Here is a 65,130-nt window from a genome sequence, read left to right on the forward strand (position 1 = left end):
CTTCATGAAGTCTCCTGGTTTTATCTATGTGCTTATTGATGTCNAGTATGTTGGTGTTGTCAAAGTTGACTTTATGTCCTGTTTTCCTTCCCATAGCAAGATGTTCAGCCACAGCAGATGTTCCTTCATTGCCGGGCTTGTCTTGATGGTCTTTGAGTCGAACATCAAGGGGTCTCTTTGTTTCCCCTATATAAGAGCTTCCACAGGAGCACTCAACTTGGTAGACACATCCCTTAGGTTTTTGGTTGTTGGAGGGATTCAATTTACCACTGGCTCTGAGCAAATCTTTAAGCGTTGAGTTGCCAGAGAACACTGTTTCAATGCCGACTGACTTTTTCAGGATCTTCTTGATTTGGTATGATGCCTTTCCGATGAATGGGATAGCTAAGCGGGTTGATGGTCTGTTGGGATTAGGCTGTTGGTTGGTTGGTTTTGCCATTAATACGGATCGAAAAGCTTGATGTACAAAGGTTGGAGGGTAGTTGTTGTGCAAGCAGAATACTTTCTTGATGTGTTGTAATTCTTGTTGAAAGTATTCTGGGTCACAAATCCTTTTTGCTCTTCTGACCAGCGCTGTGATGGCTGCCCTTTTGACATGTTGAGGGGTGTTGGAATGGTAGTTCACATACTGATCTGTATGTGTAGGTTTCCTATACACGCATGTCTTCAACTGACCGCCTAACCGCTTAATTCTCACATCCAGAAAGGGTATAGAGTCATCTTCTTCTGCTTCCATGGTGAAATTGATCCTCTTATGCTGAGCATTAAGATGCTGAAGTAGAGCTGATGGGTCATCTTCAGCTCTAAGCATGACAAAGGTGTCATCAACTTTCCGGAACCAGCAGATTGGTGAGATCGGAGAGGTTTCCATGGTCTCCATCTCATCTCCCCATGTGAAGTAGGTAGAGGACATACACATCTGAATGAGATCGACGATGCTGTCTGTAGGAAGTGTAGTATCTAGTGGGGTCTCTAATTTAGATATCTTATCTCTTATGATACTCAACACATCTTTACATGGGACATTGGTGAATAAGTCGACAACATCATATGAGTACATCTTCCCTGTGATCTGCAGTTCTTTCAATTTGGTGACAAATTCTTCTGAGTCTTTAATGAATGAGTTAGCTGTTTTTCCCAAAGGTGCCAAGATTCTGCTAATCAGCCTGTATGTTATTTTAAGAATTATGTACCTCTTATTGTACCTGTTAAAATTTAATGTAATGTATCAATAAACCATTTATCTCTTGTGTGTTCTTAATAATAAGCATTAATGTATATATAGTTTGCCCATCACTTCTTCTCATTATGTGCCTGAGGTAGATGGGGGAAACACGTCGAAACGTTGCATAAAACTTTAACCAGTGATTGTTGTTCCATAAAGCTGTGTCTATATATCTTGTGAATATTATATTTTCAGTCCCACCTAAAATAATTCAAGGACCTATACAACAAACAGTTTTAATAGGATTATCAACAAGATTGAATTGTAAAGTAGAAGGTTACCCCATTCCTAGTATTAGATGGTTCTTAAATGTAAGTCATTGATAACAAATTTTCAAATATTAAAGGCACCATGTAAGTAATGAAGGTCCTATGGACTTTTTGATTCTGAGATTTCTGTTTTTTCTGATTTAAATCTCACAAAAAATAGAATGTGTAATTGAATTAAAAACAAAATAAGAGAAATGAAATTATTATTTCAATTCCATGCCACAAATTCCATTTATCATTAGAACTGTATAAAGCACAAATGTAATATGGAATAATAATTTTTCTAGGGAACAGCAATAACTAATAACTACCCTGATGGATTGATATTTTCATCAACTAAAGATTATATAGATATATCTATAGTTACATGGCAGCATGTTGGTGTATATACTTGTGTAGCTTCTAGTACTGAAGGTACAGATCAGTCTACAGCTTTACTACTTCTGAAGGGTAAGTTTTGTTACTTTTACTAGTGAGGTTTGATAAATTCTGATATATTTGTTAGCTTTAACATGTGATAGGATGCAGTCATCTAAATATTCATCAGGGTCACTTTAGTACTACCAGAAGATGTTTATTAGTTCTCCATGTCTTTGTTATAATAACTTTTTAGCAGTTCTTTACATAGGAGTTTTATAAACTCTTTCACTCCTGATATTATGAGGGATAGGGTTGGTATTGTATGAAAAATGACAACTTGAGAAATAGTATATTTTAGCTAATTGTAGTCATTCTAGATTTCTGATTTTTATTCTTCATAGTGAGAAAATCTTATTCACATGTTTTTATCATAGCATTATTTTATTATGTAACTAAAAATATGCATTTCATTTTATTTCTAATATGTTTAGTACCAGTAAGTGTAAATACTATACTAGGAAATAACATAGTACTTCTACAAGATGAAGTCAATCTACGGTGCTCAGCTTATGGTATACCAATACCTACTGTTATATGGAAATTGAAAGGAGAACAATTACAGGTTACATTAGATGGTAGAATTAGCTTTCCATCATTATTTACTATAAGAATTAAATTTGTTACATTACAAGATGCAGGTATGTAGGTTTATTTTGATAATATAGAATAATTAAAGATAGTTCTCTATTCTGTTTACTTGCTACAGGCTGTTCTTGACAGATGGAATTGAAAAATATTATGCTAATGCTGCTGTCCTTGCAAAATGTCTTCATTGCACACTGTATTGCATTGCCCATCTTTATTAGCCTAATTAGGTAATCTAGAACATAATACAATATCATATTCTATGAAGAATGTATGTTGTTATTTTCAGGTCTAATTACATGTATAGCATCAAATAGTATTGGTACCTCACAGAAATCAATACAGCTATATGTTATAGGTAAGTCTTGATTTATACTCCAAATTGATTTTCCTGGTTACATTCTCAGTAGTCTATATTTAACAGATTTTTATTTTTGTTATTTTTTTAAAAAATAATTAATATAATAATAATAAGTATACTGATTATTTATTATAGATACTCCAAAACCACCAATATTAGCTAGTGTTATACCAGTATCAATATCATCTATTAGTTTATCTTGGTTAGATGTTATACAACCTGATTATACCAATATATCATATTATAGAATATATTATAAACAACGGTTTGTATATTTCTATATTTCTATATTCTATGTTTCAATATAGTTTGTTTTCTGTATTAGAATTAAATCTGCAAGTTGATATAATAACTCTTTTTGAAAAGAGTACATAACATTGAGTTATATAGCTCATTTACACTGTGTAGTTTTGACTGTCTTAAATTTGTACTGTTATATCTGGTGAGAATTCTCGTACTGCTTTAGGTGAATAAGTAAATAAGAACACTTTTATTGATATACTACTCATTCCCAAAATTTAACCACTTTTCAATTCAAAAACAAGAATCCTTATCTTGCTTAAAGGAAGGAATAGTATATTTTATTTTTGTAATATTTTTTTCTAAAGATTATTATTTCTACTATTAGATTGGTTTTGATGGAAGAATTTTATTTATAGATTAGAAGAGAATTTTAACTTGTTAACAGATAAACTAGATACGAAACTAAGTGACTATGAAGTTACTAATCTATTAGCTGGTACAGAGTATATATTTACTATGGCTAGTCAGAATGATGTAGGTATTGGACCTAGAAGTAATGCTATATCAGCTATAACATTTGAATCTGGTATGTTGGTTTTTTATTTATAAGATTAGATATGATTATTACATCCATAAGCCCTATTAAAAACTAAAACATGATTCCCTTTATAGGATTGTTCAAAGCGAGAGATTTTAAATTGGTTTTACTGAGACTTCAAGAAAGATCCCTGTATATTTTTTTGCCCTGGAAATATTCTTGATTAATGAGGCAAATCTGCTGATTTATTTTGGTTACTTTTGGAGAGTATTACTATTACTCTGTTAAATAATCACATGCAAATAGTGAATTTGTTAAAAACATATTGTTCAAATCCATTTTGAAATTTTTGGGGGTGATATTGTTTGTAATTTTTGAGATTTTACAAACACTATTTCAGGTCCAACTGAACCCAAGTCTTTAAAAGTTATAAATATAGCACCCAGGTCACTGACTTTATCCTGGGAATTACTAGAAACAACTAATGGTGATATACGTAAATATCAACTACATTATTTACGTAAAAATGGTGGAGTTGATGGTAGGTTTTATTATTGTGTATTTTTATCTATCAACCACAATAGATATATATCTGATTAGAATTAGTATGTTTTAAATAGATTTGTAACTCTACTGTGAATTTATTACTATTTAAGGGGATTCAGATATAGTTGGTCAGTGAAATTACATTCCAGAAGATGTAAACTCTAAAGTACTTTGAATGATATAAAAGAGATTTATAAAAAGTGGTTACTATTATAAAGATCTATATAAACAATGAGATCAATCCAGTTTATAAGTACGAAAAAAAGGAATCAATCAAATCAAAATTTGTGGAATTAAAGAATTATATAAATGCAAAATACTTCGGAAAGAAAAGAATCAACATATTTACATCCTCATGATTTACCATCTATGCAATTGATGTCCATGGAAATAAATGATTTTACAGTTTTTGATCTTGGTAATCTATTTTTGAAGACTGTTGTATTTCAGATATAAAAGTAGTTGATATATTTAGTCCTACAATACCAACACAAGTTTTTACTATTAATTCTCTACATCCCTATACACTATATGAGATAAAAGTAAGAGCTGGTAATATTCAGAATGGTCAGAATATCTGGGGTACATATAGTCTAACATTGGTTGTAAGAACTAAAGTGGAAGGTAAATATCTTTCTGGTTAGGGTTAGGTGAGAGTGGTTGTGACAACAATATATAATTGGAATTACAAAAGCTGCAAATTCAGCTCAATCAGCGACAAATATAGGTTAGGGTTACGGTTTCGTTTTCTGTTTCCCTATCTTATATTGCCTGCTAGTTAATTGATAAATAAATTAAAGATCGAAAAATTAAATAACAGCTACTCAAACGAAAGATCATATTACATGCCTTTACATGAATATGTGGATGTTGATGAGCCCCAGTTTTTATTCAGATTTGATGAAACTTTCATGATATTTCAATGAACTGTTTTGGAGTAAATACCCTTTGACCATTAAAAACATAATTATTTATTAACTTCTCCCATAGGCATTTGTCTGGCAAGCTATCTTTTATTTTTCCAGTTCCCTCATCTAGTCCAGTAGATGTTAAAGCTTTAACATTATCATCAGACTCTGTTCTTCTACAATGGAAGGTAAGTAAACTCTATGTTTTTTTTAGTAATACTGGTTGGTGGCTTTGTGTTTATTGTGACACTAATAAAAAGAGTTTATGAAGCTTGTTCTCTAAATATTTTCACATACCATCCAAAAAATTAGTGATCATACTAAAGAGTTTTGTCTGTATAATTTTCATAGCCTCTATCTGAAGATAATACAAATGGACCAATCCTGGAATATGTTATATTATACAACACAACAACTACCAGCCAATCAAATCTAACATTACAAAGTAGTGAATTATCAAAACAGATCGGAAATCTAACACCCTGGACAAATTATTCATTTCAAATGAAAGTAGTCAATGAAGCTGGAAGTGGTCCCATTAGTTCTCCTGTATTTGTTCAGACTTATGCCAAAGGTATGTATAAATTATTTCTTAACTTTTCATCTGTATAAAAACCACATAAAGAAAAGTCGTAAGACAAATACCAATACTCTCTTAAACAGGAATGAATTTGAAATGAATGTTTCTTCTTTTACAGTTCCGTCAGGTGCACCAAATTCTATACAAGGTGAAGCTTTATCTTCTGATACAATACAAGTATCCTGGAAGGTTTGTATTCAGTGAATTTGTGCTTAAACTACAAATTCTGATTGTATATTGTGTATGTTATATTTATAGATAGATTAACTATTATAAGGCAAACCTTATAGTCACATTTTGGACAAAAAGCATCTGCTATTTTATGAGGATGCCCCCAGATGGTTATTTATAACTATATGAAAAATAACATTAATTTTAGGCTCCAGATAGATCAAGTTGGAACAGCAATATAACTGGTTATATAGTACAATATAGATTATATAACACAACACAATGGTTACAAATAGTTACTGCTAATACTAAAACATCAATTTTCTTAAAGTAAGTAATATTATTATTAAATGATATATATATATTGCATATTATTACTGTTGCGTCATGGCTATATTGTGTGCCGCTAGCCTTAAACAACAAATATAAAGAATGGTCATCAGCTAACTATTTATCACTGAAATATTTTAAGCCTTTTTGGACTCTGTACCATTTTGGGTTCAGAAACAAGAAGCATAAATACTTAACATTCCCTCTCTTCCTAATGGTTGCTAGATGCAGAAAATAGGATGTAAAACTCCATTCATTCCATTTTCCGATGGATGCAGTACTTTCAAAACTGATCATAGGATCTTTCCACATTATTTGTCATTAGAACAAAATGTTCTGCTTGGTACAGATATAAATGAAGGCTATTAATAATCGTGTGTTGTAGAAATATGTCAGTGTGGAGTATATATGAGATACGTGTAGCTGTTTATACATTACAAGTTGTACCTGGTACAGGACCTTATTCTCATATTATTACAGTTAGAACATTGGAAACAGGTAATGTTCTTTAATTTTAGCAGTTCTTGTTCTTCATAATTATTCATTTACAATAATATATATTCTGCTTGTTTGCTCTGGCGAAAAGCACAAATTTTTTTTAACCCTTATGCCTGATGTGATACTCCTCTAGGACAGCAAGTATCAATCAATGGTGATTTTGCTCTTTTTTATAAAAAAAATGTATGTTGTTTAGAAGTATTTGATTTGACATCTTATGCTATTATATATTAATTTGAAAACAGTTCCAGGTTCTGTAACTGGTATTAAATCAGTTATAAGTAATAGTAGTATAGAGTTGTCATGGTTACCACCTGATAAACCAAATGGTCAAATCTTGTATTATATCATACAATATTCATTCCATAATAATACAGGTAGGTGTATTATACAAACTGATTTCATGTCCAAAACATTATTCTGTTCATAAACCTTTGCATTCAAGTAAAAGGAATAATGTCCTTTGACTTATTAAATGTTTGTATATTATTATTACAGATCTAAAGGAAAGGAGGGTAGAAGTAAATGTAACTAGATATACTATAGGTGATATAGTACCAGACAGTCAATATAATATATCTATTATAACTGTAAATACAGCTGGTAACTCAGTATCTATTAACTATACTGTATATACTTGTAAGTTTTTCATCTTTTATATATAGTTTGGTTTAAACTTGGTTTGGAATTTTGTTGATTCCATGTGATTTATTTGAATAAAAAATGTAGGCATATTAGTTTAAAATGACTATATATTAACTTTTTATTTCAGTACCAGTTCATGACGACAGTGATGATGATAATGCTGATATTGTAGACTCAATGACCACCACTGATACAATAGGTGTTAGTAGTAATCGTCAAGTAACTGATGGTGATGATAATGATGGTAAATCAATGAAGAATCTGGCAGTGATAGTGGGTGGTGGTCTTACAGCTGGTATATTTGTTCTGTTTATCATAATACTCATTATTTATAAATGTGTTAAAAAGAGAAGATCTGAAAGAGAGAACTATGGTAAGTAAATGTGGACTTCATTATTTGCAGTTTCCAGAAATCCCTGCCAGGTTCATTTGGAGCAACTGATAGTATATATGAACAAATGTCTAAGATGTTATCAAAGTTAGATATCTTCAAGAAGGTTTTGACCTCCTTCTGAATGACCACTCATTTCCATTATAAACTTTATCAATATTGTTCCTGATAGATCACATTAATTAATTTGGAGTTTATTGATGTCCACAATGTAGTATGTTGAGTTTTAAAATTTCATCATACCTACACTCATGTTAATGTTAAGAATTGTTCTAGATGTGTTCTGTGATGGACATTACTTGTATGCAGTATCATATCATCATACTAATATTTTATATCAATATATATATGCCCATCATTTAAGGAATAATTTAAGTTTTCTAGTTTTGCTTGAAAGTTGAACATAATAATTTGATTACCTATTTGTTATTGAATACTCTGTTCTAATGTATGCTTTAATCTATATACATGTATCATCTTTTATCTATGTTGTAAAACATTCAAATTTTCTTACTTCTGGCAGCCTATAGAGCATATTTCAATACAGGATTTGTACAAGCGGTATGTATATTGTAGGAAATGATGTCAACTAGGACAAACCATTCTTCAGCATGAATAGATTCACTCTATGTTTTGTTTAGGGTTTCATTTCTGGTTTTCCATCTTATTTGTACCACATTTTTGAATTTTTTTTAATTACTTATTTGAATGACAGCCATTTTGCATCTTGAACAAAAAAGTACTCTCAGGTTAGATGGAATCATTATATAGTAATTTGATTCATAAATGGCCAGATTATTGGTTTTGTAAAATTGGTCCATCGCTGCTTGGTTGTATTTCCAAAACAACGCATTTTTGATTCCATATTCCTTAGTAAAGTTTACACTGTTGAGTTTTGTTGTTTAATTATCGATGTTTTTCTTATCTGTTGTCATTTGAGATTCGTTCTCGGTTCATTTGGTCAGGTTTTTGTATTTTTTTGCCAACACATTTTATTTTTAGATCGAATGGATGTTTTTAAAAATTATATTTCATCATATCTCATCAACATACATGTATAATGAATTCTTAGTTTTACTTTCCATATTTATATTTACCATTGTATATTATACTCATGAGCATCAATATAGCCTCAATGTCTCAATTTCATCGTTTATTTATTTTTTTCAGTAATTACATCAAGCTTTAAATCAAAAAGATTTTCATCTTTAACTGAAAGGTACTAGTATTATTTATTGAAATTATGCAATAATACATTCACATATATAAACTTTGACTTTATTGTGCAGCATTTTTTATACAAATTCAGGCATGATCTTTGGTATGTTTTACTGAATATGACAATATATGAAAAACTACATTGAGGGTTTATTTAATTTTGCCAAAGTTTTTCTGGTAATACTTCTATATGAAATAATTTTCCAGAGATGACAGTATTAATCCAACAGTCAACACACAAACAAGAGAAAGTTATGATCCACAGCAGTCATCTAGCTATAGTAGCAATGTTTTACCACATTCACAACAATCATACCAATATCAATACCAGGTATATCACAATATATCTTTATTATAAAATAATGATACCACAATCTCAATAATCATACCAAAAACAGCATTAGTTATGTATTAATATATCTTTTTCATATTAATCTATTTCTAAGGCAAATTACAGGATTCATTTGAATAAATGTTGGATTACTATGTTTTTAGATAACTGGTGTAGTGAATGAAACAGACAGTAATATAGTAAATAATAAATCACCTAATCAGCTGACTAGAACTGTTAGTTTGCATGAATCAACCACTACAGGTATGATAATGATAATTTGTTACAGGGAACAAGATCAGCTAGAAATTTCACCAATTCAGTAATTATAGTCTTTTAATCAAGAAATATAAATTAGGAGCTCCATTCTCTTTTTCATTGCCTTAACATGAAACTATTGAATGAAATTGATTGTCAACGGATATGAAATTTGATATACTTGCAATCACATGCAAAAGCACTTAAAGATCATACTGATTCTGACTTTTGTAAACCATTGGAACATGAAGCACTAATGTCTATAGTAGGATTTAAGGAACTATATTTTATTTATAATGTATTTTAGGTCTGGATAATCCTAACTATTTAGAAGATGAAGTATTTGCTGCTACATTACCTCGTCCTCATTCATCACCTATTATGTCCTCAGAGGAATTATATGCAAAGGTACATAACTTGTTTTATATCTGAATTCATATTTTATGCCCTTACCTATTTCTAAATTTGTGTGAGTCACAACTCTCTGGTTGATTGGCTGAAAAATGGGAATCTTTTTATGAAAGTTATTGAAGATATTAATTACATGGCTGTAAATTCATTGTTATAATTTTATATTTTAAGATGGGTGATAAGTTAAAGAAGAATCGAATGAAAAGTGGAAGTGCAGCAGCTATTGCTAGATTAAAAAATAGTTCATTAAGTATTTCTAGTAATGATACTGAATCATTAGTTAATAATGATTCTGTAGTAATTTACAATGAAAGAACAGTATTATGATCTAATGTCTCATGAATTGTAAAAGATGAATTTATAGAATGATAGTTGAATAAACAGAATGATGTGATATGCAGAGTTGAATGTCAATTTTAAATTTCCTGAACAAGACACTCTCATTTCACTAATTCACAAGTTTCATTTCATTGGAATTATGTCAATCAGAACATTTCTGGTACCAGCATAATGATCCTCACCAATCAATGGAAACCTGCATAGGATCAACAAATAATTGTTCATCAATGGTCTCTAAAGACCTAGGGTATAATAATAGCTAGAATATCATCAAATATTTACAGAGCTTTAAAAATTTATCAATGCAACTTATACTATACTGTGTTTTACTGGTACTTAACTTACTGATATCTTGTTGTGTGTTGACTGGTATAGTCATAATGTAAATATTACTGTCAATAGACTCTTTTAAATAGGTGTATCTTTTATGAAGGCTTATTTTAGTAGGCTGCTTGAATAAATTAAACATCTTTATAGATCAAAATAGTAGTCAGTATTTTAATACTGAAAGTTATTAATAGTATAATTCAGAAAGTCTTAGCTAATGTTTAATTTTATAGTTAAAATTTTATCAAAAGAGTGCAATATAAGACTGTTGATTTGGCTGAATTTTCCACTGCAATATATTTTTGCACCACAATGTCATTATTACTCGAACATTTATTTACTGACTATGACTAATGAGGGGATTCCTGGAAATTAGTAGTTTGATAACATATACTGCTTAACTAATTAATTTAACTTTTTTCATTCCAAAAATGAATATTTATATTTATAGCGTTGACTATTAAATTGAATGATATCATCCGTATATATTTTGATGGTCCACTAAACTATTATTTATTAATATATTGTTATTTATTTATGAAATTTTTTGTTATATGAAGAATCAATCAGTATTTTTGTATATTTTTTTATGTCCTCAAAAAATAGGTTGATACATACCAATACTGCTTGAGAAAAATGGTCTTATTTATCATCAAATCAAATGATTAATTATCTTTATTTAAAGCACAAATCTATACTTTTCATTTCTTGAAATTGTCTGAAAATTATGTTAAAATGACATTGAAAATTATGATTTGACTAATTAAAGTTTTATTTTGTAATTCAAATTGATAAGTATTTAAATATATGTTTTTATGTTTATTTATACTATCTATGTCTCATTATTGAATGAATATTCATGAGCATTCAGTATTATGACTATGTTACTGAGATTTCTCATGTAAAATGTTTCATTTCAGTATTTAGATATATTATTTCAGTATTCAAAACCTGTGATAGGGTTTGTCGTGTATATATATATATATATATATATATAAGTTATAAACATTTTAGATATATAACTTAATTAATAACCCTTCATTACGATTAATTATACATGACTAAAATGAACACCAGAAATTAGTTAAAGCTATGATAAGCATTGGGCGAGTAATTATAAACAATGGTATAGAATTTTACATAATACCTGGAACAAAAAAGTATGTTGCTTATACGACTGCGATTAAATGAAATTTGTGTGAGTTATTTTAAATATGCAAATATTTTTATTTATAATGCTCTTAGTTAAGTTGCAAAAAATGGAGAATACTATTATTTAATATAACATATCAGATGTGTGCCATAATGTATATTGAGAATTTCAAGCTTTAAAGATAAACAACGACTTTCATAATCATTTAAGATTATAACAAATTTCTTTTTATTTTCTTAATTGTAGAAAATTGAAAGGTGCATTTGGAATATTCCCAAAAGTATTGTATATACATAACCAGTTAAAATCCCTATAAGCAGGATTAGAAAATGAACTTTTTGTACAAAAAAATGTATTCTTAACACTGATGGCAATTTGTTTAGAGGTAGATTAGAATTTTTGGGTGTCAACCCTTTGCATTAATTAAAGTCACCAGAATAGTGTAAAAAAGTTAACATAAAAAAAACATATTATATTATTCTCTTGTGAGCCTAGTGATATCAATAGTTAAAGCTTGTTTAGCTACAGCAGTAGAGCATATAATTATTTATTTATAACTTTATTGATAGAGTCAATTGTTACATGTATCATACACAACATATCTTTTTACATTCCACTATTTATTTAATAAACTTTTATTATTTTTAAACTTGTCTTTATTGAAGCAATGCATATTAATTTTGATTTAAAAACCTTTCATATAGAGAACAGCATTATTCTTGACATTGAATGTGATGTTTTTTTTCTCTCCCATAACAAGTTAAGCACTATTCGGTATATCACTATCAGAGGTGAACTGGATTTTGCATTTAACTACACCTACTTATCACTCGTCCATTAGCCATAAGTTCCCATGGACACTTGTGTCTTAATAAGGTTAGAGCTTTTTTCCTGAAATGGGAACTTCTTTTAAATTCTGGCCATAGACTCATAGAAATCATTATTGGACTTTTCCTTATTTCAAATCATTGCATCATTATGTTTGAGACCAGAGGGTAACAATCTAAATTTGCGTTGTTCACTTCAACAATGAACTTATTTATCCTGCAAATTTCATCAGAAAATCCTTCTGCTACGTATACTTTTAGACCAATCAAATCGTGCCTAATCATTAACTCAGCTAATCAGATTTCAACACGAATTCTGAACTATTTTATAAACCATAGTTTACAGCCTAAGAAATCATGTTCACTAAAATAAAGGAATCTTTAGAAAAGACTCATAAGCTACGGAATAGGACGAATAAATCCACAAAATATCTACGGAAAATCATTTCATAGTTCGAAGCCATCTATCTGACAGGTGAGCACATGGCTTTGTTATTGTTTTGATGTGACGTCAGTTAAAAAAACAGACTTTGATTGGTTAAAATATAGGTTAAAGATTCCCGTTCATATTTCAAAAACATTAATCGGAGCGAAAGATAATAAAATATGAATATTTTAGAAAGTTATTTAAAGAATTTCAGAATCAATTTTAACATAATAAAACGCAAATGCCAAAGTACTGTTTACACGTGACGTAATATTTGTAAACAAATGCACATGGCCAAAGAATGACAGTTCACGGGGAAAACCGGTAAAAATGAATGATGGAGAGTATGACCGATCATCCTTATTCTTATACGAATGCGTTCAATGTTGAATACGTTTTCATTTCAGTAAAGACAAAAAGTTACTATAAAGCCTACTACAGTTGATTGATATTATAAAAAGTCAATCAAGAATTTTACAAAATAAAACACAGTAGAGAGGACAGAAAACATGACCAGAAAGAAATATAATAAAGTCAAGATGATACTGATAATAAGTTGTTTATTGTTTATAACAACAACATCAGCTGTTAAACAAACAAATAAAGAAGATGAAGCACCTGTTATTGGAATTGATTTAGGCACAACTTATTCATGGTATGATTGATTTATATATTATGTAATAGCCTAGTAGATAACACTACAATTCCTGATGGTTTTATATTTCTTGAAACTGTCTGCTATAAACTTGTCATTTCAACATCAAATTTGTCACATAAGTTTCTAGTAATTAAACCATTCTATTTTCAGTGTTGGCATATTTACTAAAGGCCAAGTTGAAATTATTGCTAATGATCAGGGTAACAGAATTACACCATCTTATGTTGCTTTTACTGAAGAAGGTGAAAGATTGATTGGTGATGCTGCTAAAAATCAACTGACATCGAATCCAGAAAATACCATCTTTGATGTTAAACGATTAATTGGTAGAAACTGGGATGATCCTTCAGTTCAAAAAGATAAAAACTACTATCCCTTTAAAATAATCAACAAAAACAATAAACCACATATTGAAGTGACTATAAAAGGTGAAAAAAGGCTTTTCACTCCAGAAGAAATTTCTGCCATGGTTCTGGGGAAAATGAAGACTATTGCTGAGCAGTATGTAGGAAAGAATATCACCAAAGCAGTTGTTACTGTACCAGCTTATTTCAATGATGCTCAACGTCAAGCTACTAAAGATGCTGGTAAAATTGCTGGTTTGGAGATACTTAGAATAGTCAATGAGCCGTAAGTTTGTATTAATATACATGCTGGTATCTGTCTTCCAATTCAAATGTTCATCCATTCAAATTTTGTTAAGTAATAAACTCAACTTTTCATCTTCAGTCCTCTAGTCAAAAAACCATATCATTCTCCTGGGTGACTTTGATGGGGATTTTTTTCAAACTTCAAAATGTACCTATGTGTTGACTCAAAATCATTGATTATTTTTAATTTATTTTGTAAAACCGAATTGAGCAGAGAGTTGTCAAATGTTACTGATGTACATGTACTTCATAAATATACTTTTCTGTTTTGTTACAGTACAGCCGCATCTATAGCGTATGGTTTACATAAGAAAGATAGAGATTTTAATGTATTGGTGTATGATCTAGGAGGGGGAACATTTGATGTGTCAGCATTGACATTAGATCATCAAGTCTTTGAGGTTTTATCAACAAATGGTGATACACATTTAGGTAAGTTAGAACTAGTAAGAAGTTTCTCTTCGATTTTGTTGATTTCTGCTGAACAAGATGTGTCATATAAAAAGGTAACAGAAGGGAAGGCATATCACTTTGTGAAAGTAATTCTATTCAAATATACAAATGGAAGCGGGGCAGGTTTTCTAGTTTTACATTATTGCCCCAATTCACTTTTATGTTACAGTGTAAATTATTATCATGAATGTTTTGTCTATTTAGGTGGAGAAGATTTTGATCAGATGGTAATGGACCATTTCTTGAAATTGATTAAAAAGAAATATGGTAAAGATATAAGAAATAATGTACAGGCTGTACAGAAATTACGAAGAGAAGTAGAAAAAGCCAAGAGAACTTTATCATCCCAACATCAAGCTAGAATTGAAATTGAATCTTTATTTGATGGACAGGATATTTCAGAACCGTTGTCTAGAGCTAAATTTGAAGAATTGAATATGGTAAGAATTACTACAATATTAATGTTATAATTTGGCCAACAATAATTTTCAATTGCTTCTACAACCAAATCATCTCATTTTTGCTTCTTCCTACATAATTAATAGCCTTAATTAACATTGTCCTCTCAAAAGCAAAACATTTCAATACTGCCAACCCTTTCTTCAGTGTAGTAATTCACTGGTCTTTTATTATCAGGAATTATTCCGTTCCACATTAAAACCAGTTAAGATGGCACTCAAAGATGCAGAATTAACAGTAGATGATATAGAAGATATTATATTAGTTGGAGGATCAACTAGAATACCTAAAATACAACAGTTAGTTAAAGAATATTTTAATGGCAAGGTAAGAATCTATTCTTTTTCAAGTGAGCTTAAAGTTCATAAGTACAGTTGCAAAGTGACATTAGGATGCTGACCCAAACATATTGGAGTGACATTAATTATTACATCTTGTATGTTGGATATGACCTTTATTGTTAACTATTATAGGAGCTGTTGTCTGATATGATTTCACTCTAAGTTTTCTTTTAAATAAACAATTCTTTACTTTCAGGAACCAAATCGTGGTGTCAATCCTGATGAAGCTGTAGCTTATGGTGCTGCTGTACAGGCAGCTGCTTTATCTGGAGATCAGGATGTAGGTGATGGTTATGTAATATTAGATGTCAATCCTTTAACTCTTGGTATTGAAACAATGGGAGGTGTATTGACAACTTTAATCAAGAGAAATACACCTATACCTACTAGGAAATCTCAGATCTTTTCCACGGCAGCTGACAACCAACCTGTGGTCTCTATACAAATATTTGAAGGTGAAAGAGCCATGTCTAAAGATAATCATTTTTTGGGTAAATTTGACCTGACTGGGATTCCTGCTGCTCCTCGTGGTATACCTCAAATTGAAGTAACATTTGAAATTGATGTCAATGGTATTCTCAAAGTGACTGCAGAAGACAAGGGAACAGGACAGAAAAATAACATCAGAGTTAGTGAAAATCATTTGTCTGGTGAAGAAATAGAGAAAATATTACAAGAAGCTGAAAAATATTCAGAAGATGACAGACAATTTAAAGAAAAAATTGACATTAGAAATGATTTAGAAAACTCTGTGTATAGTATGTTAAATCAAATTAATGACAATGAATCCAAACTGAGCAAAGAGGATAAAGAATCTATACAGGAAGTCATTAACGCAAAAACAAAATGGTTGGAAGACAATCCATCAGCAAAAATAGATGATCTCAAACTGCAAAAACAAGAATTTGACAATGTTGTTCAACCAATTATTACTAAACTTTATCAAAACTCTGGTCCATCTTCATCTCATGATGAATCAGAGCTATAGAAAATATGAGAAACCTTATTCAATACTGTGATAACTTATAACCTTCCAATGTGTGCCTGGAGAGAGATGGTGTATATGAAAATATTTTATAAAGTGCAATAGTATTGTGAAAGTTTCTAAATAAAAGTATTAGTGAAAGATTTAAAAATCTATATGATAAAATTTGTTACATCTAAGTATTATGCTAAATCAAGTTAACTTTCATTGAACTTAGATAAGGGTAGATTTCATGTCATTAGGTCTACAGGCAAGTTCAGTAATCACTACCTACCTTACACTTCTATATAGTAACTTACATTTACAGTAATAGTAATCCATGTAAATATAGATATTTCTGTAGGCTTTTCATCAGTTTTTCATTTCTAGTGATTTAAATGCCATATTTTGTAATTTTGTGAGTATGTTCAATATATTTATTGAAAGTTTTTTTACAGCTTTGTACTGGAAAATCTGTAATAATGTATGTGAGTACAAAACACACATATTATTGCAATTACAATGTTGAAATTTGTCAATATTTTAAAATAATTGATTAGAATATTTCTAATAAATTCTTCAATCAGTTCTTAATTGAATTGGCTGAATAAAAAATAATTACATCTGATCTGCCTAATCTATGTGGACAAGTGTGCTGTTAGGACAGAAGCATAAGCCTTTCTATTTAGCCATTACCAACTGTCAAGGAATTTGAATCTACAGATCATGTAGCACACAGGGCCTCAATGTATTGTCCAATCCAAATGTTAGCTCCTTTACGTTGCATCAAAGACGTTTGAAAACATCTGAAGGAATCCTCAGCTAGACATAGACAAGAATGAACCATTCTTAAACCACCACAGCTCCAGAAATGGGTTGGCAAATACTAAAGATATATATGAAATAAGAAATTCAACATTTATTCAATATTCTCATTGAAATATTCACAATACAAGTAACAAAATTATTATGGCAATTTATCATTAGAAATTCTGTTTGGAAACATGTCACTATTCCCTTAGATACCATTACTTTATTAACATTTCACTATATCTTTTAACTTTCAAATATATAAACCATTTTTCTTAAAGCCTAGTTTTTTATTTATATATCTCACACAAATTGTTTCTTGATAGGTCTCTGAAAATTTTACTACATATTAAGTCAACTTGAAAGAACATTTCTGACATTTTAGAAATTATGACATGTCATGAAATTAATGCTTTACCTGCTCAATGTATCACTACCTGATATCATGTATGTAGGCTTTTACAATTACATAAAACATTCTGCTTAAAAACATAATAGCTCAAATTGAGAAATATTTAGATGAATTCAACAGATAATGTTGCATTGTGTATCTTATAATTAATATATGTATTCATGACTATATTAGTTACAACAGAAGAAGATTAACAGAATATTATCAAACATTGTACAACAATTGTTAATATCATAATCTTATACTTTAGAATATTAACAATAACAGTTATAAATCTAAATAGTTTATCTGTGAGTATAAAGTTCTAATAAATTGTAGATCAGTAAACAGATATATATAGCATATACAGCTAATATCAGGAACATTTCCAAGAAATAACAAACTGTAATAATAATAAAAAATATACATATTAATAGTTGTATTAATTGCCATTGTTTTCATCATGTATGAACTTCAAATGTTAAATGGTCAAGTGATGATCATAGGTCAAAGCTATCATGAATATTTGTGAATCCTTTAATGAAATCTTTCTTCTGATGTTTTTATTATTTTGTGTAATGATTGTCAAAAAAGTATATAAAATTTTAAAATCCCCTAATAAAAGATATAGTACAGGACATGACTTCAATGTTTTTAAAATAAGCATGAGAAAACGGACTGTAAGCAAATGAAGTTTGTATATTGATTACTCTTTCTATTTAGATCTTTTAATTACATCTTTTCATAAAAATCAATATTACTCGGCACTGGGAGACAGGACTAAGTCATACTTCTTTTTTTTTACTAATCTGCCATTTCACAAATCAGCTTGGCTCTGGTGTTTCGGTAAAGATGTTATTGTATCTAAGGTCTATATAAATACTAGAATTAGACATGATTTCAACTGTTATAAGCTTTCTGTCTGGGTTAAAACCAGCTGACTGTTGATTAATAATATAGATTATGTAAATGCCTATTATATAATTAGTTATATGACAGATGTATGATAGATTAAATAGAAATAGTTAAATCTGATATAGACAAACACAGCCAGACAGTGGTTATATCATCAGGGGTTGTAACATATTAGTAGAAAAGAACACCAACCAAACTCCCACAATACAATTAAATTACTTTTATGAAAACACTGTAGAAGATTTAATAGTTACATGTTAAATGTTGAATTGAAATTTTCTGTGATCACTTCCAACTGCGGCCCTTATCAAGTCCTGGCCATGATATACCAGTTGTAACAATCAAAGTTAAATTAAAGGCAATGTTCAGCCCTATGATCTATTTTATATCTATATTTTTATAGTAAAGATGAGAAATTTATTTAACAGGAATGTGACTTCCTAAGATATATTTCAGATCCGCAATATATTATTTTAAAACTACAATATCATCAACAAAGTCAATCTAAAAGGTCCTTTTGTAACTGAGGACTGTTTTTTTTTAATAACAATATCCAATAAGATGTAAAAAGATAACAACTAACAGTTTATAACATACAATATCATATAATTACATTTAGGCCCAGTCATTTTCCAAAAAAATGTTTCCAAATTACGATATAATCAGATCAGCCTAACACTCTTTGACTGGCTAGCTCAATCTTATTCTTAACATACTTCTGGTCCTAATATTATCAAAATTTGATTATCTTACAGAAAATATCATAGGCATACCAATGACAAATTTATTTATAGACTTGAAGTAGACCAATAAAAAATGGAAGCAAAGTTTTGTCTTGTTATTATAAGAAAGTTCTGACCATTTTAAGTGAAATATAAATTAACCATTCATCCAGTGGAAATAAGTTTTACAATGCTAAAGATCAGCCTCAAAAACATTTAGTAATTTGAATTCTATGAAATAAAAACGAACAAACAACAATAACTTAAAGGTGAGGGCCTCAAACTTTCTCAGCATTACCACATCATAGAATGAAGAATTCATCTATTCTGTCTAGATACCAGAAGATTCTTGTCATGCTTGGCTAAGCCTTATAAGCTGGAATAAGCTTAGCAAAATAAAATAGAAAAGTAAGACTTTAACAGTTAAATTAATAACACTTACTACATGAAGAAAAAAAATATAGGAAGTCAAACAAATTAAATTAATACTTACAGGATTATTACTTAAATATAACAAGTCAACAACTTTCATTCATCAACTGAACATATTTCAACAACAAACATCACTATGTTCCATTAAAGGATAGTCAAGAGGTTTTCTAAAATGTGTATTGGGGACACTGATAACATCAATTTGCATCATTCCAATTATCGAACAGAAAAGTGTTGATGAGTTCACTAATCACAAAATATGCTTTATCTCATAAGGCCTTTAATAATTTAGGTGGAACTGCAAGAATACATATAAAGAATTTAGAATACCTCTTCACAATCCCTTTAAATACCTCTTAACCTGTACCTTGTTGAATACTCTTAGATAAAATGAAACAAAATCTTTGGTTGAAAACAACAATGACTATCCAGCAAGGTACATGTAGAATATTAATGGAACATAGCCCAAACAAATAATATCTGTACAAATCACCTTTTAGTCCAAAATAACACAAAGTCTCATTAACAATGTAACAGTTTTTAAGTTAAAACTGACACTTCAGGATGTTGTTCTGTCTGTTGCCTGCGTAATTTTGATAATTCCTCTGCTTTTGTACTGGCATAATGGTGATACATCATTTTAACACCTGTTACCACAGATAGTCTAAGTCTTAAATTATAACGAAAAGAATTTTTCTTGTGCTTCACAGCCCTTTTATATCTTACTTCCAAGTCTCTGATTTTTTGATCCAACAAAGCTATTTGTTGACAAGCTCTCTCAAACTTAGATCTCACTTCCATCAGCCTTTCCATTAAAACAGTCTGATCCATAATCAAATTTTATATCAAACAATGGTCTTCTTGTAACAAAACCTTTACGAAGTGGTCATTACCAAACAATATTTGGAATGAAGTGACAAGATTTGTAAATGACAACAGAAAGTCAGCTGTTAAAATTCTATCGTGAACTTTGACACGGATGTAGTTTAATACGGCATTATAAAGAGATTCTTTTCAAGAAATTCCGTCCTTTTCTGGAAATTTCTGCCCTTCAATAACTAAAAACTTCAATACATTACTTCTCTAGTTCACTTCCAACTAAATATCCTAAAAGTTAAGACTTCTTTAAAGATTTACAGTGAATTTTATCAAATATTCATCGGAGGTTACAGCTTGTCTAGAAATAAACATTAACTGATATGAAGACGAGGCTGTCAACTCTAACCTTCAACCTTTCACCCCAAGTAGCACGTGGCAGGTCTACTTTCGGTTTGTTGTGACGGCTTTACGGGTTTCGGGGCTTAATCGTTGGATTAACTATATTATTTACGCTTGACCTGGTAGCAACATTCAAATCAACAGCCCGTTGATTATGTGTGAAACCATGCTTCAATATAAAGTGTTAAAATTTTAATATCGTGATTATTATTGCTTTCTCATATTAATTATACGTTTCTTGCCTACCTACAGTGAAAAGATTGGTCATTAAATTATATAGCTAATGAACTAATTATTTCTTCAGAAAACATGATACCATTACATCTGTCTCTATTCTCGTAACCTATATTTCACATTTTGACCTGACATCACATGTCTAATGTTAAATCATTCACTTTAATGGTTTGTTAAAGCTGCAAAGTCTGGCCAGCATATAACCAAACAAAATATGACTACCGTATCATCAGACAATATTTGTTCAACACAAAGATACCCAAAATTCCTGTAAGTGAAATGGATGAATTGCAATGGGCAATATTTTCAGAGACATCCGTTCCAGTTTAATCCATACCTCAAAATATCTAACATGGATGCTGATTGCTGAAAGCTACAAAGCACTGTGCATGTACATTAAGGCAGTTTTCGGAATATCAGAATATTGTTTTTTAATGTAATTTTCTAAGTCTGCAGAGCATTGCCATAATTGCAGGAATAACACGAAAACAGTTTGTTTTGCAACATTATTTTGCTTATTAATCATGATATCAAAAATACATCTTTACACATTTATGCCCTAAAATTAAAACAACTTTTTTAAAAAAGATTTTTATGGATATTTTCACTTTTAACTATACTTCACAATGTAATATAGCCTTTCATAATATTGTTATAATATCCTTTATTCATTGTCTTATTGCCTGCTTTTTCCAGATTAAAAAATTTAGCTTACCTCCCTTGAATTGTAAAAAAAAAATCATCAGCTATGTCGACAGCTTGACCCCAACGATGTTTTGTCAAAATATTGCGATTCAAAAATAGATCGAAGCAATTCTCATAAAATGTGAAAGTACTCAGATAGGACCAGAATTATCGGGCTATACGAAGGGCAGGTTCTTTGAAGATTACAATTTATTACATTCTGAATATTTTTTTGTGCATCAATGTTTCTGCATTAAAAATCAGCAAATATATGACATGTATATATACGCCTACCTCATGCTTCATAGAAGCCTACTAACCGGTTTCTATCCAGTCGCATTTCACAGTCAAGAGCATCATTTGCCTACAGCACAGGTTTTTGTCAATTCTGACAACATAAACTGTCATTGTGCAAAGCACTATATCTGCTACACAAGACACAATATTTAGCACATTAAGATTTGTCAATTGGGGTATTATTTTGTATGGCTAGAATATCAATTTGGTGTTGAATCTCATAAATTCTGCCTAGTTGAGGGGTCCGTGGGACATAGGGTTATATGATATAAAACAATGGAATATTTATTAGTGAATTTTATTCTCAACTTATTACATGTCATTAGTGTGTCCCTTATATATTATCTACATAGTCGCCATTCTTCTTTATTTTAATGGTTAGGAGCGAAATTAGCTTGGTTTACTTGGTTATTATTGGCATAATAACCTCTAAATCCAGAATCGCCCGTGAAATAACCACCATCATAACCAAGGTTGTAACCAGGATGTCCTACATCATAACTAGGGTGTTGGTTGTAGTTGGGATGTTCTTGTAAGCTGTACTGATTGTATTGGTTGTAATTAACGTTATTGATTTGTGGTTGAAACACAAAACGTCTAACTAAATAGTTGTATGGTTTGGTATTGCATCGGACTTCGATTTGTGGTCGGCCTTGGTGACATTTTTGGCAGACGGTGACGGTGTAACTTTTTCTTCTCTGAAAGTGACCCTGCATACCATTATTTACGGAAGCGACCTTTACCAATGGGATAGCATAGAAATATTGCAGAGCCTTCTGGTAATTGCCTTGTTTGTAATAGTTGTGGACGATGTGATTCTTTTCAATCTGAACTTTTCCTGGGTGAAATGATTGAATGAAGTTGACGTTAGGACGACCATAACCGTTATTATCATGGAAACCATGTCCAACACGATCTGTATTTAGATAGTTACCAACATAATTATTTCCCCCATAACCACCAAAGCCGCCAAATCCACCGAAACCACCAGCTGAGCGTCTCTTGCGAGCAGCGCCATCGGGACCAGCAACTGCAATATAAATGATGGAATAAATATCGATCAGAAATATGTTGTATGGGTTCAGGCCAAGGAGTATAGATTTACACATACTTTAGATTCTATTTTTTTCTTACTCCAAACAACGAGGATGATGAGTTCGTATAAAGTTGATACATATTATTTCCTCGAGCGTATTGTTTTATTTTATGCTTGCTTGTATTCTGATATCATTAATTGTCTCGCATCAAAACAAACCAAAAATATCCATAACCCAGTTGGCCTTTAGTTTATCAAGAAGTCTGATGCTCCTGATGGTAGCCTATCGTCGATGATTTCGTTTTGATAATGGTATAAAAGGTTTTCGAATAGTAGACACACGCCAGTTCTTTTAAGCAACCACAAATAAAATACAATTGTTTGTTTAATTTTCACACTTTAAGTTTAATTCAAGTTCAAAGTTCTGTTTTAGTACATGTCTTACAGCTGACCTAGACTTGTCTGTAGAAGAACAAAACCTGTCACAAAGAGATTAGTCAAAGTGATTTTTTCATGTTTTTGTTTTCTTTCACTTACTCCAGTACTGAATATTGAAACGACTGCACCATTATTTTTGGTGACAATACAATGTAAATATCCAATAATTCCTCATGTGTTTTGACAAGAACTTAAAGTGCATAACAATTTATATATACTTTAAACTTAGCAGATGCAGGATTATTAATGCTTCTCCATTGGTTGCTGAAATAGATTGCTCTTAAACGGTTAAGCAAGCTATTAGTTTTACCTTCAAATAATAATGTAGTAAATAAAGTAGTGAATCAAATATGAATTATTAAAAGAAGATTATATCAACATACCGTAAAGTGATCTGAAGTCATCATTTTCTAGAAACTGACATATTTCACTGAAAGCATTTTTTACGAAGTCGCTGGTGAAATCTTCAGCTAGGACCAGACCTAACGATAGGAGAACGACAACTGGTAAAAAACACCTCATCTTTGTTCAGTTCAGATTCGATCACCGTTCAGAATAAAGCGAAGTGATGCCAAGTGACCGTCCATACCAGTATTTATAATGTGTAAAAGTTGATCATTAGAATTGAAGTAGTGACATGATGTCAATAATCGGTAACATAACGTTACATGGCAACTTGTTGATTCTCTCTCTAAAGACTATTTAGTCAAGACTATAAGGATCTAAGAAGAGGGAGCAAAACAAGGGAATAATTACACTTAGTAAATGTCGTTTCGATCAAGGGTTCCAATGGAATTTGTATCAGGAGACTCGGTTGTCCGGACATTTGCGCTTCTGATATGCCATTTCATTTGGCATGGTAATCGCGTCTATGAATTATTGAAAGTGTTGAAGATAGAGGGTAATTTATGTAAGATGATCTACATTAGGTCAATTTGAGTAAGGTGTATTAGGGGTTAATACGACTAATCAAACGATCGTTGAAGAGCAGAAGAGAGAATGGTCAATATTGACCTCAGGTCACTTAGTTTTAATGACCATTGTTTTAAATCTGACTCTGAATCATCAGTTATTTCCTTAGTACAAAAGGGAAAGACTGCAAAGATATCTTACGGTATTGAAACCACTCATAAGTAGGTCCAAAGGTTTGATTCCACAAATGAAATGTTGTGGATCGGTTTCCTCTGACAATAATAGAAGCATCTGATTGACTATAGGTGCATTACAGAGGAACGCAAGGGCCATGCAATTTTGCAATATATGAGTATGGTGGCTTTCTCCATTGCCAAAGCAGAATTTTCTTTGTATCTTTGTTTTAATATACCTTTTTAGTTGGATGGTTATCTTTTTTCATGGGTGACAATACAGTAACTTATTGAATTACCAATGATCTCCCAACTTCTCTCTATCCAATTACTTGAAATCTTATTGGACTTTTGATGCATCCCATTTTAATTGTTTTTATCTTGGTATTATTTTATTTAATGTTTTAAGCGCGACATCTTTGATTGGTGTAAAACAAATACTAGATTATTTACCAAGAGGTAATGGAGGTAAAATCTACGTTAATTAAATAAAATTCAAACAAAGTCTACAGAACTTGACACTATTCAACAATGTTTCAAGTATCTCCAGATTAACCCCTCGCTTACCGCTAACGAGAAATTTATTTTGGTCTTCAAGTGTCCAACTTCAGTCCTCGCCCATATCATGGCACGCAGTTCACCGTCAAGAAAGACAATTTCAAGTAGATATTGGTGTGTGAAGGACCTCATCTACATTCGCTAAAGTCAGATAGTTTGCATGATTTGATTGTTGTATAATGGTGTTTAATATGAAACTATTGTCGAACCATTGTTCCTCTGGAGGTGGCAGAATGAAGGATCATACAGCTGCAGGATTACTATGCTTACTGCTTTATTGTGGTTTGTGTTTCTCTCAAGACCCTACAAATGGACCGACAGCACTACCACGACCTACAGGTACAGCCAATCCAGCTTCTGGTAATCAAGCGGAATCAAGGACCATCAACAAAACACCACTTTTGGTTCTAAATAATTACAGACCTAGAGTTACATCTGATATATTGAGATTCTTAGCTGATGTACAAACCAGAACCTTAGAGAATGCTATAGTTATACAATCTGAACTCAATGCATTAGGTAAGTTATAATATTCTATAAGAGATGAAGGAATACTGTGAACAATACTTAGTAGTTGTAATAATTGACAAAATCCAAAAAACCCAAGTCCAATTTCAGAGAAGTCAAACTTTTTGTGTATCAAATTATTTGAATCGTGTTATACCTACACCAACATGGCACTTTTTTCATAAATAAATTGTTTAAAAAGTAAATTTTTTAATTTTCTGGAAAGCTTTCTAGAATCTTACTTGACAATTGATTGTAATGAATACTGTTAAATTCTGCTGATCTCGGTGAACAGAACCATAAAATGTTCTTTCAAAATTAGATTATTTAAGTTCAATCTCATAAGCTCTGAAATGCAATACCACCAAATTCTATTTTGGCATTTTTTGGCATTAGAGTTTAATCTTGGACCTGTTGAGATCAAACGTCAAGGATTTTAAGGCAATTTGATTTAGCCTTAATTGACCTTAGAAGTTTGGTTTCAAGATCAGTTGATCCCCTTAAATTCATAGTTTATAAAAATACAAAAAAACATAATTTTTGAAAGTGATTATGGTTTTTCAGCTTTCAATAGACTTCCTCTGGTACCTCAACCAAGATATTCAGACCAGCTAGGATCTAGATCAAAGAGAGATGTTTCAAGTGCTACTGATACAACTTCCAATACATTGCCGGGCCAAATTCCACCTATTCCAGGGATCAATCCTCGGTTTACTGCCTTCGGTCCAAAATCACCAGATGACCCATCTTTAAAAGGCCTGATTCCTCTTCAATCTCTTCCACCAGGAAGCAGACCAGAATTGCCACCAACTGCACGAACACCTCCATTTACACCGGGTCAACCTCCCAGGGGTCAACCTCTTCAAGTTCCACCGTACCAGCTTGAGAGAGGACCACTTGGACAACCAGCAAGCGGCCAACGTCCTAAAATTCAACTAGGCCAGCCACCGAGAGGAGAACCTCCCCAATTTCAACCAGGACAGCCACCAAGAGGACAACCTTCTCAATTTCAACCAAGCCAGTCACCGAGAGGTCAACCTCCCCAATTTCAACCAGGCCAACCACCGAGAAGTCAACCTCCCCAATTTCAACCAGGCCAACCACCTAGAGGACAACCTCCCCAATTTCAACCAGGACAGCCGCCGAGGGGACAACCTCCCCAATTTCAACCAGGACAGTCGCCGAGAGGACAACCTTCCCAATTTCAACCAGGCCAACCGCCGAGAGGACAACCTCCCCAATTTCAACCAGGACAGTCGCCAAGAGGACAACCTCCCCAATTTCAGCCAGGCCAGCCACCGAGAAGACAACCTTCTCGAATTCAAGGTCAACAACCACCTTCAACTAATTTCGGGAGAAGAAACCCATCGAGGGGTAATCGTGTTATACCTACACCAACATGGCGCTTACCAGTGTATAATTATCCCAATAGACAAACTCCTTTCATTAGAAATGTAACAGGGTCTTATCCAGGGCCTACTTACATCCCACAGCCTATTAATTGGTTACAAGAATATCCGACTAGACAAAGACCACCACAGGGGTATCCTATTGGACAAAGACCACCACAAGGATATCCAAGTGGACAAAGACCAACACAAGAATTTCAGACTGGACAAAGACCAACAGAGGGATTTCCAACTGGACAAAGGCCACCACAGGGATTTCCAACTGGACAAAGGCCACCACAAGGATTCTCGAATGGACAAAGACCACCACAAGGATACCCGACTGGACAAAGACCACCACAAGGATATCCTACTGGACAAGGGCCATCACAAGGATTCCCGACTGGACAAAGGCCACCACAAGGATATCCGACTGGTCAAGGACCACAACAGGGATTTCCAACTGGACAAAGGCCACCACAGAGATTTCCGACTGCTCAAAGACCACCACAGGGATATCCGACCGGACAAATGCCACCACAAGGATATCCTAGTGGACAAAGCCAACCACAAGGATTCCCGACTGGACAAAGACCACAACAAGGATATCCTAGTGGACAAAGGCCACAACAGGGATATCCTAGTGGACAAAGGCGACCACAAGGATATCCTAGTGGACAAAGGCAACCACAAGGTTTCCCGACCGGACAAAGGCCACCACAGGGATTTCCGACTGGTCATAGACCACCACAGGGATTTCCAACTGGACAAAGGCCACCACAGGGACTTCCGACTGAACAAAGGCCACCACAGGGATTTCCAACTGGACAAGGGTCATCACAGGGATATCCTAGTGGACAAAGGCCACCACAAGGATATCCAACTGGTCAAAGACCACCACAGGGATTTCCAACTGGACAAAGGCCACCACAGGGATATCCGACTGGTCAAAGACCACCACAAGGATTTCCAACTGGTCAAAGACCACCACAGGGATATACAAATGGACAAGGACCATCACAGGGATTTCCAACTGGACAAGATCCGTCCCTTTCTAATGTAGATAATGATCCTTTTGATATGATTCAGACAGTTGGTACACGTCAGTCTGGTAACCTTGCTGGAGGTCAAACTGGAAGCAATCCAGTTCCTATAGCAACAGTAGCAGGTGAAGACGAAGAAGATGTCCCAATCAACCGTGTTTTATCAAATTTATCAAACTATTACCGAAATGGTTTGAATCTTACACCAACCCCAAGAAGAGAACCAAGCTATGCCAGATCCTTATCTGTACTGAGATCATTCGTAAAAGGAGAAACCTATATGGATAGTGGATATATAGTAGAAAATTTCTATACGTACGGGGATTACGAGTTGGCGAAAGAACACTTCAGATCTTTGCCAAATGTTAATGTAACTCAGCTGAGAACGAACAGATATACTGGCTTCCTTGGTACAATTCAAGATTATCGTGTGACTTTATGTAGAGAGTGTGGTATAGGTGGGAATTATCCACTTATTGAAATTGTAAAATTAAACGAAGTCTATCCTGGTGCTATTAAAAGACTGTTATATGTACCAGGGTATTACCCAGATGCTAATCGACCATTCACTAAAATTCCAGACTCTCCTACTACATTGCCATTATAAATTATCATTGAAATAAAGGTTTTGTGGTTAATATTTAATTTTTATAATTAATTATAAGGGTAATGTCCTTTTACAATCACACATCATGAGGAAAGAAAAACTTCTTACAAATATTTTTGAAATGTTTTATTGCTTAATTTAAGAACTATAGAACTATTTTTCTTATACAAACATGTTCTGGGAGTAATCCAAGGGAATCACATGCCAAAATTAGCATGTTGGCTAGAGTATCATGATAATTTAAAATACATGTAATCTGGAAACATCAAACTACTTATTCAACCTTCTGTAATATTCACAGTGGCGGCTCTGAAAGTTTTTTTTTTAAGAAACATGCATTATTTAATGATCAAAATGTAATAATATTTTGAAGATTACCCTTTAGAATAATTTTTCAAATTTTCTATTCTGTTTCTAAAATAGAGGCTATTTTGGGGCTATTCTCGAGCTATTTTCTATTAGTGCTAAACTCAGATCCTGCACCTTCATGAGGATTTAAACCTTTTCCTTAATTTTCCTGGGAACATCACCATCTGACCCCCTTTCTATCCTTTAAAATGGATTCCAAAAAGATTTCGCAGTGGTCCCCTAATTCCAAAGTTCTGCAGCCGCCACTGACCATGAAAATCAGAAAATATCAGATAATAGGAGATTGTTCAAGATAATTTATTTGCATAACTACCAGTGGTAATGATTCACAGACTGACCTCTATCCACAAGTATCTGAAGTTTCCCATATGTAATGTGTAGCTGCTAAATAGGCCTAGTATTAATAGTAGTTTTTTTATTAGTGTTACTAGACTAATTGAATGACTATGCATTATATTTGGGAAACTTCAGATAACTGTGTTCTATCAGAGCAAATATTGAAATATCAAATACTGTGTTAATGTCATTTATCATCCATTGCAGCAAAATAAATAAAACATTATCCTTTTGTTTTAAATGATGGATTTACATCATATGACATGAACAATAAAAATAACAGAAATGATTGGATAAAAGAGGGGATTCTTTCCCTGTCAAATGATAAAGAAATTAAATGATTATATGGACAATTATACATATGCAAAAGTTAGACTTTATTCTGTTTGATCCTATTTCATTAAAATATATCAAAGATTTTTGATATATTATCTAAATTTAAAGTCTTAATCCAGCAAACCAATTTTATCATTGAAAACTATAGGAATCCCCATTATGTTACCATAGTGCCTATGAACCCTTTCATTACACATTCAATACAATAGAATAAAGATGGAAATGAAAGAGGTATGGTGCTATGTATAGTACAGGTTTGTTGATACAATAACCAAACATATCCCCACCTGTATGTATAAGCTTTCTTCTATTTCTACTATATCAATACAAAACCTCATTTATTCCCATCTTAATAAGTTAATTTTGCTTTAATGAACCTAATTGGTTGAAAACAATATACACTCAACCAATTAAACTTAATGATGAGAATATTAGCTTGCTGGATCAAGACTTCAAGTCTGATATATGGAAGTACTGTAACTTAAAATTAGCAGAATATCTGTTGGAAGCACTATGAAATCATTTATTACATCATTTATTATTTGTGAGGAATATTTTGGGACATAAACTTGTGGATTTCTTTTTTTCCAAAGTATTTTTAGCCCGTTCATTAAAACTCCTTTGATTTGACTCCTAATAGCAGTAGGATTCTTAATTTACCAAACTAATTCAGAGATTAACCCAATTATTTATTATCAGAACCTTTATTTGTTATATCTTTTTAATCAGTTAATTAAAGTCCTGTATTTTTCATATATTTCATATGTCGTAAATTCATAGATCAGTTTATTGATGAAATTCACAACCAATAATAATAACAGTATCTTATACATTTTTATCTTAAAAAGGCACTTACAGCATTTTAATAATCATATTTTTCATGATTTCTTTTCTCGAAAAAACAAATATTGATATTATGTATATAAAAACAAAATAAACTATGAATGAAGTATAAAGAAATTAACAATAAAAATAACTTTAACAAACTTACACACTAACAATTCTCTGTCAGTCTTAACATATAACATTCATTACATACAAACCATTCATTCATCTTATATTATACTTACATTCATTTTACAATCTGTCAGGTGCTTTAAATGCTGTCTTAAATATTTGTTTAATCAACCAAAAGAGCTTGATTTCGGCCTGCCTCATCACTTACCAGAAATAACATTTAATGTTTGGTTGTTCAGCAATTTCATTTAACAGTACATGGAGTTAAGGCTTCAAAGCTCTTATTATCATCATGGAAAATAAAGGAGTATTTAATATATCAACTGGTTAAACAAATCTTCAGACAACTATACCCCTTCAATATAAAATAGAGATGATAATTGACTGTAAAAACATTCTGCTCTTACAATGATACCTTCCATGGTGGGTGATTGCTATTTTATGATTTTATTCAGATTGAGTGCCAAGAAAATGAAAATGAACTTTAAAAAGGTGGGAAGCAAATTATTTATTAAAAGTTTATTCAGTGATTCAATTCAATGCAAATAAATAGGAAAACAAAGGTTTGTAAATATTCTAAAAGACTTGAGGAAAAAATAATATGACATATTTTCAGATTTATCTTTTAACTGCAACACACAATTTATCTGATAGATTTAATCTAATTTTATTCCAATCTGACTAAACAATCAGTGTTCATAGTTCAATACACTGGAGTTTTACATCCTGCTGAATCTTTCTAGTCAACTAAATGTGTTAAAACTTAAAACATATTTTCACAGTAAATGTCAAGAGTGTGCTTCACTGTTCTGTTTGACTATATAATTAAAATAACTGCATATGGAAGTTTCTTTATATATACAGTCAAGAGTAAGATATGAACATTAAAAGAAAGACAATTGGACGGCTTGACCAAAGAATAATATCACAGCTTCACGTGTTACTGAACCAATATTTACACATTTGTCTGTTAGCAGAATATTAACAGAATAACACTAACACTGGTGGTAATTGTGTTTATAACACTGTAACACATTACTTATGTTTACTGTACATGTTGGCATATTCTTGCAAACAGTGAACGGAAATGAGACATACTTTTCTAATATCTCGTTTATCAGTACTATTAACCTCCAATTAAATGGATTGTAAAGAAGTTTTCTTAACTTTTTCTTTGTATTGGAGACATTGATATCATCAATTTGCACCATTCCAATTTTCTGTCAGACATCTGTGGCCCTTTCATTATATCACAATCACAAGCCACTGATAGCTGTGGTAGTGTCTGATTGAAAATTGGAACAGTGAAAATCATCAGCATCCCCTTTACACATAAAATATTTAATAAACCTATTTACAACTCCTTAAACTGTGGGTAAACAAAATTCAGAAACTACTATGACAAAGAAACGTGTCTAATTCTCTATAGAAGTCTTTATACACACAATGACTAGATAATGATAAGGCCCTGAATTATAATGGACTGGAATGTCTTTACATCATTTGAATGTAAGCATGGAATTTACAGATCATTTGATCTAGCTGGTCTAAACCTGAGGCGAGTGTCTGTCTGAAAATAAATAAATGTATGTTATTAATTACTAAATTTCAAATCAAACAATTAATATATGTTTTCTTCATATTTCATTTGATAATGTTTTTATTTTAAAAGCCATTGGCTCCAGTATAAGTTAACCAAACATCATATTAATAATACTGTAAACCAAATACTACCTTTTGGCAGGAATACTGAAAAATGCAATTAAAGCTTGAGACAATATTGGCTTTGGTGACTGAAAGAGAGGAAAAATAAAACTATGAAAGTATTAGGTAAGATAGCTTGCCAGGCAAGGTAATATATGCCCACTACCAGCTGTCAGAAATGATAATGAAGTCTTTAGTGGCTTAATTACAAATTTTCAAATAATCTTAAAAACAGTTCATCAAAATTATACCCAAGGGAAGTAACTTTGAAGCTGTTCATCCGATTATTAACAATTTCGAACTTGATGAAGATTTCATTAACATATACATTCATACGAATTTTCAACAAGATCGAATGAAAACTGCAATCTCTTTCGTGCCTACAAGCCAAATTTGACACATTTTTACTAGATGAAGGGCAGTAACTCCAAAATTGATAAACTGATTGTTACCAAATTCGAACATGCCCGAGATCTCATGAATATATACATGCATACCAAGATCTTATAAAAACTGTAGTCTCTATTGTGCCTACAAGAAATGTGAACAGACTGTCAATATACAATCTAATGACTGACCATTGAAAGAAAAAAACAAGGGAGAAATTATTCTCTTTATGCCTGTGGCTGTCTTTCCAGTGTTGCCTTTTGCACCCTAATAACTATCCTTGCCCATGTCTTGCTATGAATATATATTCCTCCTGAAAACAACTTTCGAACTGTGTAAATGAATACCCTAATACTGGGTTGAAACATTGTCTTTTTGTTGGCAGCAAGTTGGATTTTTGCTTGCCCTACCATAAGATGGTGTGGGCTTGAATCCTCCTCAAGATAGGACAAATTCTGATATCTGTGTCAGTGCTACCAAAAGTAGCCTTTCACCCCCTTATATCTATATATTTGAATGTCACATCAATATACTTAGGGAATAAATAGATAACTTACATCTGCCTGCATTTTTGAGAAAAATGAATTTAAGCTATGAGTAAATGATTCAAAATGAAGTCGTTGGGAAGATATATTGGTTGGTGATATAGATAAACATCTGTAATGTTCAAAACAAATAATTTAGATTCTATGTACAATAATATAGTATGAAATATCAAAAATCAGTTAGGCCTCCCATACCACATATATATGAAATTTGTCTTTTCATTTACCTCCCATGTAGATTCATTGCTGTTGATTTTCATTATATCTGTCAGTTATCAGTACAAATAACTGATTTTCATCTTTTATCAATTATTGGTAAGGATTTGTGTGATAATAGGACACAATCAAAAAAGAAACAGTTATCTTATTTAAATATAGAAGGACTCTACATGCAAAACATGTTTTAAAACAATACAGAAACTAAATTAACTTACAAAGCAAATTGATGGCGTAATTCTGTTATAACTGGTATTATTAATTGTAATATTGAGGTAGAATTTTCTAGATTAGGTAAATTATCACTGAAATTAAATATTTTATTATAATCACAACACATCAGTTCTCAAATAATCTTCAAGGTAAATCAATATATAATAATAAATAACTTGAATTCAAATATATAAATGGTAAATATCTTATAAACAACAGCTCTGTTAAATATTTTTTAGGAAAATAATCCTCACAATGTTGTTTTAGTTTTCGCAGACAAAAAATGATTCTGACTCACCTACAATCATGTATAGCTGACCATATAACTTGAAATCTATCTTGTACACTGTTTAATAAATCATCTTCACTTTCTTCAGACTGAAAATATTCAATACATACATTTATATAGATTTCAAACAATCACAATGTATAAAAGGAAGAACGAAATAATTGGGTTAATTCACTATCTCAAATAGCCCAAAATACCAAATATGCTACATAGGCAAAACTTGTATATACTTCAAAGGCACTATGTGTTAGGTGTGATTAGTATTGAAAAACTTCACTATTCTTATATTTAAAATGGTTTATAATTCGACTGGAATTGAAACAAAAACTGTATGAATTTATTTATGATTTAAACAGACTGATAACCTGATTTTACCAGCCACCAAGAGGTTGTTTGTCAAATTCACTGTTTACAACATTCAAATCTAGTTAATTTCTGCTAACCTGTGATGGTCGGGACTGAACATGAGATTCTGCTTCATCTTTAACTGGTGATAAAAATGTGACAGTTTTAGGTTGACATTTTAACAATAACTTATTGAGATTAGTTTTACTTTCTTCTAAAACTCCATTATATCTAGAAAATAACATCATTTCTCCTTCTTTATTTTACTTTTATAAATCTTAATCAACAATCAAACACAAACTACCACTTTCAAGAACAAAGTACAAGTTTACTTCCATTTTCATTATGAACAAAAACTTCTTAATGATATGCAGACATGCAAATGGGCAGAGGTGCACAAGAAGCCAATGTATAGTCTTTAACAATGAGGTGTGTAACTCTAACGACTTAATTCACACCTTGTTTAAGAAACATTTAATCAAATTGCGATATCGATGGAAAATGAAGGAATGGCCTATGTGCTGTCACTAAACAGCGAGAAATGGGCTTAAAACCGGCCTTTTTCAGAGAAGTGGTAAGGTTAACTTTATCTGAGTATCATAGCTTATTAAATTCTGGAGTAAATAATGTATAATATAATTAGGTTTGTGTTAGTAGGATTGGAGAAGAAGGCTTGTCAAGGTGGAGATGATGTGTGAATAAAGTGCTATAAGTCTACTGATTACAGACCTTTCTCTCCTTTCACAAACAGTAATAAACTCAATAACATTCTGTATTAATATCTTTATAACTTCTAAATCACTCACTGAAACATAGATTATAATATCCTTACATCTACATCTAATCATAGATGATAAAGACAGAGAATGCTAAAAACAGTGATTAGAAAATTATACTGAAACCAGCTCACAGAAAATTTAGCAAATTCAAAAGTGGACAAGCATGCGACAAACTGATTAGCTCTGATTTTTGTCATTCTATGAGACTGTTTAGAGATTAGGGTGATTGAAGAGTAACCAGTTACTATTCAATATAAGGCACTGACACAGGGTTAAAGTTATGTTTACAATAATTGTGATGCTAATATGCAGTGAACTAAATCAAAGATGATCATAACGGTTATCCTATAAATCTTCTTGGACCTAATAAAGAAATTCATTATACTTATAATCTACATTTACTGCTTCAAATTTTCTGGAATAATGAAGAAAAGCGATTAATGGCTGCAGGTATAGAAAGTAAATTGTTTTAGACTATTATATACTATAAAGTACAAAGACAATGAAAATGAGAATATTTAATTCTATTAGATCACTCTACATCATCGGTGGGGTCAAGTCGACCACGAACAACTATATCCTGTTTAGAGTACATTTTTATATTCTTACTGACCTGTATTAAAACGGAGTGAAGTGACTATTTCATCTACTAATGTCTTTTTACGTCTGTCTAATACTAAACCAAATACACCAATCCAATGTCTGGAAAATATTTTTATATTACACTATAGTAGTTCTAAGACTTCATTTTTTATAGTCAAAATTAACAAGATAAAATAGAGGCTAAAATTACTAAACATTTATAAACAAATTATATTGAAATTCAAATCTATTCATGAGATATGAAACATAAATATTGTACATTAACATTCCAAACTTACTTCTGAATTGACTCCATAATATCTAAAGCAGACCAAGGTGGCTTCCTAAGTACAATACATTTCCTGAAACAAGGATATAAATCATCAAATCATTAATCATTCTTAGATCTATACTTAAAACAAACTTAAAAATAAATAAATAACAGGTAGAATACTTGAGTGAACTCTTTGAGAGGCAATAAATTAAAATCAATTACCAAATATTATTGTAAGCACTTTTCATTTCAGTTTCTAAAACAACACTTAAACTTCTTTTAATTTCTTCTTTCACAGTACATAGTATCTCATCAACCTACAATATATTACACTGTTCACTCAATATCACATCAAATTCATTATAGCTGGTTCACTCTTTACTAGTCTGGTCTAAAGACTTACTCACAACAAGATCAAACTGTTTTCAAAATATATATACCCACTTTTAATTGTTTCGAAAAGCATAACTCATGTAAAATACTAGTCAATTTTTTAATTTCATCAATAAGTAATAAGTAATAATTTCAAAAAGATTCTGTAACGATTCTAGAGTGATCACTAGCAAATTCATTGGGCCTATAAAAAGGGCAAGATCATCAATTGCATCAATATATAGATGAAAAGTAAGAGAATATAAATTGATAGTATTTCTTATAACAAATCAAATGTAAATACCAGTTTTCTTTCATTATACTGTTGTTTAGGTATTGTTTTAACTGATGTTTTATGTGAAGGTTTATGTACAACAGTTTCTATTATAGGTTTAGTATTTTTATTAGCAATTGTCTTCTTATACTGTACATCTATAATTAAAATAACATAACACAGTTACACTGGGGATAAAGTCATCTAAATATTTGCTTTTTCAATTGATTAAATCTCAATCTTAACTATCCATAGCACTTTTAGACCGTTAATAATATTCTGGCATGCAGTTATTACCAATATAATGAGGATGTTGATTTTGCTAAGGACTTAACGAAACCATAAAATGTATAAATTGCAGTGGAATTGGATGTAAGATTTTGATTCTAAAGAGTGATACACTAAGTTGAGATCATGTTTACTCTTTTCGAAACCACTGATGGTATACCTCTGGAGGAAGAGGGTGAATAAAATTCAAAACAGTCTTACATACCCTAACTAGAGGATACTTTCTCTTACCTTTCTGTATACTCTTAGTCACAGGTTTACTTTCAACATTTCCATTCAATACAGCTAAACCAGTGAATAAATCCTAAATCATAAAGTAAAGGGCCACAGTTAACTATAAACAGTTTTTTTCTGATACCAAACTTCATTGTTAGATATTAAAGAAATCAATTCAGTTGATCAGTATGTTTGTAAATCTTAGTTTTTTGGTGGACAAGTGTTTTTACCTTCGCTCTGCAACTATTCTATCCCATTTGATGTTCTTATATCATCACTATAAATATATAAAGTGTGCCTGATTCTAAGCAAAGATTATTGTAACTTACATTTTTGGTGAACGCTGAAACATCTGATATTGTGGCTTTATTACATAAGTTGAAGTCATCAGACAATAGTACTATGTTTCCATTAGGATCTATAATAACAAAGACAAGTTTCAACTGAGAGAATTTGACATTTAATTTCAACACCATGTAGACAAAAAAACAATGTCACTAGGGCTCTGATGACTTGTCTTTTCAAATTGGTGGTATGGAAGAGTGAGAAAGAGTTGTTTTTTCTATACTTACATTTATGTGTATATGAAAAACAACACTGTAAAACTCTATCATCATTACATTCTATAGTTAAATTATCTAGAACATGTCGAGACTGTAAATATATCAGTATTCAGTATATATAAATAGATAAGATTAATTAATAATTAATATCATGAAAATTTATGTTGGCAATACGAAATTTGCAACCATCTTATTAGGACATTTTTGATTGTTCTACATTTTGTATATAAATAAATCCCTTGTCAGTTTGATTACAGCTCTGTTCAGAAAAACACATGTACATTTGTAATGAGTTAAAAATCTCACAAACTACTTACATCTGAAGCTGTTTGCCCCAATACTCTAGGATGTTTATTTTGTAAACAAGAATACAGAAATTTTACTGCTTTCATTGCTTGAAACTTGGTTACTTGACTCTAAAATAAACAAAACTGATTTGACTGGCTATCTCAAATATCTCATATCAATAATCAGAAAATTTGAGAAGGAGATGAAATTATCTATTTTATATTCAATTCCATTAGTCCATAACTAACAATAAATACAGTACACTTACCACAGTATGTTTTGATTTACCATCTTTAATAAAATCTAATTCTTGCATTACTACCCATGGTATAACAATAAATGGTAAACCAAAATCTGAATAGATAATCAATAAATCATAATGTTTTTCAATAAAAAAAAAAGTTCTGATACCATGGTGATGAAAAAGTATCATAAGAACAATGTTGCACACCTTCAATGTTTTGACTTATCCATAGGTCATACAAAAGATTCAAAGATTCGATTTTGAATTTGAATTGAACTAGCATTTTTGGCACCTGACATACTGTGGCATTATATAATACTGAAGATTTAGTACAGTTTATCATATCTTATATTAAAATTGCCTCATATTGTAGCCAGCGAGGAATCGAACACAATCAAAACAGTTAATTTCTACTAACCTGTTATTATAGTTTCTGTTAAATTCTGTAGAAATTTCAAACTCTGTACCAGTATATTAGTATCAATTATTATAAATAACCCATCTTTATGTCCTTCTTGTACTTTCTGACACTCACTACTATCTAGTTTTGTTAATGTACCAATAGCCTACACAGAAACAGAATAAGACATTTGGATGTCAAATATTTTAATGGATATAGATAGATATAATAGGATGAGGGGTAAAATAATTTGAGAATTCTACCTTTCTTCTTCAACTTAAAGTATACTTTGTATAAGAATACACTTTTCAATCATTCTTTTTGTTATATAAAAAAAATTAGCTATGTTAATCTTATATTTATGATCTTGTATTTTAGAAAATTTTGATAATCTCAGGCCTCTTGAGCCTGCCTTCTACCATAAAATCAAAAATTCATATTTATTTATTGTTATTTACAGTTCTTGATATAAATAATAACATCTTACCAGTTCAGGAATAGCACTAACTTCACCTCTTACTTCTTGAAGCTGTGAAAGAGAAAATAACAAAACATATAACATGAGATCTTTTCTTCTTTATCTCATTTCAAGATCCAAAACTTGTCTTGAAAATAAGTTTGCATAATTACTGCCACACTGGAACACTAACAATTTAAACATGTTGACATAATAAATCTATAATAGTTCATTATTTACATCTGGTCACTGAGTGAGATTATATTGAAAGCTATGTTACAATTCTTACATCAACTATCATCATTTCTTCTTCTTCTTCATCTATTTCCATCTCTTCCTCTTCATCTTCACCTAGAGTTACTGGTGTTTCTGGTCCAACATGACTATCAATACCTTTAATACAGGTAATATCTCAAGAATTGTACATTATTTATTTTTATGGAAAGTATAGTGATCTGATTTATGTGTGTTTTACATTTTGACATTATAAAAGAAACAAATGTATTTTTCAAGTTTAACAACAAAATTCTACCAGATGGTTCTTAGCCAAACCAATAGCATGGTCATTCCCAGACCATTTTACACTAGGTAGTCTGGGACAATGAGTAAAATAAGGACCCATAACCAATGTCGTGTAACATAAACCACAAAAATGACATTATGTACCATTATGTCATTGACAGTAACATTTAAATCTCCAGTTTTTTCAAAGATCAACACTAAAGAATGTTCATGCTTTTTTTAAAGGTAAAATCAGGATTAATATCAAGGAAGGTAGGATAGTTTCAAGGCTCCACAGTTATAAGTAGTTCATCTGTCAATGTTATGTCAATATTCATTTTGGTCCTGATCAACTGGTGATGAATACAATAATACTATACCTATTATTGAGGGTATCAGTAATGGTGTAGGTTGTATTGTAGTTGTTATACTACTAGAAGAATAACCACTATCTGTAGGCTGGTCAGATGTTAATATAACTCGTCTATCTTTACTACCAGTCATCATAGTGGAATCATCAGACTTACTAGATGTTTTAGATACAGGACTAGGTGGGAAGTCAGTAGGTAACGCTTCAGTTTCAGAGATACTATTTATCCAATTTTGAATCTGATGTTTCTTTGGTGCAGGAAGACCTGAATTTTCACTATTTTCATGTTCACTTCCATCTTTTTTCTTGATTAATTTCAAACGTAGATCACTTTCTGATAGAACTTGACGTTTATCTGGTGGTTCTATTTTGCTCTCACATTTATCTTGAATATACACTTGTAAATGTTTGACAATATCTATGTCTTGTACATGTCTCCTTGACTCAGTGTTAGATTCAGACTGATTAATCACAGTTCTTTTGAGTGTTACATCATCTCCTGAACACTGTCCTAGTTTAAGTTTACAGTTTAATCTTGATAGTGAAGTATTGGATGGAATGTGAACACTGTCTAAGTTTGATGAGTTTTGATGAGTTTTCAGGTCAAATTTGATAGGTGAGTATTTTTTCTTTGGTTTAGGTGAGAAGTGTTCATGTGAGTTTTGTTCTCTTAGATTGTTTAATGTACCACACACTGAGAATGTCAAACTATTTGAAGGATGACTAGATAAGTCATTATCTAATTTTCGCTTTTGAGGTCTTCTTGGTATCAGATTCACTTTCTGTGGACTAGAATGAATACTAGAATCATCACTATAGTTACCTCTAATTGAACTCAGTGCATTGGCCACACTAAACGTTTTGGGGCGTTTTCTGGAAGTTTTAGAATCAGTGTCACTGCCACTTTTTCCTATACTATTGAACACAATAAACTTACAATCGTTTTCTGCTTTTAGCTGTTTAGTTTTATCTTGAAATTCCTGTTCACTAGTTTTATCTTCTAAATCAGATTCTTCCTCTTCCTTTTCTAGAATTTTTTTCTGAAAATCAGTCAAAGATGGTTCTTCAGCATCTGTATCACTTTGACTTGGTCCATCAGAATCAGTGTATGATGGTGAAAATTCTTCATCACCAAGACCAGAACTACCTTGACTATTTTTAGGAGATCTGGAGTTTTTAGTTGGTGTAATGGGGACTACACTAGACTTTCGAAGTCTCTTATTCAATTCATCAGCAGGAATCGAGGCTAGATATTCTTTCTACAATCAAAACATATATATATTTGTTTTACCATAACATGATATCATCTATTGTCTTAAAATTACTTTGAAACTCATAAATATCTCACAATCAGAACAATTCAATTATTATGATGGACATTATGTGACTTTATTTCGCAATGGTAAGTTATAAATATTTGAAATAAAATCAGACATCAAAGCCAACTATAATCATTCTTTAGAATTCCTCATTGAATTCACCAACAAATTTCCAGAATGCATTACTTACCTGTGAAACTAATGTAGGTTGCTCCCATGAGGAGGCGTTTGTTCTAGTATTAAAATAGTACACTCTATCAGGGTATGTTTTAGATGTCTTCACCACCCATCCAAAAGGTAAACATTTCTTGGTGGGTAAAGCTGGCTCTGTTTTCTTCATTTTCAATGATCATATTCAATATCTAGAACAAATAAAGAATCCTCAATTAAAGGGTCTAATGTAGATATATATTAATGAAAGCATATCTTACTGAGCAACAATGTAGAAGAACCAGGGTGGATAAAATACATAAATTTCATGACCATATCATTTGATGCACTGAACAGATTTTAGTGGCAATGGTTTGTAAGGGTTTCTTTTGATGTTTCGATGTGGTATTTCCAGGGATCCAGGTTGGAGGGTCTAGCATTGGAGAATCTAGTCTTTTGAATAGGACAATGAATGGAGGCCCTGAGTACTATTAACAGAATACAGGTGGTGCATGTTACTGATCTCTCAACATCTTTGATAGTGGAGATCGAAAGAATTGAGATTAGGAAGAGTGATCAACTCTCTCACTATGTATGTGCCATCTGAAATGATACCACACGCTTTTTTTTATAACTTTTTGAATGATTTACTACCGTAGTTATTAAGTTACTTAATTGACTTATTCTAGGGTTAAGCTAAGGGTTGGCCACAGTTTTTGGTATTGTTTACATCCCGGATGCGCTGTGATTACATTTCAGTCTTTGAAGTCTCTTCCAACAATCATATATGTAAAAAGAGTAAGCTTATTCTGTATTGACATAATCTATCATACAAAGATGTCCCTCCTTGCAGTCTCTTTCCAACCTATTTGACACCAAAACTGAAGATATTTGCAAAAAAAAAGACAAATAGCATCTTCGAAGCAGAATCTAAAAAGTGAATGGTCATTTTACAAGATTCTTGTGAAAAAGTTTAGACCTTGGGCTTGGCTTGACAGAGAATCAGAGATATACAGTGGTGTAACCTATTTTCGTGGATATAAGGATTCAACACCGAATTTCGTCAAAATTAAAAAAACAAAAAAAAATTTTTATGTCTTAGATGTTTCCTCAGATATTCTACAAAATAATTAAAATTGGTTTATTTCGATTTTCTTTATGAATCCTTCACTTTGACCCATATTTCATGAGCAACCAACTCGGCAACGGCGTCAGAGGGCGTCACCTATTTTCGTGTACAATGTTTGAACTATAAATAAGTCTAGAAAACCACGTTGTATGGATACCGGGTGGTATAATTAACTTCTCTTAGTATTTATCTTTAATATCAATTCATTATAACTAGTGACAATTCCTTGAAAGAACCACGATTTAAAAAAAAAATAGTGACTGACAATATAAGATACGTAGCGTGATTTATTGATAAAAGTCTCTGAAACAACATAAGAATATGGTCCACTTTGTGTTCCATAGATATTTTCTGCTGACACGAAATCCGGTAGTTGATCATTTAATTTTATTTAATGTAAAATGGGGCAGTCCAAGGCAAGGAGGAGGCAACTCTTTAGTCCTTGAGTCTTTCCATTTGTCAACATTCCCGCTGATTACACGAAATCAAGCATGTCAGCTGGTTGACCTACTGTAATATGTATCAGCTACTGATCGATTACAGATATAGTTCAAAATAGTTGAAAATTACTAAAACAATCATCACAATAAAGTCGAACACGTTGCTGCAGCAAAAAGTTTCCAATTTTGGCATTGTACAATTATTGACTTGATTATCATAAGAAAAACGAAACAAAAAGTAAAATACAAGCACCATTTGAATTGGTATTCTAAAATCAACACCAAAATAGTCGTCCTATCTGAATACGATTGGGCCTACCACGTCATCGATATTTACATATTGTGAATATTATTATATTTTATGGTTTTATTGCATTTTTTTTGTTTACAGGATTTCAGCTTTTGAGAGCCTATTATTGTTTGTCGCCATTTTATTCAATTTTTCTGATATCTATCAAAACCCCAAAAATATTATCAAAAATATTTGTTTTCAACACAGAACATAAATGAAATACAGAAGAAGATCTAAAACATTTGTATAGTGTAAATAAATGTTGTATATAACTTTTACGACATATGAAAATAAGCAAAATGGCCGGCTTTAGTGAATGTTCAGATTTGTGCCACATGAAATAAACAAATACAGCTACACAGATGTACCAATAGTTTTGTCGTGATGTCTTCTTCATACAGGAAAGAGCATCTTTCCATAAATTTGGGATTTGACCCTGTGCAACAATATGATAGCAACAAATCTAAAAGGAAATCAATCATAAGGGTTTGTGGTTTTGAATACACATTTTTTTTACAGATCATTATATATTCTCAAAGAACATTGACATGAATGGTTCATGACAATTTTGATAATATGTCCGCCTTATCTGGCTTTAATATCTATTGTGAAAATGTCATTCAGATCTGCTGTCAATCAAAATCAAATATAAAGAAGGATATCTTCGATGATATTATTTTATTCATATCTGTTATATGAACTAGTGCCTTATATACAGTCGAGTAACCTAATTTCGTGGAAACCTATTATTCGTGGATTTCCAGAAAGGATTAATAATTTACATGAGCGACCTTGCGCGACCTTCGCATTAGTTTGTTTTAATAAACATGGGTTTTCTCTACAATATCAGCTAGTAGAATGAATCCAGTAGTTTCAAGCAAGGTAAAATGTATTAATGTATACTTTGACAAATACAAAATGGCGGATTTCAGTTATTACCAAACGTCACTATTTTTTATCGGCCGAATTTCCTTATAATCCCTAGCCGTAATCTGAATTCCAAGTGTCGTCTGCTAGAATGTAGTCCAATGAATGAAGTCACGTGATCAAGTAGCGGATTCCGTGTAAGCAGAAAATTTCTATGGAACACAAAGTGGACCATATTCTTATGTAGTTTCAGTGACTTTTAGCAATAAATCACGCTACGTATCTTATTTTGTCAGTCACTATTTTTTTTTTAAAATCGTGGTTCTTTGAAGGAATTGTCACTAGTTATAATGAATTGATATTAAAGATAAATACTAAGAGAAGTTAATTATACCACCCGGTATCAATACAACGTGTTTTTCTAGATTTATTTATAGTTCAAACATTGTACACGAAAATAGGTGACGCATTCTGCCGCCGTTGCCGAGTTGGTTGCTCATGAAATATGGGTCAAAGTGAAGAATTCATAAAGAAAATCGAAACAAACCAGTTTTAATTATTTTGTAGAATATCTGAGGAAACATTTAAGACATAAAAAAAAAATTTCGTTTTTTTAACTTTGACGAAATTCGGTGTTGAATCCTTATATCCACGAAAATAGGTTACACCACTGTAATCCTAGATTTTTTTCTATCCTCTTATTATTTTGTTATTAAATGAAGATTTGTATTGTATTGTAGCCTATTGATAGTATTAGATAATGTATAGATATTCTAGGCATAATGAGTTATATTCATTCATACACACACATATTGACCTAATTGAAGTGGCAATAGCCTCAAAGACTGCAGACCACTTTATAATCTTTGTTGACTTGTGAAAATATTAATTAATTCTGGAAAGTTATATAACTAAAACAAATATTTAGACAACTATTTTCGTGATTGAATGTTATTTCTAAGATCATAATATGATATATCTTTCCAAGGCATTTAGTAATTGATCAATATATGGTTTGTTTGTTTTCCTCATAATATGATACCTGATAAGATTGTTTGCATTCAAACTATAGGAACATGTTTTTCTTTGATTTTTAGACCTGGAGAAGATTGTCTAGACTACAGAGATCATGTATATGTTTGATGGCTATATTGGGACTCGTGTGTACTGGTTATGTGGTACCTGCTATATATTCAGATTACAAAAATATAGAAGAAGCAAATCTTGTGGGTAATCGTAATAGACTCAATATTCCAGTCACAGATATTCTAAGCCAAAATGATCACATGAGATATGAAAGAGACAAGGCAGACAAAATTCAAAGCTTACAGAGAAAGGCTAAAGAGCAGTTGAAATATATCATGGTTTGTAAACTTAAAAAGCTCACAGAGCATCTAACCCCAATTGTTTCAAACCAATGTTACTAATCATAGAAAGCTCTGATGAAATTAAAGCTAGGAATCAATGGATTGTCTTAAAGATGATAAGATAATTACTGATTCTTTGTTCAAACTGCTTAGCAATATTGATTTAGGGAAAAGTCTTGCCTTTTGTTTCTGCTTTTAGATGTTAAAACCTCATTTGTAAGATGCATGAAAATATGTTTTCCTACATCTTAGTGATTTTTCTATTAATGTATTTGGAAACATGATAACTAAATGTGCTTCCTTCTTTGAAAACTTCTGATGTTTTTTTTTGTCTGGAGTATAATCTTGGAGACGAAAACTAGAATTTGAACAACTTAAACATTTGGATTTGGATCTATATTGAAAAATTCACACACATAATAATTTTACCCTTCAAAGATAAAAAAGAGTCAGTTTATATAGACCTCTTTAACACCAATTTTTATTGTTAATTGAATTTTTTTTAAAGAATTCAAAATTGATTTTATTGTATGATATTTGTTTTAAGGCTAAAGTGAATCGAAACGAAAAGAAAAATGTAATTGAAATGGGTAAACCTATTGTTCCACCTCATGAAAATGTTGAAAATAAAGCTGATGTTTTACAACCACCAGTTGATACTGGAAATGTTGATAAACCAGTTGTACAAGTAAGAAACTATTAGGATGAATATTAAAAAAACCTGTACTACTTATTTTAAAAATACATGACACAATTGGATTTTGATTTGAACATTTGAACAGCTATGGAAATCATGTTGAATTATTCTGTTATATGTGTAAAAAGAATGAACCCTTTCATCACTAGTAGCAGCTCTGCCACATATTTACGTGATATATACCTGAGCTCAGTGTTCAAGGGATAATGAACAATCAGTTGATAAGCTACTGAAAGAATTTATGAATCCATGTACAATTAAGCAAGGAAAATGTGTGTTTTATTTATTTTTTCATTAAATATATTATGATAACTTTTTCAGAATGTTAAAATCCCACATTTCAGGAGAAGCCATTTGAAGATGCTAAAGCAGAAGAAGTTATCAAACCCTTTGTCTCTGATTTTGATTTTTTCAAAGGTATGATTAAGATACTCATCTATAGTGTAGATGATTACTCATAGCTACCTTGAGTTAAAATATTTGTTTTAGTAGTTATATTGTATTTAATTCAGATGATAGATCTAAGGTATTCCTGCTTTAATCAAACAGTATTTTTATACTTATTGCTTGCTGAAAATATGTTATAAATGAACAATTTTGATTTGATTTTATATTTGACAGAAAGAACTGAAACAGAAGAACAAAAGGCAGTGGTTGTGGCATTCCGTGATGCCTGGACAGCTTACAAAACTCATGCCTGGGGTAAAGATGAACTGCGACCTATCAGTAAATCACATAGTACATGGTTTGATATTGGATTAACTATTGTTGACTCTTTAGATACATTAGTGATACTTGGATTAAAGAAAGGTAAGACACAATCTTTTTGAGGGATGATTGAGTCAATTCTGAATACTTTTAACCTTTCAGAATTCAGTGATCCTTATTTGAGTTATTTGAAGTTTAAGTGACAATAACTACATATTTTATCTGAGATTGAATGGTTTTGAAAATGTTGAGAAATCAATTTGATTAAAGAATTTTTCTAACTTGGCTTCCTGCTATTTTCAATTTCATTTCCTGCCATATTTGTTCAGTCAATATGAAATTAATCAATGTCTTAGCAGCACCTGTCAAAATCTGTAAGTTATTTTTGTGCAATTGTTGTTTGTGATACAATGAAAATATTTTAGTAACATACTCAACTAAAAGAGATACAATGAAAATATTTAAGTAATATACTCAACTAAAGAGATACAATGAAAGTATTTAAGTAACATACTCTACTAAAAGAGATACAATGAAAGTATTTAAGTAACATACTCTACTAAAAGAAATACATTATGCAATGAAAATATTAAAGTAACATACTCTACTAAAAGAAATACATTATGCAATGAAAGTATTTTAGTAACATACTCTACTAAAAGAAATACATTATACAATGAAAGTATTAAAGTAACATACTCTACTAAAAGAAATACATTATGCAATGAAAATATTAAAGTAACATACTCTACTAAAAGAAATACATTATGCAATGAAAGTATTTTAGTAACATACTCTACTAAAAGAAATACATTATACAATGAAAGTATTAAAGTAACATACTCTACTAAAAGAAATACATTATGCAATGAAAATATTAAAGTAACATACTCTACTAAAAGAAATACATTATGCAATGAAAGTATTAAAGTAACATACTCTACTAAAAGAAATACATTATGCAATGAAAGTATTTTAGTAACATACTCTACTAAAAGAAATACATTATACAATGAAAATATTAAAGTAACATACTCTACTAAAAGAAATACATTATGCAATGAAAGTATTTTAGTAACATACTCTAATAAAAGAAATACATTATACAATTTTAATAACATACCGGTATTCTACTAAAAGAGATAGGCCTACAATGAAAGTATTGAAAAATACCTCATTTTGCTATGCAACACTTTCCATAGTTATCTTTAAATGGCAGGTGTTGGATACAATAAAACAATTTTTTCCATGGTGATATAGTTGTGAATTTTCTCCTGAATGAAATAATGTCTATTTTAGAGTTTGAAGAAGCTAGAGAGTGGGTAGAGAAAGAGTTATTATTTGATAAAAGTAGATCTGTTAATCTATTTGAGATAACTATAAGAGCTCTAGGTGGATTGTTAAGTACATATCATTTAACTGGTGATACATTATTCAGAGATAAAGCTGTAAGTTTTCACATTGTATTCAAATGTTAAATATACAGAATGATCTACCCACTTCAAGTCAAAAAGACCTGTTGTAATATTGATATATTTAAAGATGTGTTCAAATAAGGATTGGTTCTTCTGGATGCACCAGCAATTTTCTTTGCCGAGCCTTGCTGCTATATGACATAAGTGACAAAAATAAAAGTGAAAAATTAATGCAATTGTGATTTTTGACAAGTTTTTATTGCTGAGGTAGCATATTCTGGTCTTAATTGTTTTAACAAGGTTTAAGTTGCCAAATTTATCTCTTGACTTGCACAATTCTTACTTCTTAAATGTTTTGTTTGGTGACATACAACTTGAAAATTGGAGAGATTAATCTGTAGACTAGGATTAATATATTTATATTTAATAGGTCTGAATATATCAGTAAGCTTTGTAATATTATCTCTATTCTTTATTTCTCTGTTCTATTACAGAAATTACTAGGTGATAAGTTGATGCCTTGTTTCAATACACCTTCTAAAGTACCTTATTCTGATGTCAATTTAAAGACTGGCAAGGCTCATTCTCCTAGTTGGTCACCTGATAGTAGTACATCTGAGATCTCAACCTTACAATTAGAGTTTCGTGATTTATCTCGTGTTACTGGTGATGAGAAATATGAAGTTAGTACCATATTATTTACTATGTTTTCAATGTATTTGAAAATTTTAATAATATACCACCCTTATGTAAACTTGATGAATTTGAAGGATTATTTTTCGACTCATGATATTTTTATTAACACTTCCAGATGATATGACAAGGACAAAAGGTTTAAGACTTTAAATCTGGATATCAAACTTTTAGCCAATATATGATTATTTTTAGATAAAATTTTATTAAAACCAGATTCAAGTTGTCATGGATTGAATGAATTTTTGCTACCATTTCACTGCGAATCTTAGATATTTGCTTTGTTTTGACACATTTTTAATAGAAACAATTTTCCTTAAAAAAAATGTAGTCAGTAGATAAAACACCATGTTTACTGCTCCAAGCTTTGAAAGCTTAGGTGAATGAAGCTGGAAGAAACCCATTTGTATCACAGAATTTTGTAGTGGATGATAAAATGGTTAAATATGTTTAAATTCAATAGGATGTTGCCAGTAAAGTGTCAGAACATCTCCATAATCTACCTAAAACTAATGGTCTGGTACCAATATTTATCAACGTACAGTCTGGTAATTTCCGACCTTCATCAACTATCACATTTGGGGCTAGAGGAGATAGTTATTATGAATATTTATTAAAACAATGGATACAAACAGGCAAAAAGAATTCAGTGTAAGTATATTAGGAGAGTTTACATATGATTTGAAATTTGCCTTGCTCTAAAAACAATGCATTGATCTAAAAGCATTGTAACACTCTTAATTTGTATATTTGTAAGTGTTGGCTTTATAAATTGTTTTTTTTTTATTTCAAACCTTCTATTTTGCCTATTTATAGATATAAAGATGATTATATAGAATCTATAGAAGGTGTAAAAGATAAATTACTAAGAAAATCAGAACCTAGTAAATTAACATTTATTGGTGAATTACTCTCTGGTAGAACTTTTAGTCCGAAAATGGTAAGTTTATTGACATCTATAGATTTTTTAACAAATTTAACAGAGGACTTTAATAAGCTAAATTGCAGTGTATCTTAAGGTATTTTAACTGATGTAGTGTGTTAAGTCTCAACTATTATGGAGGACAATATGTAAATTTCTTCTCATTCAATTTTTGTGATCATTACATTTTATTTGTCATTGCTAAGGAAACATTCAACACCATTCAGTTTGTTGTTTTGCAATGTTGGTTATTTAGAGAAGTTAAAAAAAAATATTTGACAATAAAGAAAGCGTCATAAAACCACTGGATGAGATCAAATCTGTACATGTGGAAGTTATAAGTAACATTAAAACTCAAAGTTTTGACCTCTGTTTTTAGGATCATCTTGCCTGTTTCCTACCTGGTACACTAGCTTTAGGAACATATTTTGGATTAAAGGAAGATCATCTAGAATTAGCCAAAGAATTAATGCATACTTGTTTTCAAATGTATGCTAGAATGCCAACTAAACTAAGTCCTGAAATAACATACTTTAATTTAGCACCTGGTGCTCCAGAAGATCTAATTGTGAAGGTAAGGCTATAAGTATTAGTATCTCTATAAAGCATTGACTTCAGGGAAATTCAAACCGTCTGGCACTGCACCAAACTGTTGAACAATTGACAATCTTACTCACTTCTTATTTGAATTATCTCATTTGGCTTCATATCTTTGTAGCAACTCACATTTTAACATTAAGAAGATATCTCACTTGCATAATATGGATTTCAACTGGCTTTATACCCATTTTAACATTAAACACAAAATGACCCTTTTTCTATCTCTAACTATGAAGTTTGACAACATATTAATGTTCTAGTCTAAGTAATGAATTTGATATTTTTGTATTTGAAATAGGAACAAGTATTTTTGAGTTGAAATCAGTGTTATTTGAATTTTGTTGTTTTATTTCAGCCTTTGGATGCCCATAATTTATTACGACCAGAGACTGTAGAAAGTTTACTGTATTTATATAGAATTACTGGTGATAAAAAATATAGACAATGGGGCTGGATAATATTTCAGGCATTTGAAAAATATACCAAAGTTCCTAGTATGGGCTATTCCTCTATTAATAATGTCAAATCATTAAAGCCCAATTTTAAAGATAAAATGGAAAGTTTCTTTTTGGCAGAAACATTAAAATATCTATATCTTCTATTTAGTGATGATCCTTTGTTTTTATCTTTTGATAAATATGTTTTTAATACTGAAGCTCATCCTTTACCTATTTATAACTCATAAGCTATTATATTTAGTTGTCCCAATTCTCAATTATATCTTTATTTCCCTCAGTTTTAAGTTCTAAAACTACCAGTCATTTTAAAGTCCAGTATTATATATAGAGGATCTTAAACGAGAGCTTATGTAACATGAAATGAAGTTGCCAGATTTAATATTACCCAAGCTTTGACGAGGCAAATATTTAATCTGGCAACAAATTTCATATGACATAATCCCCAGTGATAGATTCTATTTCTTTAAATTTCTTGCACTTTTTCTATGTAGGGCCTTCATATTTTAGGTTAGCCTTTTGAAACATTTCTGCAAAATGTCCTTGCGCTTAACAAAAATTTTAAATGAGTTGCCAACTTTAAAGGATGGCATGTTGTTTGTTTATGCAGTGCGTGGATACCTGATCTAATTTGCATAGTTGTTAACATGTGCTATGACTTCATTTTGCTTTTATGAACCTGTGTTTTGAACCTGAGATCAGTATTGTTGTGTGATAATGTAAAATGTGGGACTTAACTTTCTAAATCAAGCAAAATATTGAATTTATGATACTATTGGTACTACAAATTAACAAGATTTTTCCTGTCTCCATTTGTTTACAAACAAATATACTGTTATAGCTACAGTTAAGCAAAGATATTGTTACTCATGTGTCCAATTCAAAACATAAACACTTGCAGTTCATGATATTTTTGTATGGTTACTAATACTATTTATTCTAGCAAACAATAAAGTAGATTGCTCATGTTTATGTTTTAAATCAGAAACAGTTGTGCACAGATACCTTTGTTCCACGAAACCTATCTGTACTTACTAAAAATCAGGTTCTATTAGTGTGATATCAACTATATACTGTTATTTGTAATAATGTTCTATTTAATACCTCAATTTATATTTATTTATCTTTTAACCAATTCTATGCTCAAACAAAACTAATAAATATGGAAAGAATATTTAAATGTGGTTTCAGATATTCAAAAACTTCAAAATAGTGTTGTGAATATTTATAGATTGACTTGGCATTTGATAAAAGTTTGAAGTTATTTTCATTAAATTTAACTGAAAAAACTAAATAGAACTTTTAACATAATAATGAGTGCTCACGTTAATATTTTAACAACACTTAGTCATTTGAAGATTATCAATAATATTCCAATACAGAAGTAGGGAAGACTATAGTAAGAAAAAAATATATAGTTATTTATTTCTTTGTTTCTTTTTATTATGATGTGCTTAAAGAATGTGTGATTATCTTTAATCATTATTAGCTAATTTGACATATATTTAATAATTTATAACTTTTTACTGATTCAAATCATACATTTGATATATTAAGCTTGTTGATAACTGTTTATTTCATTCCCATTCTTTCAATAGAGACTACCACATCATCTACTTCACAACCACATTTTAAGTTATTATTAATATTTTGTTCTAATTTATCAGTTATTTTTTTATAAGTGAAGATCAGTTTATTTAGTTTTTACTAGCCTGTTCTATAAGTCTTTGGATTCTTTATTCACATGGGTTAGAATTAGGTCTATTTGAATGAAAATTATTGGTACTGTCAGGCTTTTTGATGATTTCCATATGGGGTAACATTTCTAGAAACTTCTTTGCCGTTTTTTGTGCATACATGATTTTGGTATTTGAATTAGAATTTTGATGGTTTATCAATTATTGTTATTTAAGCTTCTCAGTGCTCTGTGCAGAAAGTGCTTACTCTTCTGTAGATGCCTAGCTTGTCATTCTTTTTTATTTTAACAGGTTCCATGATAGCTTTTATACATGGATCCTTCATTATTTTGGTAGGTTTTTGTATTGCGGTTTAAATGTGTATATCAGTTAACTTGGCTTCTTGTGATCTATGTTTATGTTGTAAAAGTCTGTTTTTATCTGACTTTGAGCTAAATGATTAATAGGTACATTAATGATGGTTTGTATTTAATACCTACCATGTCTGATTTTTAGTTAATTTGATTATTTATATCTGTTTTTAAAGTTTATAATGTATATATTGTTATGATTGATAAATCAGGTTTAATGCCCGTGGTAAATTGTCTTGTTTCATATTCATTTAAATTTTGTAGTGATGGAAGAATAATTTAAACGGAAACATTATACTTATTATTGGTTTGCAGACATTATTTGTATGTATATATGTAAATAAACATCTTAATTTTAGAAATATATCTTAGTTCTGACAGATTTGCACCTTCAGTGGCTTGAATTTGAATATTAGCCCCTATCATCCAGTTCTCTTTGATGAGAAACATCAACAAAGTATAGACAAAGTATATACAATCCACATTGTATTTTCGGTAGATTAAATAGAACTAGAAACTTTAACAAAGCTAGCCCTCTACTCCTGGTGTTATGAATCAGACCAAGGCATGCAAACATATCTCAACACGATTATATTTTGACAGACAAAAGCTGGACTTGAAAGACAGTTTCTCATTATCAGAGCAATGAAAAATTCTGGCATATTTAATCAAATCAGACTGAATCCCAATAGAAAGTCTACATAATCTCCAAGTGAGACATCCTGTATAGCTACCAGTGCAACCAAGACAGAAAAGTAAAGCAAGTCATGTGTTATTCAATTTTTTTTTTAATTCTTTAAATTTTTTGGTCTCTCCACCCATTCATAAAACAATACTTTCACTCAATCATACAACAAAAACAAGTAAACAATGAAATTATAGATTTGACATTCTATACATAAATAATGTACATATGATATTTACATTCAGTTCCTCTACCTTTACTTACACCTACTAGAATATCAGATTAACTTAACTATGGAATTTTGGATGAAAAGTGGGAAAGCTTATTGAAGCTTGTAATAAGTCTTGGACAAGGAAATGAAATAGTGTCAGCTATGTGAAAATGACAAATACAATCCAATTCAACTAAAATATTCTCAGAAATATCACATGATTGCTGTGGAAAAGCTGTATTACCTTAATAATACATTTTTTAACATTAACTTGACTATAAAACGTGCCTCTAATGCTTAGAGATGAAATCATGTGCATCTAACAATACATAATAGAAGTGCAAAAATTCCTATCAAAATCTAGAATATAGATGATAAATTTGGTCATAACATTAAAATTTCTCCAAATCAATTCAAAAATCAACATCTTATACACAGAACAATCTGTAGCTACGTTGTCAATTATCTATTGAAAAGTGTAACTACTTGTTTTAAATAAAATACACTTTTCAATTTCACCACACCTCACAACACAGAACACCATGATAAAAATATCTTTACATAGCTGACACAAGGATTACTTCAGAAACTTATTATCCAAATGAAAAAGATGTAACAATGATGAAATAGTCAATAAACCTAAAGTAGACAGCGCTCACAATTCATCGTGATCTTCACCATCTTCTCCTTCACCTTCTGGAGGTGGAGCACCTCCTGCACCTTCATAAAGTTTACTAGTAATAGGATTAACAACTGCTTCTAATTCTTTCTTTTGCTCTTTATATTCTTCAATTTCAGCGTCTTGGTTGCTTTCCATCCACTTTATTTTTTCTTCTAAGGCCTCGTTTATTTTAGCTACATCTTCAGTACTTAATTTAGCTCCTAATTTCTCCTTGTCATTCACTTGATTTTTTAATGAATAAGCGTAACTTTCAAGTTCATTTCTGGCTTCAACTTTTTCCTTCACCTTTTTGTCATCTTCAGAGTATTTTTCAGCATCATTGATCATTCTTTCAATATCTTCAGGTGAAAGTCTGTTTTGATCGTTCTTAATGACAATTTCATTCTTTTTACCAGTACCCTTATCTTCAGCTGATACTCTCAAAATACCATTGACATCAATTTCAAATGTTACTTCAATTTGAGGTACACCACGAGGAGCAGCTGGGATTTCAGTCAAATCAAATTTACCCAATAAATGGTTATCCTTGACCATAGGACGTTCTCCTTCCAATACAGAGATAGTGACAGTGGGTTGGTTGTCGGAAGCTGTTGAGAAGATCTGAGATTTCTTGGTTGGGATGACAGTATTTCTGGAGATAAGTTTTGTCATAACACCACCAACAGTTTCAATACCAAGAGTTAAAGGATTGACATCTAATAAGACTAAATCACCAGTATCCTCTTCACCACTCAATACACCAGCCTGTACAGCAGCACCATAAGCTACAGCCTCGTCAGGATTGACACCACGATTTGGTTCCTGAAAACAGTAAATTAATAAATATTACACCATAAAGTGTGGTTAATTCAAATATTTACAGTTTATGATCAATTACAATATATTACACAAGTTTGTCAATGGGTTATCAAAGCTGAATAATATACTTCATAGCTGGAAGAATTTCTTTTAACACTATTCCTGCTTCTAATCTGTGATAATAGAATTGTATTTATTCACTAACGCTACAAAAAAGATATTGAAGATTTCAATAAACATACCTTTCCACCAAAGTATTCTTTGACCAACTGTTGAATTTTAGGGATACGAGTAGAACCACCAACAAGAACAATTTCATCAATCTCATCTTTCTTCAGATCAGAATCTTCCATAACTCTTTGGACGGGCTTCATTGTTGATCGGAATAAATCCTACAAATAAAACAAAGATTCTTATTCACAATCATCCCACTTTTATACGGACATAGTTCTTATTTTACAGGTCCTTTATTCAATTTTAAAGTCCTCTTTGGCAGGTGCAAACAGGAAACATTTAACTCCTTTCAAGAACACCTTGCTAAGGTTTACATAATAAAGTGTGGATGGACAAGTAAGTGTGCATGTTCATGATGGGAAATAATTTGATAATACCAACTCACCATGTTCAATTCTTCGAATTTAGCTCTGGTCAAAGTTTCTGAGAATTCTTCTCCTTCAAATAAAGATTCAATTTCAATTCTAGCTTGATGTTGGGATGATAAAGTTCTCTTGGCTTTTTCTACCTCTCTTCGTAATTTCTGTACAGCTCTGTTGTCCTTTCTAATATCTTTACCCTTCTTTTTCTTGTACAATTTAATGAAGTGGTCCATAACTCTCTGATCAAAATCTTCTCCACCTGTAGAAATAAATATACTAAGTCAAGTTTTGCATTCTTGGCTCTAAAGTTCTTCTGAAAAGATGTATTCAAAAAAAAAAAAATACTACAGCGCCAATAATTAGTCAATAATCACCTGGATTATTTACTAATTGCCATAAAATGATTTTTAAGACAAGCTAACTGTAAAAATGCTTTCTCAGTTCCAAAATCTTTTAAGTACCAAATCATGTTGTTCCCATAACTTACCAAGATGAGTATCACCATTAGTAGCAACGACTTCAAATACACCGTTATCAATAGTCAATAATGATACATCGAAAGTTCCACCTCCTAAATCGAATACTAAGATATTTTTTTCACCTTCTTTCTTATCTAAACCATAAGCAATAGCTGCAGCAGTACTGTAAAAGATTGAAAACAATATGTAAGAAAAGAAGTTCGCCATCATTTCAGGATTCAAAAAAAAAATAAGACTATTCAATTGACCAAAAAAAACAAGAAATTGAACTCAATAAAATAAAACCATGTAGTGAATAAAAGACTATAAAAGCAAGTTCACTTACGGTTCGTTGATGATTCTCATAACATTAAGACCAGCAATTTTACCAGCATCTTTAGTAGCTTGACGTTGAGCATCATTGAAATAAGCTGGTACAGTAACAACTGCATTAGTAATAGATTTACCCAAGTAAGCTTCAGCAATTTCTTTCATTTTACCAAGTACCATAGCAGAAATTTCTTCAGGTGCAAAAACAGTATCAGTTCCTTGGACATTAGCCTTGATATGTGGCTTGCTGTTTTTTTGGATGACTTTAAATGGGTAGTATTTAATATCATGCTGGACTGAAGCATCATCCCAGTTTCTACCAATTAATCGTTTAACATCAAAGATGGTATTTTCTGGATTCGATGTCAGTTGATTTTTAGCAGCATCACCAATCAATCTTTCACCTTCTTCAGTAAAAGCAACATAAGATGGTGTAATTCTGTTACCCTGATCATTAGCAATAATTTCAACTCGGCCATTTTTAAACACACCAACACTGAAAAGAAAATTGATAATTAAGTCACTTAACTATGTATTCGAGTCCAGAATTTTCTAGAATGATCTTATGATAAATTATGCCAAATAGAGTAACTCTAATAATTCTAGAAAATTATTAATCAATATTGTTAATGTATTAGTAAACTACAACAGATGGTCTAAGCATTGTTTAAAAATTAAAAAACAAATCATGAACAGTAGACTTATGAAGAACTGAATTTAATTCCAATTTCTAAGATACTACTTACCACGAATATGTAGTTCCTAAATCAATACCAATAACAGTTCCAACTGCATCTTTATCTTTTTTCTTGTCACCCTCATCATCATTATCACAAACTACAGCACTGATAAACAGTGCTGCTATACACAATGGTAGAAACAATTTCTTCATTTTCTACAAGAAAAGAAACAAATTATAAAATAAATGAAATACAATTTGTATATTGTGCATGAAAGGAAGTTAATTATAACGAACATCCATGCAGAATGAATCCTATTATGAACAGATGGACCTTTCACAACAGCTGTTAACTCTATACCCAATGATTTAAAAAAAAAACAAATTAAAATCATTCAACCTTAATTATTCTCTACTACCAGATATAAATTATAGTCAGATTCCATTATAGATTTAAATTAATATAATAAAGAAACAGAATGTTTGCAAGTAATCAGCACTAATATTGAAAATGTCAACCAGCCAAAAACGTGTTCACTAGTCCACTAAATATTTTTACTATTTTTAATTTCAAAAAGTGACAAAATTGCATTGATACCATCCCCCACAAGAAAATATCCTTTCATTTTCAAAGAAAAGATGGATAAAAATAGCTTTTCTTCCTTCTTACTGCTAGACTTACACAATTAAATCAAAAACAACTAAAAATGCTTTCGGCAAGTTCTGGCTTTAGCTAGTTCTCAAATGAATGGGCTACTCTCTCAATATTTATGTGCTCAATACCTATTGATAATTCTTTTTTCTGGAAAAAGCCAATTCGACTAGGCAACCAGAATTCAGAGATTAGAGAAAGAATATATTGTAGCATGTAACCTATCACCACTGTATTTCATCACCAATAGGCATGGTATGGATGTATTACTAATTAGTGACATTTGATTAATCTGTGATAACATAAAAATTGGCCTGCATTCTCAATAGACCAAAAAATCAACTGAACTGGACAAACTTAAATGTGGGATAAGACTCCCTCAACATAATTACATTATTAGATCTACAATTTATTTTGACAATTCATAAATATCATTTTTCATCTGTTAGATTAAATGAATATGAAAGGACATGGTATGAATGTAGTGGGGTAGAATGTTTTTTGAAAGTACACAAGAGATATACTTTTCTAGAACAATCTTGGTGTCAATCACAAGTTCACGTTGAGTTGATTACAGAAGGCGTGCAGTATGAATACGATAATCTACCTTTCAGTATCAGTTCGAGTTCCCAAATTTTTTCAAACACGAAATATATAGCATTATTATTGTAGAAGATCTTTTCAAAACTTACCAATATTTTCTCTGGATGTTATACTTTAATGTATGATTTCTGATAAATTATTTCACTACAAATCTGTTTGAACCTTTTTAGTTGAAATGTCAAGTCTGCCGGTGTGAGTTTACGCGTGGACGTATCTATTCTCCGTCAACACTCGTGGCTTCATTTCATTGGTCGACGTCAACACGCTGGACGATTTTCATTGGTGGAAATCCTTTACTTGTGGGGAGTTCCCTTTCATCCACGTCAGCAGGAAAAATAACGGTACGTAGTTTTAGAATCCCCTTTTCGTATGTTAATTAAAGAGTTAATGGGATTTATTTTAGTGACGTGTTGATTGTTTTATTATGATTCCTTATATTCAATTTGATAGCAAGCTGTTTTGATAGTTCATTTTATATTTATTATTTTTACGTTTCAGTTTATTTGATGACAATTTAGATTTTGTACGTAATAGTGCACATTTTTACCACGTGACATTCCTTCTAGAAAATTTTTGTGGACTAAAAATAAAGATAAATGTCTAGAAAGCCTATTTATCGATCTTCTTGTGAGGCGTAGTTCCCCTATTTTAGGTTTTTATAAGACCTTTCTTTTGATTATCAAATCTTAATGGAACCAGCATGCCACAGATCCGACATTCGGAAACCGGTTTAATATTTTTCATGATTTCGACAAATCATAACTCTCAAACCCTCTTCCAGAATAACGGAAGAGGTAACCGATTTGTAGACTTGATTGTCATAAATATTATTAATAGAAGGAACACAAAAGCACTTGATAACCAGGCATTACTTTTCTCATCACCACGTGCTCGTTCCCGCTTTGACTATATTTTTCCAGAACCTTGTGGAGTGAAGAAGTTGGTAGGTCTTTGTAAATGTGCGGTCATCTTAGGCTTAAACATTGATCACGGTAGAGAAGCGTACAACATAAATCAGAGAGGGTATTATTTTAAATGATATCGCCACGCTTCTCTCTCTAAGATTGAGGTGAAAATATGAAATGATTATTTGGCTTGGACATGATGTCGGTGAAGAAGTGGGTCATTTTCATGCAGTGTCTGTTGCCAGGACAGCGACACAAAATCTACTCTTCTTCGAGGCCTGCTTATTCAATTAAGCTGATTCTAATAATTGTCCACAGCCACTGCAGTATAGCTCACGATAAGTCCACAGCCGTTCTCAATGAGGTTTAAGTGTGCCCACGTGGGAATATCATCGTCTTTGACTATCCTGTGTCTAACACGGAGGAAACCTTGTAGAAATATACAATGTATTGTCTCAACCTATACCAGGAATAGTATTTACTAAGCCTAACGCAGACACGGGTCAAGATCATTGGCATATTGCTTTATTAGAATAAACTGGTATTACAAAAGTTCGAAATGGCTAGAAAGCCATTTGTGATCATTTAATGTAATTCTGCCGAACGATAAATATCCAGTACCACTACTTATGATGGGAACTGCAAAATGAAACTCAGAATCCGAAATATATTTGCAAAATTAAGTTTAAACGTAGGGTTTATAGAATACAGCTTGCTTATGATGTAATTTAAGAATATTTGCTATGTGACTTGTGGATGATGCAAATTTATACCCTGAGGCAAGCTATAACAAAGTGTATTTAATTTACACTATGACTCAATTTATTGTTTAATTTAACTTCTTTCTTTCTAGATGTAGATGATGAATGGTTTTGACATTCCTTTTTTATTCACGATGAAAATGTTGAGGTCATGGCAAAAACCTGGTATCTCTTAATCATTTCAGTAAGTTCTTTTTTGGTGAAACAAATCTGGGTGGTTTTTTTTACTGTGGATGATGATACAAAGTAAAGATTCTGTATAAATCTTTGAAGAAAGAAAACTGGTCTTTCACTTGGCTGACACAGTAGAATGTATTTATATACTCTTTATTTGACGGCATTACTGGTCAACTTGCATGGTATCATTCACAATTCACATAGCCAACGTCATTTATTTCAATTCAGTTTTGATTGACTTAGTGGTCATTGAAATAGATTTATGGCCATGAATCCGTGGGTATTGACTAAAGTTCATATTTGATGTGTTTATAGCTTGTTAACCTCCAGTAGAGATGCTTGAAGCATTGCACAATTCATACATGTGTAATCTACCGATGTTGTCGGGTTTCTATCACTTTTGCATGTTGTCCACCGCTCTACTGGCGGGATACCCGATCCTACCGATTTTTGTATTTTTAACTGATCAAATTTTCACGGGACCTACCGTTTTCAATGTTCAAATTCTCTACCATAAATCAACAAAATATCTATCATCACTTGTATCCTAATTGCCAGTAACACGCGTTAATCTCAACACGTAATAATATTATCATTGCCCGATTAATTAATCCCCCAATTAAGATGGTAATTTGATCTGTTTTCACCTTGTAATGTGTATTTTAAGCCCACATGACACACTTTTTATAACAACATCCGGTAGATTCTACTTTCGCTTTTATAATAAATTTTACGGTAGCCCTACTTTTACTAAAAAACGAAATCTTGAAGTCTTCTCAGTATTTTATACCGTCAGTGTCAATCTGCGAGGTCTATAATAGGCCTATATAACATAGACGTCGTTTCAGAATTATTTTTCATTATCGGTAGATTATCATACGCGACTGGATGTCTAATTCTTATGTAAACTCAAATTTCGTTTCATAAAATCGTTTTGTAATTTTACTATAGCCTGTAAACATTCATTTGATTGCCTGCATAACAGGCTTACTTATTACAAGTCTTACCATTCCGAAGAACGTCAAAATGGAAGCGGAAAATTCAATTCAATACTTCGTGAGAGTGTTGCAGGCAAAGTATTTAATGATCGGACTGGAGATATTTAAGATGTGATGAATTACACCTTTGGAAAAAGTAACATTGCCAGTATATATTGCTTTCAGAACATACTGATTTTTAATATGGTACATGTATGATGTAGGCCTACCGGTACCATTTAATTTAGACGGCTGGGATCATGCTTGCTTTCTTGTTTTCAAACATCATTTAACCTTGACATTATTTTGGATTCAATCAATACTGAAAAATGATAATATCAAATTTTTTTTGGGCCCCTAAATTTGAAATATCAGGCACTATTTCTAGAATAATCCATAATTATAGATTGTTAATTTTAACTGCGTCATGTAGGCCTATGATCAATTTAGTTAATTTACAAGGCTTAAAGTTTATTTAAAGAAAAAAGAATCAATTTGGAGTTTCAAATCCGTAATTTACGCGCTTTGGAAAAATCTCCCGACTTTTCACCCAATCTCCAGATTTTTCAAGGCAAATCTCCAGATTTTTTTTCCGGACCTGTACACATGTATGCAATTTCATCCTAAACTTTCATTGCTAATTCACACGAGTATTCCTTTTGAAAACTGGAGTACTTCAATTACAAACTGATTGTTTTCCAGATACCGATAACTGATGTTATGGATTGAAAATACATCTGTATTGGTATCACCTGATACAATAACTTGTTAAGTACAACACAGGTATAGTTTTAATTCCACATTTAGATTATTTCTTTTATGACAAATTAGTTTACGAAGTGCTGTGAATGATGTATGAAATACTAACATTGTTCTATCTCTGATTGTCATTGATGAATAAATTCATTAACTTGTCCTGACACAGCCCTGAAACTATTTTGGTGAAACTGAAAATAAAGTTAACCATTTGCAATTTAGTTCTACATTTCAAATCCAACGAAGCTTCTGTAGCACTTTATATCCTGTAATATGTTTAAGTTTCTCATCAAAAAGAAAATTAAATTACATAAATTGACTTGTTAATGATGTCTCATTATTTGCTACTGCTGAATAACTTTGATTATCTTTTTTGTTTGCTGAAACAAGTCAGATATTGTCCCTTGTATCATGGCATTTCTTTCAACATGAAATAATGTAATATTTATCATTTTTAGATGCTAAAGATGTATTGAATAATTCAAGCCAATAGGTAAGATGGTATTAATTTGACGTTAATTAAAAATCACTAAGTCATGAATGATGATAATTACCTGTCAGATTATAATAATGTTGATATCTGCGTTTTAGTCTTTCGCTCCTATCTGACATGACTTTGTTTAAAAATGAATTTTGGTTTTCTTTTCCTCTACTAGCTTCACTAGTTTTAAGTTCAATAGTTTTAAGGCATGCAAGCCTGGAAATAGCGCCGGTCATCGGTCATTGACCAGCGACTTTAACCTTTTTGACAGGCGACCTTAGTGTACTGCCGGTCGTTAAGACAGGCGACCATGAATATTCATACAAAAAAATATATCACGAAATTTTCAATCGCAAATGAAAGTTGGCTTCTCGATCATGCAAGTCTACGATGTCTATGAATATAACAGTGAGCATAATACGGTTCGGTAGTCGCGTACGCCCTAGTCGGAAATTGCAATATGATTTTAACATACAACTCATACGATTGGTCATTCAGGTTAACAACATTGACATTGCGCATGTCACATTCAAAGTTTCATTAAAGGCTGCTATTGCTTAATTTTAAATGTAAATTCAGGGTGATTTTGGTCTATAATATCACGTTTAAACGCAGTAGAAATATTTTAGGGACCTGATATATGATAAAACCGAAATATTTGTGTAATTGTGTTAATCTTAATAAAGTCGAAACTGAACACAACTCTAGAATTTCATAAGAATTTTTTTTGCCTAGAAAAATTTCGTGACTAGGCTCCTTGTGTAAAAATTTACGGCGTGCCAGGTCTATACTTAGTAATGGCTGGAATAAAATGTCAAACTGTCGCCTTTTAAGGATTGAAAATGTCCAATTAAACACCAAAAAACGGTCTGTAACTGTGGAAACAGTCAACAAATGGAAGACGGGCCGACTGGCTGAAACTTTTCCAAATTTATGGCTCAAAGTCCACCAAAAAGATGGAGTCGTCCTCGAATTTTGCTGCCACACGTTAGATGTTTTTATCGCGTATAAAACAGATGAAAGAATTTCGTCAGGATTTTATAACTGGCTCTAAAAATCATAGATTGAGCAGTCTGAAGGACCATGCTTATTCCCGTTGCCATAAGATGTCTTATGAACTTTTTTGTCGTCAAATGCCAATAGTGGTGGTAACGTAAATACAGATGATCAAACAGATTGTGATCCATCCAACATTGATAGCACCAGTGCCAGTATATCATTATCAGGTTCTAGAAAGTATTCCGATAAAAACCAACTAACTATTGGAGATTGTTTTTCTGGATTAACTGATAAAATTAAAACCCAAATGCGTAAAAAGATGGAAATAGCTTATTTTGTCGGGAAGAATGAACTACCATTCACAATGTATGAAGCCATTGTAGAACTGGAATCAAAACATGGCGTGGATCTTGGTGTGGCCTACACTAACAGGAAACAATACTCTGAATTTGTAGATCTTCATGGAGATCATATTCGTCAAAATTTAAAAGCCGATTTGAAGAAAGCCAAGTTTATAAGTATACTTACTGATGGTTCAACAGACACTAGTGTCAAAGAAAAGAAGTTATATATGTATTATATTTTCTACCAGAGAAAGGTTGTGACAAAATAGAGACAAGCTTAAAATTTGTGTACTTGAAAGATGTCAAGAAAAATCAGTTAAAATGTTGTTACAAATTTCTTTGTTCATTGATTTATTAATGCCTGTATCTGTTTTGTCAAAAAACTTTCAAGGAGAAGATCTGGACAATGTATCTTCCTTGAATTCTCTTAGACAAGCTAAAGAGAAAATCATACAGTTAAAACACAAAGAGACCTATCAAATGGCTAGTTTCAAATTCTTGGATTCAAGGCGACTTGTGAAATTTGACAGGCGAGGTATGCCATCAGCCTGTCATTTTGACAGGCGACCTTCTATTCCTTATTTCCAGGCTTGAATGGATGTAATGTTCTTCAGTAATCAATTGCAAAAGTACCTATTGGTTGTAGGTAAAGCTATGAGATGCATATCATGATACTTGGTTTGCTGCAGTTTATTTAGTTTTCATGTGATCATCTATTACTTTATATGTCATTCTAACC

The 65,130-nt window shown here is 31.4% G+C and overlaps 6 protein-coding genes across 6 annotated transcripts; 3 read left to right on the top strand and 3 right to left on the bottom strand.

Annotated features, from left to right (window-relative positions):
- Positions 1-13,401: 13,401 nt before the first annotated feature.
- On the top strand, positions 13,402-17,135 carry LOTGIDRAFT_232892 (hypothetical protein). The gene is made up of 7 exons (XM_009058190.1): positions 13,402-13,656; positions 13,810-14,289; positions 14,587-14,741; positions 14,967-15,202; positions 15,399-15,548; positions 15,759-16,134; positions 16,279-17,135. The coding sequence occupies exons 1-7, from the start codon at positions 13,511-13,513 to the stop codon at positions 16,548-16,550; spliced, it is 1,815 nt and encodes a 604-aa protein (XP_009056438.1). The 5' UTR covers positions 13,402-13,510; the 3' UTR covers positions 16,551-17,135.
- A 5,377-nt stretch (positions 17,136-22,512) lies between these two features.
- LOTGIDRAFT_232893 (hypothetical protein) lies at positions 22,513-24,258 on the bottom strand. Its single transcript, XM_009058191.1, has 2 exons — positions 24,087-24,258; positions 22,513-23,259 (listed from the first exon to the last, which is right to left on the bottom strand). Exons 1-2 carry the CDS (start codon positions 24,223-24,225, stop codon positions 22,601-22,603), a joined length of 798 nt encoding a protein of 265 aa, XP_009056439.1. The 5' UTR covers positions 24,226-24,258; the 3' UTR covers positions 22,513-22,600.
- Positions 24,259-25,525: 1,267 nt separating this feature from the next.
- On the top strand, positions 25,526-28,891 carry LOTGIDRAFT_162229 (hypothetical protein; the record flags this gene model as incomplete). Its single annotated transcript, XM_009058192.1, has 3 exons — positions 25,526-25,865; positions 26,418-27,307; positions 28,331-28,891. 3 exons carry the CDS (start codon positions 25,526-25,528, stop codon positions 28,889-28,891), a joined length of 1,791 nt encoding a protein of 596 aa, XP_009056440.1.
- Positions 28,892-35,972: 7,081 nt separating this feature from the next.
- LOTGIDRAFT_120307 (hypothetical protein) lies at positions 35,973-38,965 on the bottom strand (the record flags this gene model as incomplete). Its single annotated transcript, XM_009058193.1, has 9 exons — positions 35,973-36,069; positions 36,249-36,311; positions 36,446-36,531; positions 37,272-37,319; positions 37,652-37,791; positions 37,946-38,011; positions 38,247-38,337; positions 38,487-38,578; positions 38,887-38,965. Coding segments are annotated over 9 exons (762 nt in total), but the record flags the coding sequence as incomplete, so codon positions are not given.
- Positions 38,966-47,044: 8,079 nt separating this feature from the next.
- Positions 47,045-51,480, top strand: LOTGIDRAFT_120396 (hypothetical protein; the record flags this gene model as incomplete). The annotated part of the gene is made up of 7 exons (XM_009058194.1): positions 47,045-47,267; positions 48,465-48,613; positions 49,075-49,263; positions 49,737-49,924; positions 50,090-50,213; positions 50,575-50,769; positions 51,151-51,480. The coding sequence occupies 7 exons, from the start codon at positions 47,045-47,047 to the stop codon at positions 51,478-51,480; spliced, it is 1,398 nt and encodes a 465-aa protein (XP_009056442.1).
- Positions 51,481-54,062: 2,582 nt separating this feature from the next.
- Positions 54,063-59,222, bottom strand: LOTGIDRAFT_216416 (hypothetical protein). The gene is made up of 7 exons (XM_009058195.1): positions 59,081-59,222; positions 57,804-57,952; positions 57,074-57,553; positions 56,757-56,911; positions 56,293-56,528; positions 55,916-56,065; positions 54,063-55,676 (listed from the first exon to the last, which is right to left on the bottom strand). The coding sequence occupies exons 2-7, from the start codon at positions 57,947-57,949 to the stop codon at positions 54,849-54,851; spliced, it is 1,995 nt and encodes a 664-aa protein (XP_009056443.1). The 5' UTR covers positions 57,950-57,952; positions 59,081-59,222; the 3' UTR covers positions 54,063-54,848.
- Between the last annotated feature and the right edge of the window lie 5,908 nt (positions 59,223-65,130).

The sequence above is a fragment of the Lottia gigantea genome (genome assembly GCF_000327385.1).
Source record: "Lottia gigantea unplaced genomic scaffold LOTGIsca_33, whole genome shotgun sequence".
Lineage (NCBI taxonomy): Eukaryota > Metazoa > Mollusca > Gastropoda > Lottiidae > Lottia > Lottia gigantea.

Excerpts from the sequence above, each read along its gene's own strand:
- LOTGIDRAFT_216416 (XM_009058195.1), bottom strand. The coding sequence starts at position 57,949 with ATGAAGAAATTGTTTCTACCATTGTGTATAGCAGCACTGTTTATCAGT. Across the intron at positions 56,912-57,073 it reads ATGAGAATCATCAACGAACC|TACTGCTGCAGCTATTGCTT; the intron begins GTAAGTGAACTT and ends AATCTTTTACAG. Across the intron at positions 55,677-55,915 it reads AAGAATACTTTGGTGGAAAG|GAACCAAATCGTGGTGTCAA; the intron begins GTATGTTTATTG and ends TACTGTTTTCAG.
- LOTGIDRAFT_232893 (XM_009058191.1), bottom strand. The coding sequence starts at position 24,225 with ATGAGGTGTTTTTTACCAGTTGTCGTTCTCCTATCGTTAGGTCTGGTC. Across the intron at positions 23,260-24,086 it reads TGACTTCAGATCACTTTACG|TTGCTGGTCCCGATGGCGCT; the intron begins GTATGTTGATAT and ends TTTATATTGCAG.
- LOTGIDRAFT_232892 (XM_009058190.1), top strand. The coding sequence starts at position 13,511 with ATGACCAGAAAGAAATATAATAAAGTCAAGATGATACTGATAATAAGT. Across the intron at positions 13,657-13,809 it reads TTAGGCACAACTTATTCATG|TGTTGGCATATTTACTAAAG; the intron begins GTATGATTGATT and ends TTCTATTTTCAG. Across the intron at positions 16,135-16,278 it reads ATTTGAAATTGATGTCAATG|AAAAAATTGACATTAGAAAT; the intron begins GTATTCTCAAAG and ends GACAATTTAAAG.